At 37.7% G+C, this 71,509-nt stretch overlaps 6 protein-coding genes, 1 long non-coding RNA gene and 1 other non-coding gene across 8 annotated transcripts; 4 read left to right on the top strand and 4 right to left on the bottom strand.

Annotated features, from left to right (window-relative positions):
• Positions 1-13,878: 13,878 nt before the first annotated feature.
• On the top strand, positions 13,879-13,985 carry LOC130734756 (small nucleolar RNA R71). Its single transcript, XR_009018102.1, has one exon. It is a non-coding gene; the product is annotated as a small nucleolar RNA R71 (small nucleolar RNA).
• Positions 13,986-25,365: 11,380 nt separating this feature from the next.
• On the top strand, positions 25,366-30,180 carry LOC130738022 (aldehyde dehydrogenase family 3 member H1-like). The gene is made up of 10 exons (XM_057589908.1): positions 25,366-25,693; positions 27,357-27,425; positions 27,534-27,630; positions 27,755-27,961; positions 28,334-28,449; positions 28,542-28,646; positions 28,966-29,138; positions 29,247-29,337; positions 29,509-29,658; positions 29,783-30,180. The coding sequence occupies exons 1-10, from the start codon at positions 25,472-25,474 to the stop codon at positions 30,014-30,016; spliced, it is 1,464 nt and encodes a 487-aa protein (XP_057445891.1). The 5' UTR covers positions 25,366-25,471; the 3' UTR covers positions 30,017-30,180.
• Positions 30,181-30,968: 788 nt separating this feature from the next.
• On the bottom strand, positions 30,969-33,386 carry LOC130731966 (dnaJ protein homolog ANJ1-like). Its single transcript, XM_057584119.1, has 3 exons — positions 33,196-33,386; positions 32,350-32,807; positions 30,969-31,696 (listed from the first exon to the last, which is right to left on the bottom strand). The coding sequence occupies exons 1-3, from the start codon at positions 33,322-33,324 to the stop codon at positions 31,252-31,254; spliced, it is 1,032 nt and encodes a 343-aa protein (XP_057440102.1). The 5' UTR covers positions 33,325-33,386; the 3' UTR covers positions 30,969-31,251.
• Positions 33,387-37,407: 4,021 nt separating this feature from the next.
• LOC130741967 (aspartic proteinase Asp1-like) lies at positions 37,408-41,084 on the top strand. The gene is made up of 5 exons (XM_057594433.1): positions 37,408-37,427; positions 40,277-40,415; positions 40,551-40,745; positions 40,826-40,895; positions 41,002-41,084. Exons 1-5 carry the CDS (start codon positions 37,408-37,410, stop codon positions 41,082-41,084), a joined length of 507 nt encoding a protein of 168 aa, XP_057450416.1.
• A 469-nt stretch (positions 41,085-41,553) lies between these two features.
• On the bottom strand, positions 41,554-42,267 carry LOC130741951 (probable E3 ubiquitin-protein ligase ZFP1). Its single transcript, XM_057594432.1, has one exon. It carries the CDS (start codon positions 42,265-42,267, stop codon positions 41,554-41,556), a length of 714 nt encoding a protein of 237 aa, XP_057450415.1.
• Positions 42,268-47,996: 5,729 nt separating this feature from the next.
• On the top strand, positions 47,997-50,939 carry LOC130738005 (uncharacterized). The gene is made up of 3 exons (XR_009019094.1): positions 47,997-50,029; positions 50,396-50,446; positions 50,680-50,939. It is a non-coding gene; the product is annotated as an uncharacterized LOC130738005 (long non-coding RNA).
• Positions 50,940-51,206: 267 nt separating this feature from the next.
• Positions 51,207-52,094, bottom strand: LOC130741935 (uncharacterized). The gene has a single exon (XM_057594431.1). It carries the CDS (start codon positions 52,092-52,094, stop codon positions 51,207-51,209), a length of 888 nt encoding a protein of 295 aa, XP_057450414.1.
• A 4,868-nt stretch (positions 52,095-56,962) lies between these two features.
• Positions 56,963-57,421, bottom strand: LOC130741919 (uncharacterized). Its single transcript, XM_057594430.1, has one exon. The coding sequence runs from the start codon at positions 57,419-57,421 to the stop codon at positions 56,963-56,965; it is 459 nt and encodes a 152-aa protein (XP_057450413.1).
• Positions 57,422-71,509: the final 14,088 nt, after the last annotated feature.

Genomic DNA, 71,509 nt, shown 5'->3' with positions numbered 1-71,509 from the left:
CAAATTCAAGTCCCCAATGAAATCTCATGGAAGTGGCTGAAATAGGCACAATCCAATCCGAGCCAGAAATGTACACACTGGTCTAAGTCAGCCACCCATAATAAGAAATCCAGATTTGTTATCCCTTTTGTCTCATTAATAGGGTCATCCAAATCTCCTCTCCTACTTAATTGTAATTATGTGATTCACTATATGATGTTAATTGTATTTATGAGTCCCAAATTAAACATGATAATTTGAGAACTCTTAAGGAAAGCTTTTTATCATCTTACTAACTTGGTTTTTATAGTTTTATTGTGCACCCACCATTGGGCATGGTAAAAAATTTCCAGAACTCATCACAAAAGTCTTTCGACCTCATGATTAAAAAGTCATGGTGTAGACGCGCAACAATTGCGCCCAAGAAAATCATGCTCAAATCTTATAAGACATAGTTTGAGAGGAGATGGCGAGCTTGATCGAAGAACAAGACTCTACAAACTCAAATGGCTGGTCTAGCTGTATGACGATAGTAGAATCAGACTCTACAAAGCCCAACTAACATAGTTGACCAAGAAGTAACAAAGGATAGAGAGAGGAACATCCGAAGATGTGGTGGTCGAGTTCCAACCATTTTTCGAATGAGATTGCTGCCCTGGTTATCCTTGAAAATCTCAAGGCTTTAGTGTTGAACTCATATGACAACACCTCAGACCTGAAATTTTTTTTTGGCAGTTTTCAACATCAAAATGTTACAAAAAGGACAAGTAGTCAAGTAGCCAGCTTAAATATAAGATGCTCCTAATAATCCTTAAAATAGTTCGATTTAGCTTGGTTTACAAACTTGCCAATACGATCCATTATCAACTTCATGAATTTTTCAAAGAAGTTCTTGACTTAGTTCTAAGCTAAAGATGCGCACTTAATCACATTGGCTGACCTCTTTAAAATTCGACAACAATCAAGTAAGACCCTAAAAGAATATCTTTTTTCGGTTCACTAACATATGTTATAGTTTGAGTGGAGAACATTAATAATTGGCTTAAGAGATAAGAACATACATGACCCAAAATCTTAGGCAATGAGTCTATGAGTCTTCAACTTATATTGTCTTTAATAAACCCTTTATTAGCCAATGTGGAACATATTACTCACACTTCAAATTTTTAATATTCTCCCCTTCAAGTGTGAGTTCAAACATTATACTCTCCCTAGAGTAGAAGTCTTGCTGAGTGGTACAAGGCCATCAACCATCACTAAACTAAATACTCATCCCAATAGAACCATCAAATTTGATACCATTGTTAGACTATGAGTGAAGAACTCAATAATGGGCTTAAGAGATAAGACCATAGTAGTGATCACGACATCTTGACCCAAAACCTTAAAGAAATGATTCTATGAGTCTTCGCACTTATATTGTCTTTAATTAACCAATGTGGAACTTATGACTCGCATTTGAAATTTCCAACAATATAACGATGGAGGCAAAAAACCAAAACCCATCCATTTTGCATTTGAAAACAATTTAAGGGCAAGGCTGCTCAATAGCGCGATATGTTTGTCTAACCGGCTACGTCGATGGAGGTTGTAAGATCTAAATGAAATCTCCCTCTAGAAGAACATGTGATTGAATATGTTTTAATTATGGAAAAAACAATGGATACCATGACAAAAATATAGGTGACCAACACAAGATAATGCAAACAAGGAAAAGCAAAGACGACAAGGAAAAACAACGAAGCAAGGACAATGGTAAAGCTTCATGACAAAGAGACGATCAACATGAGAAACATAAAGACCAAGACAAAATGATAAAGATCGAGAAAAGGCAAAGAAGATCGAGACAAAGCAAGGGAGATCAAGACAAAGGCATCTTAGAAGATCAACAAGAAGAATGGAGAAAAGAAGCTCAAGAAAGAAACATCGAAGACTTGAAGAGAAAGGACAAAGAATTGAAGTCAAGGAAAACATCCAAGACCAACTTGAAAAAGTCCATAATACAACATTGTCCATATGCCCAACAGTATGAAGTTCACATGCATCGTCTGAAGCCATCGTCTAAAGACTCCAAAGTTCAACAAGCAACGATAAGAGAACTATCCAAGCCCATCTACAATAATTCTTCATTGCAAAGTTATGAAAATTCCATTCAGTTACCTTGGCATCCCTGTTGGTGCCAATCCTCACAGAATTTCTATGTGGAAGTCGGTAATAGATAAGATGCAAAACAAACTGTTGGATTAGCGAAGGAAAACTCTGTCATTTGGAGGGTGAACCTGCCTAATAAATAGTGTGTTAGCAGCTTTATCCTTTTTTTCTCTCTTTCTACAAGATTCCACATGGTGTGGTCAAGACCTGTAGGGGTATCATGAGAATATTTTTATGGGGGGAAGTGAATGGAGCTGAAAGATATCCTAGGTTAAATGAAAGCAAGTATGCAAACCAAGGGAGGAACATGCACTTGGTGTAAAGGAATGCCGTTCTTTCAACAAAGCACTCTTGGGAAAGTGGAGATGGAGGCTGCTCCATGAAGACAATAATCTGTGGTGAAAAATTCTCAAGGCACAATACAACTTATGTCCTAATCCAAATACCTCGACTTCGTGGAAAGATATATGCAACTCTTGCTATCAAAGTCAAGGACAACACTAGTTTAACATGTGGATTTCATGAAAATTTGGGGAAGGAAATGAATCATTTTTGAAAGAATTTTTACCCAACCACTTTCGAATCTTTCAAGATTCGATTGTAGTATAGTAAAGGGTTTTTATCGTCCTCAGGGAATTGGAAATACAACGCCGTTCTTTAGTGAAAATACTTAAGCAATGAGTTCAACAAGGGTTTCGATTGATTGTTTTGAGATACGTTGGGAAAATAGAAGAAAAGCAATAATAAAACAGGTTATGAAGAATTAGGGAGAACGATTGGAATTGGATTTCGCCGATTAACTCTTCAGTATCGTTATGATTTCACATATATCCTATATTAGATTTCATCACATCATTTCTTATCCTTTTCATAGTTCCCTCATAAAAAGGATTATCATCTCACTTTCTAAAAATCAATCCCTTGAATAATTTAGAAAACAAGTTGCCTTAAGCTTAAATGTTTCTTGACTAATGGATTCCAATTTCATTCCTAAAATTGAAACTCACTAGATGATCTTATCTATTTTAGACTCAAAGGAATAGTTTACACCACTCAATCAAATCCACAATCAAGCTTTAGTTGATCAATCTAAAACTAGCATGAAGAACAAGATAAAAACATTGAAATCAACACATAGGAATAGAAATTTATACATGAGAATCAATATGGATCCATTCAAGATAAAAGACTATATCCAATCCCAATACAAAGAGATTTAGCTATCCATTTTCATGGAAGCTTTAAACCTTACAAGAGATATTGAGAAGATGGAGATGATCTGTGCCGTCGTCGGCGTGTCCCCAGCTCGACGGAGGGTAGGAGAGCTCTCAATCTCCCTTTCTTTCTTCGTGGGTTTCCTTTCTCTTGAGTTCTGAATGTGGTTTCATAATAAAACTCTGGAGCTTTTAGGTTAAGCCCAACCACTTCTGGCTTAAGCCAAAAGGTTTCTTCAAGGCTAGGTAACTATTTTTAGCTTAAGCACAAATAGATGTGGCTTAAGCCAAAATCTCAATTATCACACACAGCTTCTTCTATTGTTCTCATGACATTTTGGGCTTAAGCCATCCATGATTTGGCTTAAACCAACATTCCTCAAATTTTCCAACTCCACTGTCTCTATTCTAACTCTTCTTTAGCTTAAGCCAAAAGTTCTTGGCTTAAGCTAAAATCTTCAAGTTGGGCTAAGATTTGCTTGTATCCCTTTGATCTTTCTACTACGAACAAAAACAAGGGATTTAATACTTACCACAATTATATTTACTATAGTATCTATAAAAAGTAATTATCAACTATTCTAACCTATTGAGGATTTGAGGGATCATTTGAGAGATATTTTTCACTTTCAGAATAAACAAGTGCTAAATTTAACATGAGAAGTTGAGTAAATTTCGCACTTATCAATCATCTTTGTGGGGAGAATTGGATCGGAAAGGAGCCTTTGAAGTCAATATTTGTGAGACTCTATTTCCTATCCATCCCAAAAAAAAATGGGAGTGTCAAGGAAATAGGGGAATGGGAGAATGAAAAATGACATTGGAAACTTTTGTGGAGAAATGAGCTTTTTGACAAGGAAAGGATTATGGTGAGTGAACTGACAAGAGCTATTGGAATTTTCATGGCCAAGGAAGGTGTAAGCGACAATTGGAAGTGAATCTCCAGTGAAGATTGTAACATACTTTAAACCCCACGTAAATATTATATCATAAATCAGAGTAAAATGCATAACACAGAGGGTGTCACATTTATTCTCCAGAACATACCTCAAAACACCTGTCATGTTCATAACATATATATAAATTTTAACTTTGATGTCTCATCGTCATATGCATAGCACAACAGATTTATTTCAACTCTCAAAATAAAACATAATCCAAAAATAAATAAAGAGAGTTCATAAATTATCTCCTAATATCCAGGTACAATACTAAACGTTTCCCCGTGTTACATAACAGAGCATGACTCCCATAACTAAACCATAAATGAAAGACTAACTCCTCCAACTAACCCTCACGATAAGCTCCACTATCCTCGATACCTGAGCGATGTTGCATAGAACATCATTCCAACAGAAGGGTGAGAACTCATATCATATGGATAAGCATAATAATAAGTAATGCAAAAGCTTATAAAAAAAATTATCCATAAATACCTCATACATAATTAAAGAAAATAGATCATGAAATTTAATATAATCAATTATTTTCACAGTATGCCAATACTCCATAATTATAGCTCAGATAAAGCAAATATAAATATCTCCAATTACCATAATAGAAAATTCTCCAAAAATATCGCAATTATCATTATTTAACATCAACAGCTTCCTACAGTAACATATATGACTCAAGTGTGACTCTGTGCAAAGGCATTTGGTACCAAAGTTGTTATCCTTAGCGGTATCACCGCGTCCACTCCAGACAGATAACCACCAATAAAGCTCTCGCTCTAGGCTTTCAAAACCACTACAGTTTTGGGACAAGTCACTAGCCTCCACAAGAACTAGCAAACAATGCCTCTTGACAACTATGCAGTGTATTGTGCAAAACTCAACAACCATATGCATATTCAGACCATCTCCAAGTCCTAATTATTTTATCATATTCATCGCCAGCTCAAAAAATACAAATCATCTCCAATTTCACACAACATAGCTTACACGTTATCAATTGCACAACTAGCAATCACAATAACTTAGCAACTCAACACATAACATCAATTCAGAAACAGCACCATATAATGAAATTCAAAGTAACACCCTCCAAAAATTCTAATATTTTTACCATAGGTTCCTTTACAAGTTTTTAAATCCTTGTAAATTTTCAAGTCGAAATTCAAAGTATAAAATTCAGGAAAAATCTAACACTAACAACAGTTCGTTAGAAACGGGACAGCTTAACCCATCCTCACTAAAATGCATGTAACTTGAGCTACAGACGTCGGAACGACGTGAAATCAGCAGAAAACGCTTTATAACAGAAAGGGCTACAACTTTTATGAAGACTACTTCTTCTAATTCGGTCATTAACACAGCTCGAAAAAGGGTTCAAGAGCTCGTAAATTTCTGCTGAATTTTCCTTTTCAAAACCGCGCCATGCTCCACGCGCTGCGCCACGCGGTCTGGTCTAGACCGCGCCATGCGCGCTACCCCTCTCTTCTTCCAACAATTCATAACCCTAAATTCAAACTATCCTTTTTCAGTTTAGAAAAATTTGCATCCTAGGGTTCCTAAATCATGCTTTCTATCACTACCCACTACTATACTAATCCAGAAAATATGAATTCAAACTCTTACCTCTTGTAGATCAGTTCTAGGTTTTCTCCACGTTTTCTCCTCTCCTTCCCTTTCACGTGTTCTGTTCTGCTCTTCTAATCCTTATTTTTTTTTTCTATTTCACTCCTAACCCCCTAATATAGTAGTATTAGTGGGCTCCACTCCATATATCACCTAAACCCAACAACGTTATCTAATTTAATCTTTTCCCACTCAAATACGAATTAAATAAATTACTCACTCCATATATCACATAATCCCTTAATTATCTAATAAAATCACAGAATTATCATATATCATAATAATAATTAAAATACAATAGTAAATAACCTAATAACGGAAAAAAGGCTTAATTGCACTTTTGGTCCCTCAACTTTGGCTTTCCTGCGAAAATCGTCCCCAAACTTCAAAATTAGCAAAAACGACCCTGAAGTTTACACTCGGTTGCAAAATTGGTCTTCTGTTAAATTCCGTCTAAAATTTAACATAAAATGATGACATGGCATTTCTAAATTAATTTTAACTGAAAAAAATAAATTTTTAATTAACATTTAATCAATTGCATTTTTAAGTAATGAAATATTCATCTTCTTGAAATAACATTCATCATCATTTTTATAAGCTTTCCCACAAAACCCAGTAAATCATAAACCCCACCTCATCCCCTCTCCCTCCCTCTCATCCAACTCGGCAACTCCAACCGCAACACCTCTCATCCAACTCCAACCACAACCCAACATTCTCACAACCGACATCAATTTCAGATATGAAACTAACCATCATCTAGAGATCCCATCTTGTTCTTCTTCTTAATTGTTGATTCTCAAGTTTGAATTTTTTCTTCTTGCTTCATGCAAATAAAATTTCTGGTCAAAGTTTATGGCTTCACTTGAGAATCCAAATCAACAGCAACAACAAGCGACCCATTTTGATCTGAAGAAGCTTTTCAATCAACCCACCCACAAACTCAAAAGAAGTTCAGATCTCTGGAACCAATAAATTTGAAAGATGAAGCAGGTTCTTACAATCACAAGGTTGCGACACTGAAGGGGGAAATTATCGACTTGCGAATGACAAGTGAGGGTGGAGATGAAGCCATTGCTGTCCACGTTCTCCTCCTCTCCACTGCAAAACCCTCATTCGAACCCAGATCTATGACGAGTGAGCACCACCAACACTCGTTCAAGCCAAAATCAAATCGACGACCAGATCGATGATCACCAACACGAACACCAGATCGACCAGACCAGATGGGGACTCTGTTGCTCTCTTCTTTTTTTTGTTACATCACTCTCTAGTCTTTAAAAATGATTAAATTTGGTGTTTAAAAGATTTATTTGGAATAGGAAAGGTATATGAAATTTTTGACAGAAAAAGAATTTAACAGGAAAAGTATATGAACTTTTGGGATTTACGGTTTTTATTTGCAATGACTTTTAAGGTTTTAATTGGAATTATTTCTGGATTTTAATTAAAATACTATTTTTTTCTCAATTTTATTTTTTCTTTATTTTTTAATTCATTTATAACGGAACATTCTGTTAGATTTCAGACGGAATTTAACGGAAGACCAATTTTGCAACTGAGTGTAAACTTCAGGGTCATTTTTTGCTAATTTTGAAGTTCGGGGACGATTTTCGCAGGAAGGCCAAAGTTGGGGGACCAAAAGTGCAATTAAGCCGAAAAAAATGGGGTGTTACAAAGATGACTGTTACTCAGTCAAATCGGCTTATACAATATTGAATTCTCAAGATGAAATTTTCATTGAGCCTACTTTCAAGCTGTTATGAACAACCCATGCCCCTTCAAATGCTTCTGCTTTTGTATGGAGGTTGTTCTTGGACAGGATCCCCTGCAGGTTAAACCTTAGGAATTAAGCGTAATGTGCTCTCTATGGAAGATGATTTATGCCCCTTCTGTATGCAACATGTGGAGTCGTCTCAACATGTTATTTTTCATGTCCATTTTCTTGAAAAGTTTGGATGGTCTGTTACTGTTGGTTGAGAACGTCAACTGTGCTGCCAAATAGTCGTATAACTCACTTTATGCAGCATTGTTCCATCTTCTTGAATAAGAATCAACACAAAGGTGGATTGGCAATGTGGATAGCAATTGCTTGGTCAATTTGGGCCCATAGGAATAACTTCGTATTCTTTAGAGCTATGTTGCACGGGTACGCCAAAATTGGCAGAGTACCTGTACTGGGTACGGGTACGCAGTGGGTACGCCGTGGGTACATACCTGGTACGTACCAAAAAGCATCGCCAAACAAAAAAAACTGGCTACGCTGTGGGTACGTTTTGGGTACTCCGTGGGTACGTTTCGGGCACAACGAGGGTACGCCGGATAAGTTTTTTTTTAAATGAAAAATGTTCAAAACTATGTCGTTTTATAGTTTTTTATGTAATTTTAAAAATTAAAAAATTTATTCTCAATTTATTCAAAAGACCAAAACCTAATTTACCTTTCACTCTTTTTAACAAACGACTGCTATGAAGAATGAAGAGAGAGAGTCCACCGTTCTGTGATGGCTTTCATGTTGGTGTTTGATATGAGTATTAGCCAAGAAATATGAGTATTGTACATTAGGAGATTTGATATTTTTAATTAACTATATTGTGGTAGAAAACATATTATTTCAATATATATATATAACCAGCGTATGTTGGTCAATCCGCAAGTGTACGGAATTCACCCGGTTTTAATTTATCGAACCACAGGGAATTGGTGTGGCAATTCAGTTTAAGCCTCGAGTTCATGGTAGGAAAGCGAGTATAATTCAGTGGAGCTTTCCTCGCCAGGTTTGCTTCAGCTTGGAGGAATTTCAGTTTTGGACGCTTTTGGGGCAGCGGAGATCGGCGAAGGGTCTGATCTTGGGTCGTCGTGTAGAGAAGAGCTTAGGCCGAGGTTTTCCTTGCCTTCCCCTTTGTCTCAACCTTCCCCACCCAAAGAGGTTGTGAAAGCACCCAGACCAAGAGGCAGGCCTAAGAAGACCAAGGCAAAGGAAAACGAGAAGGAAGGACAGTCGACGATTTGCCTACTTTCGAAGACAGCGGATGACAGCGAGGTGATGACAACAAGCAAGGAGCTGATGGTACTATCGGAGGAGTTCTCAAACCCTTACGGTGTTATGACTCGCGCGCGAAGTGCCATTCAGTTGGGAAAGCGCCTTGGCCTGAGGTTTGCCTGTCCGGACGTCGTTACGGAAGGTGAAGTCGCGGCCCAAATCTTAGCTAGAAGGCTTGGGTAGCTCTTATGGAGGGAGTGTCGAGTTTTTGGTTTTGTGGGTTCTTTTCTATTGCTTGGCTGTTGGGTTTCGTGGGCTTTTTCGGGCTTTGCTAGGCTTTGTTGACCGTCTAGTGGTTTTTGGTGGGCTGGCTATTTTTTGAGGCTGTAGGATTTTTTCTTAGGGTTCTCTAGGTGGATTCTAAGGTTTAGGGGTGTGGACTTTTTGGTGGGTTTTTTTTTTTTCTGGTCTTCATATTTTTTGATCCCCTTTGAGGAGGGTGTATATCTTGCTATTTCTCCTCTCTTTTATTTTAATACAATTTATGCTTTCGAAAAAAAAAAAAATTCAGTTTTAAAGGTTGATTGATTGTTGTGATACTTAATTAGAAAGCTAACAAAGATAAGTGTGTGATAATCAATGGTGAAAATGCCTTGGGTTCTTGCTTGACTAATTCAGTTCTAATCAACCTATTCTATCCACAAAACTCTGAGTCTCTCCTTGATGCTATAATCTAAACAACTACTTATCGATGCCTCGCATAGGTAATACTCTCAAATCAAAGGATAAGCCCAATTCCTTGTGTACTTAAACAATTGTTTGAGGCATTAAGCATGCAATTCAGGCCAACAAACCCCAACCCTTCCTCTATTCCTAGTAGCAAGCATAGAAGAGGTAATCCCACAACAAGTCCCTAATCTATAACAAACTTCCGTTCTATTATAGAAAAGCATAAAGCTAGCACATGTTCTAACTTGAAACATATAGCATGGATATGGGATTCAAGGGTTTACTCAGAGGAATCATGAATAGAAATAGGAATTAAGATTAAAACATCATAAGTCTTACAAAGAACCCAAAGCAAAAGGGGTTTTAGCCAAGCATGGCTATAGAATCCATACAAGAAGATAAAGATGAAACCTGAAACATAGGGCTTAGAGAAAGCTCCTCAAGCTCCAGAACTCAAACCCTCTCTTCTAACTTATGAAAATATGATAAAATGACAAAAGGTTCCAAGAGAAATGTCTAAAAACCAATTTATAGCCGAAACAGTCGAGTCTGGGCGCTCAGGCGCCAATTCAGAGCGCCTGAGCGCCAATTCCAGCCCAGAAACATGCTCTCTGGAGGTGTCTGGCGCCTAGGCGCCAATTCCCAGCGCCTAGGCGCTCCAAGCTCGCTGGAAAGACTTTTTAGCTTCTTTGTAACTCCTCTTCAAGCCTCTTTAACCCCTCCTTCAATTCCATGCTTCTTGGCCTTCCTTCTCCTTCAGTTTCTGATCTGAAAACAAAACCAACAAGCCAAGGAAAATATCCAGAAGCTCAAAGAGCTCATTAGCACAAGAGATCCTTCAATTAACACAATACAACCATGCAAGTCCTAAACTTACTTAAAATGCATGAAAGGTCCCTATAAAACTATGAAATTACCAAAACCAAGTAAAAACACAAATAAAGATAAAAATGCATGAGAATGCATGAAACACTACATGAGACTCAACAAAAAGACTCAAAACAAACTAAGAAATGACCCTAAAAACACTACTAAACTAGGGTCATCACACCACTATACTCAACGGCAGCTCGCCCTCGAGCGTAAAAAACACTCGCTTGCCCTCAAGCGCAAGAAATGCTCCCAAAACAAGTGCCCTCAGCAAGGAATACTTTACACAAAAGCAGGGGATTTAGCGACTACAGCTGGTTCCAAAAGAAAGACACAACAATCCACTTCATGCAACTTTCGGACAAAGAAGAGTGTCGAGTCCAACATGAGAAGCATATAGATTTAAAATTCCTAGGATGAGATATATATTTAGTGCACTGAGCACACAAGAAGTTCATAGGTTCTGGATATCATTCACTCAAGAGCAACCAAGATCAAACATGCACAAATTCAATGAGACTTCAAAGGGTTGAAATGTTGGCTTGGTGAAGTATAAGGTGGTTGGTCCCTAAGGAAGTCTAAAGCTTCAAGCATCTTGAGTGTGGTCCCATTAGTAACCCCGGAGCTTTCAACAATACACTTTTTAAGCACAAGTCTCTTGACCCCTTTTTCAACCTTCTTTTCTTCTATTTTTTTCTTTTTGCAACTCCAACTTGATTAGGAGTGCTTTTCTTTCTTTTTTTTTTTTTTTTCAGTTGGGGCAAGAGACACTTTCAATTTTAATTAGCTCCAAATCAATGCAAGGACCAACACTCCCCAAATTCCAACCTATCATTCATCCCAATCATTTAGCTAACAAAGAAATCTTCAAAAGGCTCAAAAGGGACAACTAGGGACAAATGTTCAAGCCAACAAATTACGAAGCTCAAAAACCTACAGGTCTCAAGAATTGTGCAAGTATCACAGAGCATGCAAAGAATGAAATCAATACAGAACTAAGAAGTACGAGTGAGTCAGGATCCTCCAGGAAAATTTTATGGTGAAGGGTCAAAGATGGACCCTTATGGACTCACACCAACTCTATCCTCAAGAAACACTTGGAAGACCGAAGTCTCCTCCTCTCTTCCCCAAAGCATGCAATCACACATCCCCAAAAGACAACACAAGTACTCACAAAAACATTTTCTAAAACCAGCACAAGTTAGAGAGCATAACTAAGGGCAAAAACAAGTGAGTATAGGGAAGTAAAGACCCAAAAACGACTATAACAAAACAATGCATGATCAAACAGAAAAAAAAGTTCTACAAAGAAAAATATGCAAAAATGCATGAGCTAAACTAAGGGAAAGAGTCGACCTCCTTTACAAGTTACCATGGAGGCCTTAGATACACCTCCTACACCAGGATTCATGCTCTCATTCCCTGCAAAATGCAACAAACAAACAAACAAAATAAAACAAGACTTGGGTTGTCTCCCAAGCAGCCCTAAGTTATAGTCCTAGGTGGACTCTCCTTCCTTTGGTGTTAGGAAGGAAATTCCTTACCATCAATCTTTCTACCACATGTACAAGGTAGGAACCTTGCACAACACTTTTGGAACAATTCCTCCCAAGAGAGGGTATCATCTAAACCATCGTACCAAATCCTTGCTCCCCCCTTCAAGGAGTGAGGGAAGAGCTTAATCATGAGCTCATCACTAGTCACACCTTCCATCTTTACAAGGTGACTAGCTTGAGTGAATCGGGCCGTGTGGGCTTGGAAATTCTCATCTTTAGACCCCCCATACTTGTTTTCACTAACAAGCTTGATGAGAGCTTTATTAAGCTCAACATCTTTTTCACTTACCTTGGGGGTCTCCTTTGAAGACCTGGACAAGCTTTTGATCATATCACAAACAAAATCATCATTAATGTTAGTTTGCAAATTAGGACTGAAAACCGAAAATCTTACCTTGTCCTCACCAACTCTGAGAATGAGCTGACCCTTATCAACATCGATCTTCGCCCTGCCAGTGGCTAAGAAAGGTCGGCCAAGAATGAGAGAAATCTTAGCATCCTCCTCCATGTCTAGCACCACAAAATCAACTGGGAACACATACTTATCAACCTTAACCATCACATCTTCAATGATCCCATAAGGTGTTTTTAGGGATCGGTCCGCCATTTGTAAGGAGAGCATGGTCGGGGTGACCTCTCCTAAATTCAACCTTCTAAACATGCTTAGCGGCATCAAGTTGATGCTCGCTCCCAAATCACACAAGGCTTCAACAACAGTCAACCCCTCAATCTCCACTGGGATAGTAAAACTCACGGGATCCCTTCTCTTCTTAGGCATTTTCCTTTGCAAAATGGCACTACACTCCTCGGTCATCATAATAGTTTCATCAACCTCACTCAACTTCCTCCTCTTATTTAAAATGTCCTTCATGAACTTAGCATAGATAGGCATTTGCTCCAAGGCTTCAGAAAAAGGAATATTGATGTGGAGTTTCTTAAAAACTTCCAAAAACTTAGAAAACTGTTTATCCAGATTTTTCTTGACCAAAGCCTTGGGGAATGGAATCTTACTAAGTTCAGGAGAAGGAGTGCTCACAACTCTAGCTTTCACAGGTTCACTCACTCTCTTCTCCGTAGCACCCTCATATTCTTCCTGTACTTTCTCATATTTCTCTCCCTCATGTTGTTTTTTTGACTCGTGTAACACTCTCCCACTCCTAGTGGTAACAACAGCAAAATTCTCTTGTTTAGACAAAACTAAAGAATCGGGAGAAAACTTACCTTGAGGTATCTCGGCCATTTGCTTGGCTAGCTGGCCAAGTTGGTTCTCCAAGTTCTTGATAGCCGCCTCTTGGTTCTTATGGTTGTTGTTCATGCGGTTGATGCAACTCTCCAATAGCTCCTCTAAACTCCTCTTGCAATTCACCTTTCCAACAACTTGTGTTTGGACAAGAGGTTCATGATTTGAGGATGGAACTATGCTTCCTTGAGCTATAGCTTTGGCTTCATTACTCTCAGCATTGACAGTACACAAGTTACTAACATGAGGTCCACCACAAGACTTGCACTCCACACAAGTCATTCATGCACCAATAGCCTTGGTCTCCTTAATATGCATTCGAATCTCCGCCACTTGTTCGGTGAGTTGCTTGTTGGAGGCCAAGAGCTTGTCATAAGCTTCCACTTCAAACTTACTCCTTCGGGTTTGGCGATCATTTTCAGAGTTCATGGCTCTCGCTGCCATCTATTCTATTAAGTCATACCCCGCTTGTGGGGGAAGAGCATCGAACTCCCCATTTGAAGCCGCATCTAGGCCAATCCTCCACGAGTATTGTAGACCATCATAAAATGTTGCAACCAATTCAGCTTGGGTGAGATTGTGTTGAGGACATTTCCTCAATAGCTTCTTGAAGCGCTCCCAAGCTTCATAGAGATTTTCCTCAGTGGTTTGCACAAAATTCATAATGTCTTTTTTCAGCTTCCTCAAAAGAGCTCTTGGGAAGAACCTTGTTGTGAATTTTTCTGCTAGGTCTTCCCAAGTAGTGATACTCCCTTGAGGTTGTGAATTCAGCCATTCCTCCGCTGCATCCTTCAAAGAAAATGGAAACAAGCTCAACCGAATTGCATCCGTTGGAACATTGTTCACACGGTAAATGTTGCAATTCTGGATGAACCTCTCCATGTGAGCATGTGGATCTTCCAAAGTACCTCCACCATATTGGTTTTGGCTCACTAAGTTGATGAATGCCGGTCTCAACTTAAAGTTTCCCACTCCCTTGGGAAAGACAATGCTCCCGGGATAGTCATAACTCATGGTAGCCGAAGTGAGTTCCCGAAGAGACCGGTTGGCATTCTCAACTTCTTGTTCACATAATCGGAGGGTGATCCCCTCTTGGATTCTTGCCTCGATATGGGCTTGCATCTCCTCCTCCGTCATTTGGCCACCCATGACGGTGTCTCTCTCGAGAGCAACCTGAAAGTGTGACACTCAAACAGAGAAAGATTAGTAGCACCAATTCTGGACAAAGATAAAAACAAAACAAAAAATAAAACCACAAACTAAAAACTTAAACCAAAAACCACAAACAATTCCCCGGCAACGACGCAAAAAACTTGTTGGTCAATCCGCAAGTCTACGGAATTCACCCGGGTTTAATTTATCGAACCACAGGGAATTGGTGTGGCAATTCAGTTTAAGCCTCGAGTTCACGGTAGGAAAGCGAGTATAATTCAGTTTTAAAGGTTGATTGATTGTTGTGATACTTAATTAGAAAGCTAACAAAGATAAGTGTGTGATAATCAATGGTGAAAATGCCTTGGGTTCTTGCTTGACTAATTCAGTTTTAATCAACCTATTCTATCCACAAAACTCTGAGTCTCTCCTTGATGCTATAATCTAAACAACTACCTATCGATGCCTCGCATAGGTAATACTCTCAAATCAAAGGATAAACCCAATTCCTTGTGTACTTAAACAATTGTTTGAGGCATTAAGCATGCAATTCAAGCCAACAAACCCCAACCCTTCCTCTATTCCTAGTAGCAAGCATAGAAGAGGTAATCCCACAACAAGTCCCTAATCTATAACAAACTTCCGTTCTATTATAGAAAAGCATAAAGCTAGCACATGTTCTAACTTGAAACATAAAGCATGGATATGGGATTCAAGGGTTTACTCAGAGGAATCATGAATAGAAATAGGAATTAAGATTAAAACATCATAAGTCTTACAAAGAACCCAAAGCAAAAGGGGTTTTAGCCAAACATGGCTATAGAATCCATACAAGAAGATAAAGATGAAACCTGAAACATAGGGCTTAGAGAAAGCTCCTCAAGCTCCAGAACTCAAACCCTCTCTTCTAACTTATGAAAATATGATAAAATGACAAAAGGTTCCAAGAGAAATGTCTAAAAACCAATTTATAGCCAAAACAGTCGAGTCTGGGCGCTCAGGCGCCAATTCAGAGTGCCTGAGCGCCAATTCCAGCCCAGAAACATGCTCTCTGGAGGTGTCTGGCGCCTAGGCGCCAATTCCCAGCGCCTAGGCGCTCCAAGCTCGCTGGAAAGACTTTTTAGCTTCTTTGTAACTCCTCTTCAAGCCTCTTTAACCCCTCCTTCAATTCCATGCTTCTTGGCCTTCCTTCTCCTTCAGTTTCTGATCTGAAAACAAAACCAACAAGCCAAGGAAAATATCCAGAAGCTCAAAGAGCTCATTAGCACAAGAGATCCTTCAATTAACACAATACAACCATGCAAGTCCTAAACTTACTTAAAATGCATGAAAGGTCCCTATAAAACTATGAAATTACCAAAACCAAGTAAAAACACAAATAAAGATAAAAATGCATGAGAATGCATGAAACACTACATGAGACTCAACAAAAAGACTCAAAACAAACTAAGAAATGACCCTAAAAACACTACTAAACTAGGGTCATCAACGTACTCGTACCCTGTTTTTTTAAAAAATGTCGTACCCCGTACCCGTACCGGTACCGTACCCGTATCCGTGCAACATAGCTTTAGAGCAACTTCGGATATTGACCAAATAGTGGAAGGGGTGCAATGGAAATCTTGGAATCGGCTAAGAAACAAAGCAAAATGTTTTTCTATTCTTTTCGTGAGTGGGTCTCGAACCCGCTTCACTATTTCTTAGTTATGTGTTGAATTGAGGTTGGTACCATAAAAGTTAGACACTCCTCTTAGCCTAATGAAATATGCAATTGGAACCAACACTGGATTGTTTACAAAAGAAGGGGCATGTGATTCTTTTTTGGGGTGACATGCATTCTGTGTTGGTTTTGGAACTGTGGGCTTTCGAAGCCATAATTGATTTATCCTAGTATCTTGTGGGAGTCATGTTGGTTCTACGGTTTTTCTTGTGTAAGTGTAAACCAGTTTTTTAAATCCTATTTTGTTTGGCTTAATTGCACTTTTGGTCCCCCAACTTTGGCTTTCCTGCGAAAATCGTCCCTGAACTTTAAAATTAGTAAAAAACGTCCCTAACGTTTACACTCGGTTGCAAAATTGGTTTTCCGTCCAATTCCATCCAAAAACTAACGGAATATTCCTCAAAAAATTAATTAAAAAATTTAGTCTATTTTTTTGAAAATTAAACTCTGTCAAATATGTTCATCTTTATCTTCACAACATTCTCCTCCAACTCTCCCTCTCTTCCCCAGACTGCAAGATCAGAAATCAATCTCTCCTACACGTGAACCACCAACAAAGTTCAGTCCAAGGAAATAAAATAAAAAATAAAGAGAAGAGATGAAACAGAGAGATGGTGAAACTGAGAAGAAGAAGAGATCAAGCAGTCGTCGCTCCAGATCTAACCGTCGTCGCTTCAGATTGACCCGTCGTCGTTACAGATCAACCGTTGTCACTTCAGTTTGAGTCGCCATCTCTCCAGATCGAATAGTTTTCTCTCGCGCTCACTGACCCTCTCCCTCTCTTTCAAAGCCACAAATCGGGACGAAGACCTCCGCCACTCCAAGTTGCAAACCCTCTGGTGTGGTGGCGTGGAGAGAGGCGGTGGTGATTGTGGTGGGTGGGTTCTGGGTTGGTGGTTTCTGACCTCTAGGTTCTGGGTTGAGGGTGGATTCTGGGTTGGGGATGGGTTTTGGGTTGGGGGTGGGTTCTGGGTTCTCTTTTTTGAAATCCTCTTCTATGAATCCCTTCCAGATCAAACAGGGAGTTCATAATTTGAAATTTATTTGATTAGGATGCAAAATTTACTATAATTTTTCAATATCTTTGGTATGGTTGGAAGGAATGATGAAGCGAGAGATCTTGGTGTTTGGGTATAAATTGTTGTTGGAAGCCTTGAATCAGTCCCCGTACAGTTACACAGATGAGGGAATTCACTTTTGTGCTCTTTTGCCAAGAAGGTGAAGTTGCGGCATCCAGTACAGGGGTTCCAGGGAGGGACTTCAATTGATGGTTGATTTGAGATCTGAAATTGATCTTTAGGGATCTCATCCAATCTCAGCATCACAATGCAATAATATAATTTAAAGAAAGAAAGGTGAAAATTTTGCCAAACTTTCTCAATTTTGTTTTAGCAAGATCACTTGATGGTTGGGGACGTGAAGCGGAATTGACCTCCATGGCTATGACACACTCGTTTGAGGGAAACTTGCATTGTATGCGTGGCTCGTTGGAAGGAATGGCTGCATTCCAGTGTGATGGTGAATGGAAAGAGGATAACGCCAACTGGGGTTCTATTAGCTAATAGTTAGTGCAGGCGGACCCATGTTGAGGCTAGGTGTGGCTGCCTATCATATTAGTTTTCCTCACTCAAGAGACATGAAAATGAAGAGAGACTATGAAATAATTGTCTAAATTATTACAATTTTACCATCAACGAGTGCCCAAAAGTCCAAAACCTAGAACAAAGAAAATGACACATGAAACAAGTTTAATTACATGTTGACAAAAAATAATTTATTCAATATCAATTGAAAAAAATTAGAATATTAATTATCAACCATAAGTTGGAGCGGAGAAAATTAAAATAAAATTAAGTAATATTTTTATATATAAAAAAGATTGAGAGTTTATATTAATTATTATAATTTTTATTAAAAAATAATTAAGACAAAATATTCTTTAAACACCCTCTCCAACAGTCTCATGTGTGAGATGCCACATGCCAGGCAGCTATTCCTACTGTCTCTTATGGGTTAGGATAACGCCAACTGGGGTTCTATTAGCTAATAGTTAGTGCAGGCGGACACATGTTGAGGCTAAGTGTGGCTTTTTTCCAGTTTTTTTTTTTTTTTTTTTTTTAAATTTTTATATACTTTCATTTTATATGCTCTCATCACAATTGTGTGCTGCTTTCATTCTATTCTCTTCATGAATGTATTTGATAGTGTCTATTGTTCATATCTATCATGAAATTAATGTTCACTCAAATTATTGTGCTCATCATGTCATCCAATACAATACATACATAAAGAAGAATATACTCAAACATATAAATTATAATAAAAGGCAAAACCTTCACTCAGCACTTTGCAAGCTACTCAAAAAATTCTTTAGAATAAATTTTGCTGTAACCTGCTATGTGTTGTTGTGGATTTCTCATGCACTCCTATTTTTCGGCCTCCACTATTAGTCTAGTATAGATTGTTGTCTTCCTATTGTATTTTCCCTGTTTTATTGTTCCTGTTTCTTTACTGTACTGTTGTTTTCACTTTGTTTCTTTTGTTATATTTTGTTGTAAGCCTAGTCCTTCTTGGACTGTAAACTCTTCTATTTCCATGAGAAACTTTCTCTCATGGTTTATCTATAATATTTCTCTTTTTCGAAAAAAAAAATTCAATATATTTTTTTTTTGAGAACAAAAGTTTTATTCAAGATTGAACCAAAAGATGAGGACAATCCCCCTCATCTGGGAATGATTTACACTGAAACAGTAGAATTGAAATAGAAAAAATCTTTTACAAAAGCAGCACCACGTTTAGCCAGTTTATCTGCGTTGGAGTTTGCTTCACGGTAAATATGCGACACCTTGAGACAGTTGAGCTCAACAACCCACAAATCAATCTGGTTCAAATAACTGATAAGCTTCCAAGGTCTGTTACTCTGATTGTTAACCCAGCCGACTGCTAGAGATGAATCACTTTCCAAAATCAGGTTTCTAATGTTTCTGTTCAAACAGTATAAAAGAGCCTCATGTATAGCCCTGACCTCGGCCTCAAAAGCAAAACCTTCTCCAATATTTTTTGAGAAGAAACCCAGAATTTCTTCCCTGGAATTTCTAAAAATTCCCCCAATACCGCAAATACCCGGACATCCTCTGGCCGCACCATCAACATTAACTTTGATGAGACCCGCGTCAGGTGGTAACCATGTAGCAGAACGAAATTTCAATGGTCTAGAGGGAAGTTTGATGAGCTCAAAGTTTCTGGAAAGTTGGTCAATCGAATAAGAACAAGAATGAAGCAGAGGAAAAGCCCACCAGCCAATACGTAATAGATGAGAGTCCCAAACCTCCGAGCATTCAAAGCGTCTTTGGTTAAAGCACGACTCATTACGGGATAACCAAATGGACCACAACAGGGCATATGGGATCAACCGCCAGAGAACTCATTACATAGAACACAAATGTCTGCGGTAGTGAGAACAACACCTCTAGCTTGGAGGTTAGCTTTAGTTGCAATCTTGTTTCTCATGGCTTGCCAGAAGAAAAGGCCAACTTTCGGTGGAATAAGTTTTGACACTGATTTAGGGACTTGCCAATTAGTTTATAATTTCTTTTATGTTTAGCCACACTGATATATAAGGTTTGGATCCGCCTCTGGTGCAGGGGTAGGATGTATAATCTAATTAATAAAATAAGGGTAGTTTGTGTTTGGTTAAATATTGATGAATCACCACTACTACAGAAAAGGCCTTTGGCCACGGTTAAACCCGCTCATTTGCCACGGTTTAACCGTGGCGATAGCGTGCGTGGCAATTGCTCAATTGCCACGGTTAAAGGCGGAACCGTGGCAATTGATTCGCTGTTATCACGGTTTTTAAAAGGTAACCGTGGCAATAGAGGCCACATATTGCCACGGTTACGTACTTAACCGTGGCAATAGAGTCCACATATTGCCACGGTGTATGGAGGAACCGTGGCAATAGAGTCCATATATTGTCACGGTTCCTCAACCGTGGCAATATATGACCTCTTTTGCCACGGTTTAACCCGCCCATTAGCCACAGTTTGTTATATATCCTTCTTCAATTAAGATGAGTGGATGCAATATTCTTTCTAATAAAGATGTAACTGAATTTCATCTAATTAGAAACCAAAAGATGTGACTGCAAGCTACTTCTATAAATCATTCCCTTAAATTTTGCAAGCTACTTCTATATGCATCTTATCTCAGGCTGTCATAGTGCAAGAATATAAAATGAAGCTATATGCTTTTTAACAAACATATGTGAAACAGGTCTATATCTCTATCCTTATTTCTAATGAAACATGAAATAAAAAATTAAAAGAGAAGGAAAGCAGTAATCACATGAAAACAAAAACCAATTTTGTGATCATAGGATTTGTATTTTGCTGTCACCAAAAACCATTTTTGCTTACCCAAAAAAAAGCTTCAACCGCAGTCACTGCATTCATAACTCAGATGATTGAAAATGACATCACATTTTCAAAACCAATTGACAGCAACATTGTAAATATATTAATCTTTACTCAAAATTTCCATAACATATATTGTAATCATGTTATTCTTCTGATAAATATCAAATGGAAAATAGAACACGCCTTTACAACAGATAAATATGAATCAGTCAAACCACACATATTTTCCCACCAGTAAATTTCAAAATGATCTCATTCTCATGTACAATATTTCATGAAAAGTTTAGAAAGAGCAATGCAAACTACACATATAGACATAGTACTAACGGATTCATTAAGATTATCATAGGAATCTGCCATCGCTGTCCATTGCTGTAAATCAGGAGGTGTGGCGCGGCTGAAAAAATTATAAAAAGTGAAGTAGAATGATGTTTCCCATTGTCACTATATTTTTGAAGAGGAAAACAAGTAAAAGACAAATTAAGAACTCACTTGAGTAAGTTAAGCTGCTGTAGAATTGAATGGTGAGCATTTTGACTCTGAAAATAGCAGTCAATCATGAAGAGAGTTAAACAAAATATAAACCAAAGCAAGAAATCTTAATGGAACCAAACTTTATTACAGACTCACTCTAAGTAAAAGGGGAATGTGCCAAATGTTTGGTACATCATGGATATTCAGAATATTATCAACCTGTGAAAAAATATACAGAAAATATCAATCAATAATAAAACAATGCTTGGTACTCTGCAGCAGAGGCTGCCACATTCAAGCCAATGTACTTTTACTCAGAAGTTAAGATTTGTAGCTTCTAATTAGAAGTCATTATAGAGCATATCACAGGGGAAACAAACATGTTAATAGTCTGTCAACATGTATAATTATGTTTATTGGTAATTAAGGATACTACTTTGATTGTGCAGTGATACTACAGCAGGACTTGTTAATTTGTTATCTAGACCCGTTACATTTTATTACTTATCTAGGTGTAACTCAGCTTTATATAATTGATTGTTAATTAATCACTTCTTGATGAATGAAGAATGCTAATTTTGATAAGGTGCAGGGAAAACTCCAGTGTTTAGTACAGGATGTTGTATATGTTTCCAAAGCTTCTTTAATATTATATTGATCCTTGACATCTATATTCTAAATTTTATCTACATGTAGGCATTTGATGAAATCATTATATACAACTGCTGAAAAGTTAATCCAATATAATATTTTCTTTCTTTAGAATCAGTTATGTAAAGCAAAAGCTACTCACAAAAGCTTTTCCCTATAATTGATTCTGGTTTTAAAATCAATTGTAGAAGAATTATAAATCTTTAAATCCAAAGCTGTTAGTAAAGGGAAATGAAATCTGAAGAAGAAAAAAAGAGATCATTTTGGGGACCAACTAAAAAGAGAATAGCCAAGCTCAGTTCACCAACTAACTTTCTGGAACTTGGCAAACTGTGAGGCTTTTCCTTGGACTCTGCAGCAGAGGTTGCCATATTCAAGAACAAATATTTTAGCTACTAATATGTAACCAAGCCAGCAATTAAGATAAATGTAAAATTCTCCATTAAAATAATGACAAGTGGATTAGAACCTACGATTTCGGAGATTTTTTTGTTCTTTCACGACTCATCTAACTTATACTATCCAAGACCACCACAATCCCACTAATCACAAAATTTATGAAAATTAGCATGGTAAAACTAGCATGACAGTAAGCTAAAACTAGCATTGTCAGTATGCTAAAACTAGCATTGATATAAGCATGGTAAAATTTATCATGTGGAACAATACCTCTTGAGCTAGATGATTGGTTTACAGTGCCCTTGACAACTTCAACCAGCTCTTTTAGTGCTTTAGCACGAACTTTTAGAGCCTCAGATTCTTCTGTTTGTTGTTTCTCCAAGAGCTCTATGCATTTATCCCCCACTGCTGATGCCAAATCACCCTATATATGAAAATCAGAGTAAACATGAATGATTCTGGCTAGTAGGCAAGTCAAGGGTTGATAGCAACCCTTGGATTGTTATTGCACCACCCTGCAGCTGTTGTATTATAACTCATAGGCAGGGCCAGAGCACTTACAGGAGCTAGAGCTAATGCCCTTAACATCAATAATGCACCAAATATATCCATTACAAAACCTGTCAGCCATGTTCATAGCATATGACCTTAATACCTGCAAACAAGATGGAAAAATAACCCAAAAGAACAATGTTAATACTTAATCAAACAGTCACACCCTACCCACTTAGCTTCAATGCAAAAAAATGGAACTTTTACCCAATTTTTCATAACCCAAAACCCCACCCTCATACATATGTACCCAATTTCACAATTCCAAAATCTTCAATAAAACATGCGTATGTTAGTAATCATATAGTTTTCTTGAAAGGAGAGATTTTGAAGCTGGAATCAGATCATAGTGGTAAAAGGGGTAGCAGAAAGAAAGAAAAAAGCAGAAAAGAGAAAGGGGAAAATTGAAAATGAGAAACATGCCTTGAACTTGAAAGAGAAAGGGGGAAGAATGACTGTGCCTTTCTTCTGAAGGATCTTGCCTACCAACATGCCCCAACTCGAGAGGAATCCCAACCTCAGAATATTGCCCCCAAGAATCGCCGACACAACCTCTGTCTCGCCGAGGTTCTTCAAGGCCTGAGCCACCACCCAGGCTTCTCTGATTCATAGGGAAATTGGGCGTGGGTTCAACTTCAAGAGGCAACGGATCAAGAGGGAGAGTGGGAGGGAAGGAGAGGGAAACGAGAGAGGGTGAAATTTGCAGAGTGTTGCGCGATGCATGCAAGCAGGTTGAGCTTTAGGGTTTTGATGGAGAGAACAGATCGAGGGTGAAATTCGCAGAGATGGAGATAACAGATCGATGGAGAGGCAAAAATTGCAGTGTCATGCGAAGGGGAGAAGGGGAGGGTTTAGGGTTTCTCTGAAAATTTTGGAGTGTGTGGGAGGGAGTGGAAAAATGTTGGGGGATTATGAAAACTCAACCTATTGCCACGGTTCCCCCAAAAAATAATAAAATATTTCTCTCTGTTGCCACGGTTCCGCCTAAAACCGTGGCAATTGAGCTATTGCCACGGTTCCTCATATAACCGTGGCAATTGGGGCGTGGCAATAAGCTAATTCTGTAGTAGTGCACAAGGGAAGTGAGTGTAATTTTCCCTTAATAATTTGACATATTTTGCTCAAATCATAAGTTCTTAACTTTGAGTTCTTAGCACTATTCATCTTGTCTCACCAATACATCATATTATTTAATTGTTTTTCATAAAGCGATATAATAAAACTCATATAGTAATAAAAAAATTTAGATGAAAGAGAAAAAAAAATTATGATAAAAACTTATAAAACAAAGTTGCTTATATAAAATAATAACTAAGAATTTCACGTCAATCATCTCAAATGCTTAAAACAAATGATTCTTAATTCTTAAGCTAAGAACTCCCGTACAAGAGATAGCAATGAAAGATGCTCAAATTCCAATTTTGTAACTTGCTCAAATTAGAGTTCAACGTAGAAGAGCTTATCCTATTTGGTATCTTATCAGAAATTTAAAATAATAATATGGGCACACAGAAGGGGTACGTTCCCACTTAGGTGGCCGAATCTCACAAACTGACATAAGAGTGGCAAATGCCAATCGCTACTTTGCCACGTTACGCATCGCAAACATGAATGTGAAATTGCCAGACAATGCTCTATCTAACTAATGACACGAGTGGTTTACGTACGTGTGACGGTAAGTGAAAATCATGACATAGATGACGACGTTGATCTTCATCTGATTTATACCAAAAAAAGGCACTGCTACTACTAGTATCAAATATTTTTCACTCGTGTGGTCTGTGACATGCTCACGTTCGGCATACCACTCACCAACAAAACTTGCTAATGTACTTTTTATTTATTTATTTATTTTGTGATAAATTTTTTCATTAAATAAACTTTTTAATTTTGATTCATATTTTTACTTTATTCTTATATCTTTTTTCTCTACTGGTGTTCTCTCTTTTTCTTTTCTTTCTTACTCTCCTAAACTAAACATAGCATTAATAAGACTTTACTTTGGTGGTAATACAATTAATTCATGTAACAAGACAATCCGACACACTTCTAATTCATTTAACAGGATTATACGACATACTTCTACCATCTTTTTTCATAAGTTCCTAATTTGTTGATTTTCATAACTTCCTAATTAGTTTTTTTAAATAGCTCTCATTAACTATTTCAATTTTTTTATTATTTTGAAGACTTGTTCAACTATTTTTATTTTCCATATTCTCAGTTAGTTATAGAAAATTGTCAAACAATATAGTTGGGTATACATATGTGATATGACAACACCCTAATCACAATTTAAAAAATAAACTATATATTATTCAAATGAAAGTTTTGACTAATAGTTCAATACTTACTTCCTTATGCAAGCAGTTTGGTGTTTGATTTCAAACTTAGGTTAATGAAAAGACATCATTGACCAACCTCTTACCGCTTTAATTGCTAACAATGTATAATGAATTAATCTTACCACCATTAATTGTGAGAATATCTCTCAGTTAAAATCATAAAAGAAATATTGGGCGGTTGGTTATAGATTGCGCGTATGGAAAAGGTTTGATTAGAGGACAAAATTCAGATTTAAAAATTGTACTAGTTTGACTCTGGAATGAACAGATATTAGGTGTGAAAAAAAAAAAAGACAGAGCTAGAACAGAAGAAAAGGACGGCGTACACGTACGCTATAAATTAGAACCCAAAACTCCACAAGTTTCCACCACCACCTATCCAATTTCAAACTTGTCTAATAATTTCTTTTCGTTCTTCTCTTGAGGAAGACAACAACAACAGCAACAATAATTATCATGGGGGAAGAGTCAAAGAAGGTTTCGTTTGACGGTGAAGCAGCGTCGTTACTGGTGAAGGAGCTGAGGGGAAGCTTCAATTACGGCACAGCGCGAAGCTACGAATGGAGAGTGTCGCAGGTGAAGGCGCTTTTGAAGATGCTGGATGAGAACGAGGAGCAGATCATTGATGCTCTTCGTTCCGACCTCGCCAAACCCCCACTCGAAACCGTTGTCTATGAGGTACGTATTGTTAATTCCTTCACTATATATTTTCTCCTCCTTCAATCTTTTCCCTTCAATATATGTTAATTTTACAAACAGCTAGGTAAACGGTGCATAACTCTAATAGATATCTACTTTTTCTCCATAACTCTTTCTTCTATTGTTATTTTTCTCTTCTACTTTTTCTCCATAACTCTTTCTTAAAATTTAAAAAATACTTGATTTTATCTTTAAATTTTAATCATTGATGGGACCGGAGGGGTCTTTCTCTGTTTCTGACAGGAGTTTGAAACGTGTTTGAAATTATTGAAGACCAAGTTAATTAGTAAAATTCAGAATTGGACGAATAAAAATTATTATTATTCAGAGTTTATTTGACTGCAGTTTAAAAATTATTATTTTTTAAATTGTAAAATTAAAAAACTTGTTTTCAGCTTTTTAAATTGAATCAGAAGAAAAACTTAAACATTTCTATATATATATATATATATATATATATATTTTATGTTTCTGTCTATAATTTCCGAATTACAATTTTTAAATAGTTTTTTCTTTTTCTTTTTTTTTTAAAAATGTTTTTTAAGACAGTTGTTAAATAAAAAAAAAAATCCCAATCAAACAAACCTAAGATTTATATATCGTATTCATTGTCAAATTTTTACAGGAGGGTTAGTTATATGCTGGGGCTGGGGTTAAATCCAATTTGGTGCATCCATGGTTGCAATAGGAAAGGGTGTTTGTGGGTTCTTTTAGATATATCTAAGTTGCTCATTATTGTATCCCTTCTTGAGAATGTCTTTCTCAAGTTTATTATTAAATAAAAAATTGAAAAACAATTATTTGAACATTGATATGTAAATTATTAATTTAAGATTTATTTTTATTTCTTGATAGAAGTTAGTACCCTCCCTACTTCATGTCTCCCTCATTACCTCCCCCTCTATACATAACACTTATTATTACTTGCTTTTCACAATAAATATTTAAAAGTACACCATACCAACTATAATAATTTCGTCTAGTAAAATTTGTTGTCTGCAGAGAATTGAACACTATATTATAACAAATATTATAAATAATTTAAAGAAAATAAATTTATACTTTACTTTTATTAAATTTGTGGGTTCTTTCACCCTCGTTTGATTTGAGGGGTGTATTTGTTCTGTATAGATTCTCTTTTGATCATTAATAAAGTTTTGCTTTAAAAAACTTTTATGAAATTTTTTATTTTTTATTTAATAAGTAACCTAAAGCACTAATAATTGACATTTTCCTAAATATTTAAAGACTCTTTAGTTCTCAAACATGCATCTAACAGCCGAATAATACCTACTCTGTTTATTTTATTTTATTTTATTATAATATTATGCAAATGAATGAAAAAAATATTTAACTGATGTCTTAACTAAAATACGGTACCTCTATTTGTGTCTCATCTATTCACTCTTATGTCATGTTTTTCCGAGGACGAATTAATTTAAAGGTTCCTATTTCCGTCAAAAAATTGGTGAAAAATATAATTATATTAATTACTTGAGATATTTAGCCATAATAATTAAATTAGGGTCTAACTGGAAAAATTGAATTACGGTATCAACAGGTCTTCTGCAAAAAATACAACTGTGTTAAATATCATGTGAAAATCTCTTTTAAGTTGTAACTGATATACTCTGTTCTGCAGATTGGTATGGTTAAAAACTCATGTGAAATCATTCTGAAGGAACTGAAACAATGGATGATGCCAGAAAAGGTACATTTTATTTTTACCTGAATTTCTTCCACTGAAAAGAACATTGTTAACAAATATTGCTTATATCGTTAATTTGATTTATCACACACAAAATTTCTTTTATTTCAGGTTAAAACATCACTCGCAACTTTTCCCTCTTCAGCTGAATTAGTGCCTGAACCTCTGGGTGTTGTGTTAGTCATCTCTGCATGGAACTACCCATTTTGTATGTTAATATTTAATTGACCTTATTTTATGTGTTTTCAAGCTCACATTTTGAGCCTTTCCTTTCCTTTCCCCAAAGTTCTTTCTTTAAAAATATATAATGACTTCTCTGTTTTTCTTTCCAGTGTTGTCTCTTGATCCAGTGGTAGGAGCTATAGCAGCTGGTAATGCTGTGGTTCTAAAACCATCAGAAATTTCTCCGGCGTCATCTTCACTGCTTGCAGAATTGTTAGGGAAGTATATGGATAACTCATGTATCAGAGTTGTTGAGGGGGGAGTTGATGAAACCACAGCACTTTTGCGGCAAAAGTGGGACAAAATTTTCTATACAGGTTATACTCTTTTGTCACTATTCTGGTTTTCTTGTATTGCTGAGAATTGATTTTCGGATTAGCTTTATCTATTATGGACCAAGAAAAATCCAATTCACAAATTAAAAGAGTTTCCTTACAAATCTATTTCAACAGCATATACTAGATGATGACTTTTATAACAAGTAAAAACATAATTCATGGGTGGACTAGTTTTGAACATGGTCCAGAATTGCAATCGATCTGCCTTTATCTATGTTAATTATATGTGTGTATGGAAGTATGTTTTCTGATAATGAACAATTGTAACAAAAAATAGTAAAAGAATAAAATGAATTGCCTTGTTCCAGTTATATACATATTTACTAGAATATGTGATTCCTTAATTTTCAGGTAATGGAAACGTGGGACGCATAGTGATGACTGCTGCTGCAAAACACCTTACACCGGTTGTGCTGGAACTTGGAGGAAAATCTCCAGTTGTTGTTGATTCAAATGTCAACTTACCGGTATTGCATTTGCACAAGCCTTGTTTTTCCCATATACTTGTTATTACTTGACCTCATTCAAACTCATTCTTGAATTTATTTGTATTTACTAGGTATCAGCTAGACGGATAATTGCAGGCAAGTGGGGGTGTAACAATGGACAAGCCTGCATTTCTCCGGATTATGTTATAACAACAAAAGACTTTGCTCCCAAGTTGGTATGAAATCTTCCCTGTACAGATAGATTTCTGAATCTTTTAGTGTGTTTGTATATACGATAGAATTGGGGTAGAATCACTTAATTTTATAAGCTATAAGACATAAATGATGTTTTGTTCCATGGTAGCATACTCTAGAATCACTTCTTGTTAGAAGTTACAAGTCTTAGTGAATAAATGTGCCTTGAATTCTACAAATCGTGAACCCTAAACATTCACATAGCTTCTCCGTAAATGGGCCTTGGTTTCTATGCTTATGATGTAAGAAAACATGCACTTTGTCTTTGGTTTTATATTGTTTGGTGCTTTCTATTTCTAGGTGGATGCACTAAAGACTGAATTGGAGAACTTTTTTGGAAAGAACCCAATGGAATCACAAGATTTGTCCCGCATTGTGAATTCCCATCACTTTGCTCGCTTGATCAAGTTCTTGGATGATGATAAGGTTTCTAGCAAGATTGTTTATGGAGGTGAAAAGGATGAAAGCAAATTGTAAGCCCCTCCTCTCGTTTTCTACTTCAAGTTTTGTAGGTAAAGTGTTTATGTAGTGAAATTGAATAGATCTTGACAGAAGCATTTTTATTGTCCCAAAAATTACAGAAGGATTGCTCCCACTATTTTACTGGATGTTCCACGAGATTCTCTGATAATGAGCGAGGAGATCTTTGGTCCATTGCTTCCCATCATCACGGTAGGAATAAAAGCACATAAAGAGCTGTTTGTATGATGTTTTGTTCAGTTTTCATTTGTTTTATTTGCTTGGTTTTCCAATAATCTATTATGAACAATATATACACACAGTTTTTCAAAATGTTTTCAAGTTGCAAAAGTAATTTATTATTTTCTTTCTTGCTCTGAACAGGTGAATAAAGTAGAAGAAAGCTTCAATGTGATCAACTCAGGAACAAAGCCCCTCGCTGCATATTTATTTACAACCAACGAGAAGTTCAAGCAGGAGTTTGTAATGAACGTTTCAGCCGGGGGTTTGCTTATCAATGACACAGTCTTACATGTAATATTTTTTGTTGTTGTTATGCATATGTCCTTGTTATTCCATGTTTCTAATCTCTATTTGAATTAATGTTTAGTCTGAAAAATATTCATTGTGTTTTTTTTTTTCACTTTTCCTGGTGCAGCTTGCGGTTCCCAAATTGCCATTTGGGGGAGTAGGGGATAGCGGAATGGGTGGATACCACGGGAAATTCTCCTTTGATGCTTTTACCCACAAAAAGGCAGTTCTTTATCGCGGTTTTACCGGCGACGCGTCGGTTAGGTACCCACCATACACTAAAACAAAACAGAGTTTGATGAAGGCTCTTATTGGTGGTGACATTCTTGGCATGGGTCGTGCTCTTTTTGGATGGTCCTAGGTTTAAATGTTTCTTGAATCTGGCTGCTATGAATGTATCTCTTTTCTTCTAGCTTTCTTGTACTTTAGTGTGCAGTTTGGTTTTGTTGTTAATTATTATCATTCTTTGGAATAAACTCATGTAGCCATGGTTGTGCTTGGAAAAAAAGTAAATTGGTTATGTTATTGCTGCTTCTCTTCTCTTCATGATTCCCACTAATAATTAATGCTTTTTCACACTACTTAATACATTTATAAAAAGGTAAATTTGGAAGATTGTATAAACTTCTTAAAAACCAATACATTAATTAAACTCATTACATTTTTTTCTTAATAAGCGTAATTGTCCTAAGGTGACCTTATAATTAGGGACAGAGGGAGACAGGGAGCATTTTTGCAAGAGGCAGATTCCACAACTTGAACTTGTACCCTTGTGACAAGGCTTACCCTCGCTATAGTCATATAGCTATGTGCACATAATTTGCCCTTTAAGAAAGGATGAGGCATGCAACATATGTGTTGGCATGAATAGACAGTTCAAGTTTTGATAGCGCCTAGCGGTTTTGGTCTATCATTGTGATGGTAGTTCTGTGACATGTTATTAATATTGGAATTGATTGAAGGCCAAGAATGCATTTCACTTTTGCCTAACTGATTAACTTTTGAAGACAGTCTTATGAAACTTGTTTTCAAAAAGTCATTGATGTGTCTAGATTCTGAACTCTGCCACTGATGAAGTTTTCTCAGATACTGTTATGTTGAAAATGTGTAACATAATAGATTACTATGTTGATGTTTACAAAAATGTCTCATGTTTCCTATTTGAAACATGGCTACCAAAAAGGATGATATGTGAATCAAAGATGCTGAGTAGCCTAGCATGAGATTTTGAAGACAACATCCTTAGAATTTGTACATTTGCAAACAAAGTGGATCAATTGACTTGGTATCTATTGAGTGATTGGTAAAATGAGGAGTTCTAATATAATTGCATTCTCTGCCGTGATTCTTATTCTAGCAGGGTTAGAAATCAGGTAATCTATAATCTCAGATAACAGTATTAATATAGTTGATTTCAGCCCTAACTTTACACTCATCAACTGCAAAGCATTATTTTACTTTTAGGGGAATTGATTTTGACTTTAGAATCAATTATAGAAATATTTCCGAATGCGCACTTAGTCTATTCAATAGCAAAAAAGAAAAGAAGAAACAGAAGCATCACACATTACTTTTGGGGATTTAGAAAGCTTTTGATCAACTAGAATCCTGCAAAATATCAAAAACCTCAGATCTTTGATTCTCTGTGAGTTTTTTTGGAAACTCAACTAGAAATGTAATTCTTAAGTTTCCCCTATTCTCTGGTTCTTTGGTGATTGGCATGCCTTGGCCAGTGATTATCTTCTCAAAGCCAGGGTATATGACATCATCCACTCTCAATTTCATTTGCTCTCCACCCAACAGTGGCACTGATATTGTGCAGCCAGTAAGTGCCTTCAATAAGGGAATTTCTACCCCCAATTCCAAGTCATCCTCTTCTCTTCTAAATAGTTGGTGTCTTTTCTCAGAGATGAAAAATACTATGTCTTCTCTGTAAGCATTAGGCCTGTCATTACCTTTTCCTTCAAATTTAATCTTTGTCCCTTTCTTCCATCCAGGCTGCACATTTATTGTTAGCAGCTCCTCCTCTTGAACTATTTCCCTGTACATAGAACCAATAGTAAGCATATTCATCAAGCATTTGCAAAGTATCCATTCACTCAAATGAATCCTATGTTTCTGTCACTCTTAGACTTTGTTTGGATAAACAATTTAATTGAGCTCTCAAGGCAATAAGTGTTTTTCGCATAAACGTTTATTCATTAGCTAATTTGAGAAGTTTATTGAAAACAAGGCAAAATAAGTTATAAGTAGGTATGAGCCGATATGAGCAACATCTTATAGGTAGATCGTAAGTTATTTACATAAGCTTTCTCAAACACTTGCATAACCGCTTCTGCTATAAGATAAACTTAAATAAACTTTTCCAAACAAGGCCTAAAAGTGTGTTTAGATTTTGATTGAATTCAACATTGATCCACATTGAACGTTTGGTTTCCCGTATGCGTTCAGAGGATAATGCACATTCCAACGCATACATGGAAATGTATGATTTTGTCGCGTTATGGCTTTAACGTGGGTTAGGGTTGGTTCAGCGGAAATTCAAATGCACACTCCTACTTCTTGGTTTGTACATTCAGATATGTAAAATCATGTTTGTCTTGGTGCAAAGGGAAAAACAAACACATATGTAACCATATAAATATTAAGGAAAGAACACAACCAACCAAATGATGGGGTGGATAGTATACTAACCCTGTATCTGTGATGACATCTCTTGTGATCTTGATATTTTTCTTGCATCCATAGCACAACTCTTCAAGGGTGCATTCAAGCTTTTTCTCAATTGGTGGGGGTTTCAGCCTCCCAGACGAATTAGAATACATGATTGGGGTGCTGCTCCTACGGCTGACACTTCTTGACTGCACATGAGGAGGCAATCTGAGATTGCCACTGTTATTCAATGAAGAGGTGGTAGGCGTGAAATCATAGCTCTCCCTGCTCTTACTTCGTGCGCGGGTGACCTTTCTGCTCTTTTTTCTGGCCAGAGAAGCCGTGGAAGGAAAACTAGAATCATCTAAGCTTCTATGCCTACATAAACAACATCCTTTTAAACTCATCATAAAATCTTTGTCTCTCAAAGCATCTTCTTTCAATCTGAAACTGTGAATTCCATTCATGGTTGCGCCCGCTCCGTTCTTTGCATCATGTTCCTGACAAAACAAAGTTTTACAACATATCTCAATCAGCTTATTTTTTTCTCAAAATCAATCCTGATATCTAGAAAGTTTTTTACCCCTTAATGGATTTTGACTTTAGAATCAATTACAGAAGAATTTCCAAACATAGATATTAGAAGAATTTCCAAACATGCATGCATTCAAAGAAATTTTAGGTAAGCGAAATCCCATTGTTAAATTTGAATGGAAAGCCAGGTGATCATGACATCAAATATGGGCTACATTTTTGTAACAGATTGACCATTATTAACTAAACTGAATAATCCTACTTTATAACAGCGTGGCCAATATTTAACTGTTTTGACGAACCAAGTCAAAAACATTTATCCATGAAACATTAGTGGTTGGTTTTAAATTGTACCTGTTCAGTTTGGTTCTGGCGTTGTGGGTTGTTGTCTTTGCTTGATGATGATGATTTCTTACGGCTAAACCACCTTTTGATGATTGATTTGTATTGTTTGCAAAGGCAACAAATGGTGCTGCCTACCATGAAGGAAGAATGGAAAGAGAAGAGGCAAGGAGAGTGACAATGTCAAAAGGTGATGATTGATTTGCAGGGTGAACCAAATTAGCAGAGAGCCTTTTTTTAGCACCACCTGATATTAGGAAGCGGACAAATTCAATTCCCTTTTTTTGGTAGCTTTTTGGCTAACTTGAATAATGAAAAAACACCAAAATCTTGGTGAAGAAAAAAAACACCCACTTTTATGCATTCTCGTGTTCGAGTATTAAGTTAAAGTTGAGGAATAGAGATCCTTTACATTTGTAAACCACCATCAGGAAGCTTGTGTTGTCAAAAGAATTCACATTGTTCGATCATGCATTATGTTTTCCTCTCAGGTTATTGTTGTTGGAATATGCATTAGAAGTTTAATATTAGGGTTAAATATGTTTTTTTATCCCTAAATTATAGTGAACTATTAATATTAGTCTCTAAATTAAATTTTCACAGAAATTCATTTTTTAACTTAATAAAGTGTGAGGTTTTTGTCCCTCTACCCATTTAACCGATCATGTGTCAATATGACATGTGAGTTTTTTTTTGGTTAAACTATGACATGCAAATTTATAATGATATGAATTTTTAAATTTTTTTAAATGCTTGTGTGGAATATACAGAAGGACTAAAATAAAATAAAAATTATCTTAACCTTCATCTTTATCTCCCATCATCTTTATTCAACATTTTCTTCTTCCAAAACCTTAAAATTTAAAATTAAACTCTAATTAAACACTACATTCAACACAATACCCAATCACATCACCTTTCCATTTCTTCCTTTTTCCCTTGGCTGAACATCAAACCAACCCACCACATGAAACCCCAACTCCAATTCTTCCATTCCCAAACACAAGAACATGTCTATGATGACAGACTAATTTAAGCGGAAATGAGACCAAAGCTCATGGGAGAACATCGGGGAAATGAATGTCATCCTCCTTGATAACATGCGAGGGGTCTGGTACGTACTTTCTTAGTTGTGACACATGCAACACATCATGAATCCTCGATAGGAAAGGAGGTAGAGCTATTCGATAAGCCACAGCTCCAACTCACTCTGTGATTTGATACGGCCCAATGAACTTAGGTGTTCGTTTCCTCGACTTTATTGCTTGTCCGACTCCGGTAGTTGGCGTTACACGGAGAAACACGTGGTCTCCTGCCTCGAACTCCAATTCCCTTCGTTGATTATCCGCATAACTCTTTTGTCTGCTTTGCGAGGTTCTCATCTTCACTTGAATCTGTTTCACCTTCTCGGTCGTCTGTTGCACCATTTCTGGTCCAACAAGGAGATGTTCCCCGCCTTGGAACCAACACAAAGGAGTTCTACATCGACGCCCATACAAAGCCTCATAAGGCGCCATTTCGATGCTAGCATGAAAACTGTTGTTGTATGTGAACTCAATCAATGACAATAATTCATCCCAACTCTTCCGGTTGTCCAACACACAAGCTCGCAACAAATCTTCCAACGACTGAATTGTTCTTTCTGTCTGCCCATCTGTTTGAGGGTAATAAGCAGAACTCAACCTCAACTTCGTGCCAAGGGCTTCATGCAATGCCTTCCAAAAACGCGAAGTAAATTTTGGGTCTCTATCGGACACAATGCTTGAGGGTACTCCATGAAGTCATACGATCTCTGCAACGTATAGCCTTGCAAGTTGTTCCACATTGTAAGTCATCTTTATTGGCAAAAAATGTGCTGACTTAGTCAATCGATCCACGATCACCCATATAGAATCCAATCTCTTCCTTGTAGGTGGTAGGGCTACCACAAAATCCATAGAGATACTATCCCATTTCCATTCCGGCACATCAAGTGACTGCAACATTCCTACAGGCTTTTGGTGTTCCACTTTTGCTTTCTGACAAGTCAGGCAGGCCGCCACAAATCCGCCACATGCTTCTTCATCCCTGACCACCAGAAGTTAAGCTTAAGATCTTGGTACATCTTAGTTGCTCCGGGATGAATACTTAAACGACTCTTGTGACCCTCATTGAGAATCAACTTCCTCAACTCCTCGTCATGTGGCACACATACTCTCCCCTTGCAGCGCAAGATGTCGTCAGCTCCAACTTCGAAATCTGGTGCTTTCCCCAAAACAATCATGCTCCGTTTCTCAACTAACTCCTCATCCAACAATTGCTTTTGCTTGATCTCTCCGAGCAAATCACTTGTTACTGTCACCATGCCAAAACTTATCCTCCCAGGCGCCACTTTCACGCCTAAGCTAAAATCACGAAAGGTCTAAATCATCTCCAGCTCCTTAATCATTAGGGATGACACATGAATCGTCTAGCAGCTCAAGGCATCCGCCACTACGTTCGCTTTCCCTGGATGATACATCAGCGTAAAATCATAATCCTTGATGAAATCCATCCATCGTCTTTGTCTCATATTCAGGTCTTTCTGGTCAAACAAATACTTCAAACTCTTATGGTCACTGAAAACGGTGAAAGTACATCCGTACAGATAATGCCTCCATATATTAAGTGCAAACACTATGGCAGCCAATTCCAAGTCATGTGTAGGGTAATTACGCTCATGCGTCTTCAATTGTCTTGATGCATACGCCACAGCCTTCCGATGTTGCATTAGCACGCAGCCCAAACCTTGATACGATGCATCGCAATACACCTCGTAGGGTTCTTCTTCATGAGGTAAGGTTAAAACTGGCGCGGTCGTCAAATGCTTCTTCATTTCTTGGAAACTCTCCTCACACTCCTCTGTCCATGCGAAAGGTTGGTTTTTACGTGTGAGCTTCGTCAATGGCCCTGCAATTTTAGCAAAGCCTTCGATGAACCGTCGATAGTAACCAGCCAATCCCACAAAACTCCTTATGTCAGTCGCAGTTTTCGGACGCTCCCAAGCAGTGACAGCTTCCACCTTACTGGGATCCACAACAATACCTTCTTTTGAGATAACATGCCCAAGAAACTTCACTTCCCTCAACCAAAACTCACACTTTTCTGCATTCGCATACAAGGCCTTCTCACGGAGAAGCTTAAGAACTTGTCGTAAATGCTCTTCATGCTCCTTGTGGTCCATCGAATAGATTAGAATATCATCAATGAAAACCACAACGAAACGATCCAAGAACGGATGAAAGATTCTATTCATATAGTCCATGAATATGGCAGGCGCATTTGTAACTCCAAATGGCATCACCAAGTACTCGTAATGTCCATAGCGTGTCCTAAACGCGGTCTTTGGAATGTCCTCATCTCTGACTCTGATTTGATGGTATCCAAACCTTAAGTCGATCTTTAAGAAAATAACGGCGCCTCTTAATTGATCCATCGAGTCGTCGATTCTTGGCAAGGGATATCGATTCTTAATCATGACCTTGTTCAACTGTCGGTAGTCCACACACAGTCTTGACCGTCCATCCTTCTTTTTCACAAGTAGCACTGGCGCACAACTTGGGGTGAAAAAAAAGGATTTTCAAAGCTCATCTCTTCAAAGAGGGATTCAAAATGAACGAGTTTAAGAACTCTGCGAGTTCAACATTGGAAAACTAACTACTTTATTGGTGTAATCAAACAGAACATGATGGTGGGACAACCAATCCATTCCTAGAGGGGTAAGCCGGTCAAGTTAGCTACAACGTTATCTACCTAATACATGTTATCCTGACCTTGCATCTCATCGAGTCATGAGCAGTTCAAAACCACGATAGATAACTAGGTCAGGACAACAAGAGAGTTTATAGTATATTTCTATATATAGATTCTTATCAACTACCTATCTACTATAAATATCAGGTTCTTCACTAACGAACAACCTTCAAACACAAGCACATTACAACAAGCAATCAACTCACTCTTCCTTCGATTGATACCCCATCAATCGATCTCAGAGTTCAAACATCTTATGCAAACAAGTCTACCCAAAAGCTCTGGTTATCTCAACCAGGCTCTGATACCACAAATGTAACGCTCCAATTTCTCAACCGGGGATCACATTAGTAACCCAACAAACATGAGGACTAACTCGGGTTTTTTTTTTCTTTCTTTTTCTTTTCCCAAACGGTGATATTTCGAAAACAAAGGGCCTTCATCACCCAAGCAATGGCCCGAGAAGTTCCCAGGTAAGCTGGCCGGGCACAATGCCGCATTAAAAACCCTTCTTGCCTTAGACAGAACAACCCGAGTTCTTACTTGAATTCAAATGAGGTTTTTCAATATTATTTCAAACTACTTTTCAAAAATCGATTCAGTTATCCTTTAAGTTCCAAAAATCCATTTGATTACTTTACTTTAATCAACTTTTCAAAAACTTTATCATTCGATGTTTAAATCATTATCCGATTAACAATATCCAAATTTAAATGTCAGTTATCGCGACAATATAAATATAAATAATATTCCGATATAATTCCTAGCCTCTAGCGCAAAATTCAATATCCCAAAACCAACATAATATCAGAGAACGGAACAAAGTATAAAGTTATTTAATAGACGTTAGCTTTGCACACTTTCCATCTTTGTCGCCTCAAGCCTCGTCACCTAGCATAAGTCGTTGCCCATCCACTCTTGTCGTCAAGAACAATCAACTTCACCACTAAACGGCTCGTCATCTAAAACGTTAAGCGCCCAAGTAGACAAGTAGCAAACATTAAGGGTTAGGTTAGTCTCAAAACAACCAACAACAAAAATCCAAAATTTAAAATAAGATAAGATATTGAATTTCAATTTCAAGCAAAGGATGAGAAAAGATTTTCGAATAAAGATAACAACAATTTAAATCTTACCTTTAACAACAACTTAAGATAACAAAAGAAACATCAAGAACAACAACAAGTCATACGAATTAGGTTAGTCCTAATGCCTACATGCTTCTACCAAGATGGATCGATCAAAAGCCTCACAAGGCTAGACAACCACGTTGTCGAGTAATTCAAAACACCTCCACGAGGTGGGACAACGGTGGGGCAAATAACCACCATGTTGCCACTTCAAATCAAAACCCTAATGCTCAAGTTAGCCAACAACAAATTTCGTGACCCATGGTCACATATATCAACAAGGGATGTCGTTTTTCCAAATTTCCATTCAACAATTCGACAATTTTCCAAATTTGACAACTTAACATGTATCCAACAAATTTTATGTCATATGCATACATAAATCAATCAACACAATAGCATAGCATGCAAGCAACAACAAACGCCTCAACACCTTCATCTCATATACATGCAAAAAGTAAAAACAGGCAGACTCACGCATTAACAAAAAGACTACCCTTACCTCCTTAAGTGGTAGCGCATACGAGGGAATCTAAACAAAAGAACAATATTTACTGTCAATAGGTGCTAAAACTGATAAAACCATCCCCCCCTTGACCCTACTATAATTCATGACCCAAGGAGAACGAGTTTTCGATGCAAAACAAACCTCAACGAAGGAAGGAAGGAAAATCACTCTTGATCAACAGAGAGAGGAAGATATTCGGCTATAGAGGGAGCAAGGGCACTTGAGTGTGATGCTCTCAAGTGTATTTTCTTTTAAGTGAGGGAGGCAGCTTCAGGGTTTGCAACTTTTCCACACACTGAAGGTCCTATTTATAAGAAAACTTTTAACCTAAACCCTAGGCCTCCTAAATTTCGGCCAAGCCCACTCTAAGAGGTGGAAATATTCTGAATTCGCCCCCTTTTTCTTCTTCCCTAAGTCATGGTTCATTAGTTTTCCCTAATTCTATTTTTTCGGTAAAATCTCAGCAGATTTCTTTTCTGAAAATTCCTAAATCAACTATTTTAAATTTCCATCATTCAAAAACTGATCAAGAATCAATGTAATGATAATCCTCCTAATTTAGAAGTCTCTCTAAAAATTTGAAACCAAAATAGCTTAATTTCCTTAATTAACAAGCAATTATAGGTTTAATTAATCAATTAATATAAAGAAATTGTTAAAATTCCGAAATTAAATATTTAATTACTTCTAAAATATTTATAATCATCCTCAGATGATTTCATAATATTTTTACAACCCATATTTAAATTTTTAAACAAATATCTTCAAGATACAGTTTCTACATTACCTATTTAACATTTAGTTAAAAAATATATATATCAGTGAAGGATTTATTTATTTATTTATTATTAAAAATATTTATTTTAAGTCATATCAGACCTAATATCAATTTATTACAATTTTGCATCTTTGTTTTTAATTGTTAAAAGATTTGATCTAGATTTATAGAAAAACCCCTAAACAAATCCAAAATAAATCTTTCAACCCACTTTTCTCTCTCCTAGTCATCAAACTCGAAAATTGTAAAATAAATAGAGCTATTTCAATTTTATTTTTATTTTTATGACTTATATTTTTAATTTAATAATTTTCCTAAGCCTATTTCTATTTAATATTCATTTTTGCTGCTTAATGATAACCGTTTAACTTCGAAACAACTTCTATGCTACACAACAATAATTCAGCCTAAATTAATAATAATAATAATAATAGTGATAACAACAAGAATGACTTCGTAAGAAATTTCTCACATTCTAATGCACACCATGCAATTCAATTATTTCGTCATTTCCAACAAACAATCAATCATTCAACAAAGACAATTACCGACAACATAGTCAAAACAGACAACAGTCAAAGTCAACGAAGCCACATATTATTATTATGATAATAATATAATTATTTAATAAATTTAGGGTCTTACAAAGATAGCAACATTTCCATGTCTGGAATTGTTTGGACACCCATTCTGCAGAGTTCCTCAGAGTAAGTGTTAAAATCAACATTATTTTTTCATTGTTACTGCTTTGTGACCTATAAGGTCACGAGTTCAAATTCTAGAACTAGTCTCTTGTGTAAAAAATAGAGTAAGACTGGGTTCATTGGACCATGTGGTCGGACTGCCATATTATTTTGTTGACATGTTACCACACCATAACAACTTACATTACATTCTTTGTTTCAGAAAACACTACAACATAAGTCCAGCAGACTTATTGTTCAATGGAAATCCTACTTCTGTTAAGGGTCTTCAACTTATTTTTGACAGTGGCTCCACCTACACATACTTCAATTCCCAAACTTATCAAGCTACTTTTGATCTGGTGAGTTGGAAATTAAGGAGCCTTATTGTCAAATTAATTAGACAATGTGGGACTAGGAACTTTGTCCTATTTGGCTTATACTAAATTGCGAATCACTTTCCATCTTCAGTTACTAATCCATGTACCATGATTCAGGTGAATAATGATTTGAATGGGAAGCCTCTGAGTAGAGCAACTGATAATCAATCACTACCAATTTGTTGGAAGGGTGCAGAGCCTTTCAAATCAATAAGTGATGTGAACATGTATTTTAAGCCCCTAGCACTGAGCTTCACAAATTCAGGGAATGTTCAGTTTCAACTACCACCAGAAGCTTATCTAATAATCACTGTGAGCTACCTTCTATCCCTCTTTGATTATGGAAAAAAATGAAATTATGTGTGTAATGTCTAACATTTTTTTTCTTCTAGGAACATGGGAATGTCTGCTTCGGGATTCTAAATGGGACTGAAGAAGGCTTTGAAAATAACATAATTGGAGGTACATCATTCTAATGCTAGTAAAATTAAATATAAGGAATTACGCATAACCTTTTCTGTTCTATTTTTGAATTTGACTGTAACACATTTTCTTTTGTTGTTAACAGACATCTCTTTACGAGACAAGATTGTAATTTATGACAACGAGAGACAGCAGATTGGGTGGGGATCATCTCTCAATTGTATCTGATATGTTCTAAGTCATAAAACTTATGAGCATATGTGACACCATATAAGAAAGTTGTAAAGCATTATAAATAATTAACATGGATTATTGGATTAATTATTATCAATTTTTCTTTTTCCTTTTCTTTTTCATATGCTACATTTTTAAATGGAATCATCAAATGAATCTCAGTATAATAAAGTGTAAAGCCAGTAAAGGTACATCTTAGTAGTAAATTGGGAAAGAGAAAGAAAAGGAGAGAAGAAGAGAAAATAAGAGAGAAAGGGAAAGAGTCAAATGAAAAAAGGTTTAAAATCTACTTAAAAATTGTGATTATGAATTTATGATGCAAAACTCAATTATTTATAATATATATTTCCAGTGTTAACAAACAAACTAACAACAGATCAAGAATTAGATACCAAACAGAAACTAACAAAGAAGCTCTAATCGTTCTTGAATTCCAAAGAGGACATGTTATTTTGCACAAAAATTAAGAAGTGGGCATGATTGCAGTGGGCATGGTATAGCGACACAAAGGGCAAGTATGACTTGTTTTAAGCCACTGAACAAGACAATCTTGGTGATACACATGCTTGCAAGGCATTGATAAAACCTCCATAGTACCATCATCACCAAACTCTGTTAGACAAATACTACACCTTTCCATGGTAGCACTTTCTTCCACCTTCACTTTCTTGAGGGATTCAATGGCAATGTTTGAAGCAGGAACCATTTGAACATCTCCCATGGATTGATCCCTCATGATCATTTCAATGATGTCATCATCATCAAGCTCAGATTCATATAACCTATGAACAGTAATATCCAAATCCAATTTGAACAAACGAAAGCTGGGACTTTCATAATAGAAATTTGGAAGACAATTTTGTAACAAAATATTGGCCCCAGTAATCAAACTCGATGACATTATTTGAACCAACTCAGAGGGAAGGATAGGATCAAATAAATTGATCATTTGCCTGTGTGATAGACCATGTTCTATTAGTACATGGCTATGTAGAAACATGGACCTCTCGGGCACTAAAGGATGTATTATTTCTGGTTGAGTAACGCATGGTTGATGATTAACATGGACTTTAATGACCAAATAATCACCAGTATAGTCTTGTTCGAGAGTTTGGCAATTTTCTATATCAGCTTCATCCAAAGGAACACCAGAAATTTGCCAAGTGAAAGATGTCATGATTATTAATTTTTAGAATGAATTGCTCAGAAAAAGGCGAACTGTGATCAAACTTTTTATATTGTGAGGGAATCAAATTGAGATACTAATTAATGTCCTCAAGATAACGTATGAGGAAGTATCACTTTCTTTAAAGATGAGCTGGAAGATAACGAAAAGTTCAATACATATATAAATCGAAGATAAAATAAGTTACAGAAATTACAGAGAGTTATAATTTGATTTTAAAAATTAAGAAAATATCATCTTGGAAATATGACAAGCTGATAACAAATTACTGAAAGATAATTTATAATATCTAATAAGATCAATAATATAGTTTCAAAAATAAGATCAATCAATTAGATTAGATTACATTACATTAACTATTTTGATATTTTTTTTTCAAAAAAAAAAAACTATTTTGATATTTCAGTTATTTTCACAAAAGTAAGAAAATGCGCATATATAAATTTAAGATTGCCAATTTATATCTTTAACTGTTTTTTTTCTCGGTGTCATTTAGACAAAATTAAGCAAATAAGTACAATCTTATCAAGTAAGTTTCTCAATTTTTTATCTAAATTAAAATACTTGATTAAATAGAATAACAATTTGTAACATTAACATTTTAGGTTGTAGTTGTTTAACCGTTTAGAGGTAAAGATATAGCCATGATCTCTTTAATTTAGTGTACAAGGACAAGTGACTATCCCTTTAGTTATATGATACCAATGCTAATAAGATTTGATATTGAATTAAAAATATTGCAGAATATCAAATCTTAATAGTTTTGGGATTTCTTAGAGTGCAAGTATCGGTTATGATTCAACTGGTGTGAAAATCATTTCACAGTAGTGATCTTTAAAAACTTAGCTTAGAGTTGCAATGGAACCTGCAAATGCAATGGTCATTTTTCTTGGGATATATGTATATTAGGCTCTCAATGATCATTGTACAAAATGGTTGATCCTGAATCCTTGCTTCATAGTTCTCTTGTTGATCCTTTTATGCAGCTCCATTGGAATCATCTAGTCACTTGATCAGCAGTCAATTTTTTCCTATGCTTATGGATGCCTGAAGAAGTTCTTGAAGAGCTTCAGCTGAGTGGCTCCCAGGGATTGGGATCCTGTTAGAAATAAAGGATCATGTCACAAATTGCGTAGCCACAAGTAGAGCGGCGAGTGTTTGTGCATCGAGCCCAGTCAGCATTAATGTAACCAAGAATAGCGGGGGAAGAGGTACGACGAAATGTAAGACCGAAATGTTGCGTGCCACAGACATAACGGAGAATTCGTTTGACAGCTTGAAAATGATTTATAGTCGGAGTCTGTAGGAACTGACTCACAGTGATAACAACATATAATAAGTCAGGACGAGTAATGGTCAAGTACTGCAATGCCTCATCCAAAGAGCGGTAGTTCGTAGGATATGAGTAAGCACCACCATAACTGACAAGATGAGAACCAACAGCCAAGGGTGTCGAAACATAACTGGCCTCAAGCATAATAACACGTTTTTCTTCATAAGTTTTATCTCTTATACTATAATTAGTAGTTAGATGATGTCATACTTATATTTTCTGATTTTAAGTAATTTAAATATTAAATAATTTCATATTTTCAAAAATAATTAATGTATTAATATTGCATTTAATAGTTATTAATGACATTAGAATAATTAATAAAAGTTAATTATGATTTTTTAAAAAATAACTACGATATTAATTTGAGATTTAATGGTTTTTAATGACACTAGAATAATTAATAAAAGTCAATTATGACTTTTCTACCACTAAGATGTATGCTGACAAAATATTTTTTTAATAATTATAATTTTTTTTAAATAGAAGTCAGTATTTAAATAGGCTTAATTGCACTTTTAGTCCTTGATGTTTGACCTTTGTGCAATTTGAATCCTCTTTGTTTAAAACGAGCGATTTTAGTCCACCAGAAATCAATTTGTGATAATTGGTCCTGCTGTTAGTTTACCATCCAATTCCAAACAGAATTTGCACGCGTGGCACTCATTAATGACATGGCTTGACATATTTTTACCACTTAGATGCCATGTAGATAAAAAAGAATTAAAACTTTTTTTTTTTTCAGGTGACCTCTAATATGCACAACTTTTAAAGTGGTACAATTTTACACCACTTTTTTTAACCACTATAATAGGTCAACATATCATTTTGTAAAAAATTTAATATCTAACAAAATTTTGATGATATTTTTTTTAAAAAAAATTAATGTATTGACTTGTTATATCCGGTTAAAGTAAGTGGTGTAAAATTACACTCTCTCTAAAAGTGGTGCATATTAGAAAGACCCCTTTTTTTCATCCAAAAAAATTGTAACAGAGAAAGGGAAGGCAACGAATTGAATCTTCATCCTTATGCAGTTATGCTTATCTTCATCTTCATAAACAAAACCCAAAAAATCATAACTAAAACCCAGAAAATTAAAATCACACCAGAAAACCCAAACCCAGAAAATTAAAGTCTTCATCTTCCACCTATTATTAATAACCTCAACAGCAAAAAAAAAAAGGAGGGAGAGAACTCAAATCATAGATCATCTTCTACCTCTACAACTCTAGTTCTTGATCCTCCTCCTGTAGCCCCTTGCAATCGAACCCAGTTGCTCACCTTTTTTTCGTTCAATCAAAACCCAGGTGCAATCAATTTTGGCTTGGCTGTTTGCGGCAGAGATCTGGGTTCGGTTACACATTATGGGTTACAGCGGAGATTGATTTTGGCTTGGCTGGTTGCGGGCTGAGAAAAGGTGTTGGAAAAATTATATTTATTTGTTTTAATTTAAAATTCTGTATTAAATATAATTGATATTTTCTTTTAATATCAAATTAATTTTCTATTATGTTTTTTAATTTAAATCATCTACCCTATGTTCTAGAAGATTCAAATATAAGATATTATGTTTACTTTTTCTCCTGATTCAGTTTGACTATCTAGCTGTTGCAACAAACTTATTTTTCCTATTTTACACATTCTCATACTAAAGGGTTGAACGGTTCTTTTGCGGCACGTTCTCCACTCTGAAAACACATTGAACAGCTTCTTTAAAAGACACTGCAGTAGAACTTCTAAGAGAGATTTTTCAAGAAAAAAACACTTCTCTTCGATCCTTCACTTATTTCCTTTCAATTTCTAAAGAGCACATACTTGTTCATCAGTTCGGGGATCCTTCGCTGCACACGACTGATCTGACGGGTTGACGTATCTTGGGAGAGGAACGCATTAAAGTTCTCGTTCTACCCTGTGCAGTGGGGGCGTTTTCTCTCTAAGGACAGCGCCTAGCGTGCTTCAACCCAGGCTTCATCTAAACCCTTTCTCTTATTATTTTATTGTTGTTTTGTTAATGTATTGAATCATATTGTGTTTAATCAATATCAGTATGTAATTCCCCTTTGAATATACATTTGATGTCTTTCAACGTTTGTTGTTGTATATTTAATTTTCACACTCATAATTATTTTCTAACAATCTTAGAGAGAAAAATCTGTCTTCCAAAAACTAGAGAATATATTAAGCAATTGAGTTTATGTTAATGAACCCTGATATGTATTTGCTTTTCGTTAGATGCCAGTATTGAGAAATGAGAGAAAGAAAATGAACTAAAAACTCTTTTATTATGAGAACTCTAACAATATTACAAATACAATTTTAGTGTATTCAATGTTTTGAAAACAAAGATAAAATCTTTGAGTAGTGTTGTTCTTGCTCTGAATATTACTTTTGGTGCCTTCTGTTTGCTTTGGTAGTGTGGTTTAATACTTGTTAAAATCTGGTGCTAAACATTTATGGTTTCATATTTAAATCAAATTTCATGTCTTTTTTATCTGATAGAGTTGGAGAATATGCTCCTACATGGTATGGTTTATGAATTTACTATCATGTTTATAAATTTCAATCTCTTTTATATAGAGAGTATAATCCATAATTTGTATGAAACTTATGGCCTTCTTTTTCCTTTGTTCTGCCGTGTGTGTTTTATATTATTATGGAATATGGATTGGTGGGTGTGCATGAAGTGATTAAAGAAAAGAATGTTGGCATATTTGAATATGTATGTGAATTGAAATACAAAACATGCCTATATAGAAGTAATAAAGAATATAGATTTAAAATATTGAATGTGAGAACTTGTGAGAATATGATTACATGGGCTGAAACTTTTGTCTAAAGGGCTTCCCTGGTTCCTTTATTTTTTAGTAAGTGATTTTGCCCAAGGGAGATATGAAGGCTATGCATGAGATAGGTCGTGAGTATAACATGATTTTTCTGCTAGTTGGCAGAGTCTCTTTTATTAGATAATGATTTCTTTGGCTTACACTACATGTTTGATTAATTGATGAATTAAGTTGAGAAGTGTTGCATATGATATGCTAGATGCATCAATTACAACTTATGTGGTTTTGTTTTCTGATTGGTTACTCCTTAGTCTTAGTAATATGGTGACGGCTGCATGTTTATATAAAAAATTGTGGGGTAAATCCTTATATTCTGGTCATCATATTTTTTAGTAAAATCCCTTACAAAATTTTGACATAGCCTCTTATAAGTTTTGGGAAAATAGAAAACCGTATATCTCAAAATGTGGGGGTGTCTAACGAAATTGAAACCCAACACTATTTAGTTGTGTTTGATATTACTTGCATATAATGATAGCCAGATTGCTATAGCCAAAGTCAGCATTAAAAATTTTACTGAAAAATGACACCTTAAATGAGATTCAAGTTTATTTGAATTTGAAATCTTATGAAGCTATTTGTTCATTTGTCTTGACTATGTCAGGTTAAAAACAATATTGTGGATCCACTTACGAAAAGGCTGACGCGTCAACAAATATTTCTTGAAATTAAACGTCGAGGGGAATGGGATTAGAGCCCATAAATTAGTCGCAACAACGGACACCCGTCTCCAATTGAATGGGGATCCCATGAAAGGAGTTCAACGGGTAAGAACGAAGTTGTTTGCTGATTATAGTGCACCAAAATAATTTATATGGCGGAGCTGTTCCGCACCCATTCCTATGGCAAGGTGTACTCTAAAGTTTAAACTGTGGCAATTATAAGGTTGAAGTTAAAACTACTTCTCAATGAACCCAACGACAATGGTTTGTGGGGGTGATGGTCATGGATCACCCTTTGAGGGTTCACCTAGTAAGTGTGGAGGTGGGGCCGCCTCTGTGAGATTTGGGCTAATCTCTAAGTGACACTTACGAAACAAGATACCTGCGCAAGGCCGTAACGTGCACCACTGATAGAACTTTGATGAACATCCGTATTGTATGTGTTATGTGCTAAAGCTTGGTTTCAGTGGATATGGCTCAAGACAATCAAGTCTCCATATCTTCTCAAGTGGAGGTACATATGCACTAGGTGTGGGGCTCAAACCCGGAAGGTTCCTCATGCTGAATATACAATATTATGTCCTCTTTAGAAAATTGAAAATTGTTTAGAATTTTAAATTATGTGGGGGATTGTTGGAAAAATTATATTTATTTGTTTTAATTTAAAATTCTGTATTAAATATAATTGATATTTTCTTTTAATATCAAATTAATTTTCTATTATGTTTTTTAATTTAAATGATCTACCCTATATTCTAGAAGATTCAAATATAAGATATTATGTTTACTATTTCTCCTGATTCAGTTTGACTATCTAGCTGTTGCAACAAACTTATTTTTCCTATTTTACACATTCTCATACTAAAGGGTTGAACGGTTCTTTTGCGGCACGTTCTCCACTCTGAAAACACATTGAACAGCTTCTTTAAAAGACACTGCAGTAGAACTTCTAAGAGAGATTTTTCAAGAAAAAAACACTTCTCTTCGATCCTTCACTTATTTCCTTTCAATTTCTAAAGAGCACATACTTGTTCATCAGTTCGGGGATCCTTCGCTGCACACGACTGATCTGACGGGTTGACGTATCTTGGGAGAGGAACGCATTAAAGTTCTCGTTCTACCCTGTGTAGTGGGGGCGTTTTCTCTCTAAGGACAGCGCCTAGCGTGCTTCAACCCAGGCTTCATCTAAACCCTTTCTCTTATTATTTTATTGTTGTTTTGTTAATGTATTGAATCATATTGTGTTTAATCAATATCAGTATGTAATTCCCCTTTGAATATACATTTGATGTCTTTCAACGTTTGTTGTTGTATATTTAATTTTCACACTCATAATTATTTTCTAACAAAAGGGGTTAAAGGTTACTGGGTGTATATGAAAGGATGAAAATGGAGGGTGCTGCCATATGGTATTTACGAGGTTTGCAAAGTGAGCTTTCTTTCCTCTTCCCCTTTCTAATTGTGATATGATTCTGTTTTTGGTTGTATATTAAGGGGTTTCTTTTCATCTTCCTCTCTTCTGTACATGGTTCCTGCTATTGCTGGTTCATGATGGGTTTGGCTTGGTTGAGGTCGCAGGGAAAGGGGTTCAAAAGGGTTTAATTTTATTTTTTAAATTAATTGATATTATTTATTTTATTTATTTACTGATGTGTCATACATGGTGGTGTAATTAGTAAAAAGGAATCAAAGTAAGAATATTCTGTTTAAAATTGGATGGCAACTAACGACAAGACCCAATTGTCACAAATCGATCTTTGGTGGACCAAAATCGCTCCTTTTAAACAAAGGGGATTCAAATTGCACAAAGGTCAAACATCAGGGACCAAAAGTGCAATTAAGCCTTTTAAATACCAATAAGAGCCTTGGAAACAAAGTCTCCCAAGTGAGCAAAGTTGAAGCCAGAAACAGGAAGAAGAACAAAAAGGATAAAAGGATAACAAGACATAAATAAAAATAGAACAAATTAAGTAGCTGCTAACAGAGAACACAGAGGCTTGAGACCCAAAATCCACAGGAAGGCAAGCTACCAGGGCAAAGACAGAATGCGAGCAGAATACAGAGGCACCTTACAGAATACAGAGGCACCTCTTCCAAACACAGCCAACAGCAGCAAAAACTTCTGACAGAAATAGCTTGCCTACTAAGCTTCATCGCAGCACATAATCACCAGCAAAAAACTTAATAAATCAAGAGAGCAGGGACCAAATGGGAGAGGCCCTATTACAACCTGATTTGGCCAAATAATTTGCTAGAGGGTTAGATTCTCTATAAATGTGATTTACATCAATGCAATCAACCTCAGCCATAAGTGCACCAATTAAGTTCAAATCATTTAATAAGATCCCATAGAACTTGATCTGATCTAACCCGTAGTTCTGTTAGAGAGCTTAACTTGTACAGGGTTTCTATACGACTATACCCTTCATTGTGCTGATTAACAATCAATAATGAGAATTACCCTTCAGGGTTTCTATACCTGAAGAAGCAGACGCTTAGTTCAGGTATACTTAGATGATTGATTTCCCTGAACTATAGATGCCTATATGGGTTCTAAATAGGCATCCATATATCATGCAGTTGAGTTCTCTTTTAAGTCTCTTTTTAACTCATGAAATTAAACAATAAATCGGAATTGTTTGTGTTGCTTTTTGCTCTTCTACTTCTACTTGGTCTTCCATCTTCCAACTTAAGCCATACCACTTGCAAATGAGTGACTGTAACAAGCTCTAAATTAAACTGTTTCCTTCATGAGAAATTTTCCTTCAAACATTACAGTTTTCTTCTGAATTTTTTAGTGTTCCTGTGAAATTAACGTGACGTGCATAAATTGTTACTGGGGTTGTCTCCAATGTGGTTGCTAGCTGCTCTGCTTAGGTGACTATGGTCCCAAAAATCCACATCCAAACCAGGTAGAGATCTTCTATTGAGCCAAACTGTGTTATATTCCTATATGATGGAATTATGCACTTGTAGACAGCCATTGCTTTTTCGCTGTTTCTGATTCCTGATTTATCCTTGATTGTCACCTATTCTTGTTACATAGGGAGCTATGAATATCCTAAACTAATTTTATCCAAAGATCAGTCTCCAATATAAATAATCGTTCTGCTTGGTTTATTCTTGATTGTCATTTGTCACTAGTATAACTCTATAACGTTTTCCTTGGTATGGAAATGGGTCTTGCTAGCTATTCTTTCTTCTTGAAGCTGAATTTAATTATGTGTTGTTGGAGTACTTGCTGACAGGTGAACTTATTTTGTTTATTTACAACTCAGGATTTCTATTCAGAGGGAAACAAACTCATTTGGAGTTAGAATTAGCACAAGGTCCCTTCTCTCTCTTAGCTCTATGGTTTTATTTTCTCCAGCCAATTTCTTTTTGCATTGTCCTTGTCTTTAAGGTAGCTAATTTCAATGCATTTGAATTGATTGGCCTTATTTAATTAGTCAAAGTTTAGCAGAAATTTGTTTCCATGGAATACAGAGAAGTTCGATACCTTTATATTTCTTCTATCATTGTTGTGAATTCTGGATTTGATTAATTCATGTTTTTCTTTCAGGGGGGGAACTAGGAAAGGGAGGGGAACTGGGAAATCGTCTTCAAGCTTCAGCTTGCAGCAAACACTTGACTGCCTATGCTTTTGATAATTGGAAGGGTAGAGTGGACCACTTTGTCTTCGAAGCGATGCTCGTATAAAAATGTAAATTATCATATGGAGTCACTTACTTATAAAATGATCTATGATTTTTGAGCAATTACTATACAATGTTTCTGATTTTTAGTATTAGTTGCTTTTGCCTACAAACACAAATGCATAGTGTGCTAAATTATTTTCAAATGTATGTAGTGCTTTTTTTCCCAACATGCTTATTTTGACCTGGTAAATCTATATATTATATTTCATTGAATGAATAATGAGTTGATATAGCTCCATCTATACAAGTGTAAGGTACTTAACAATAAATTGGGATAGGGGGAAATGCGAGAGAAAAGAAGCTAAAATTAAGATTTAACCAAAATAGTTTGAAATCTAAACTCTAACAAGTAACTACTACTATTGAATTACAAGAAAGACATGACACAAAATCAAGTGTAATCAATCAAGGTGGGGATGGTGGAGACGTTGTAGCGACACAGAGGGCAAGTAGGACTTTTGATTAGCCACTGAACAAGACAATCTTTGTGAAACAAATGCTTGCAAGGTGTTGATGAAACCTCCATAGGACCATCACCAAGCTCAGTTAGACAAATACTACAACTTTCCATGGCAGCACCTTTTTCCAACTTCACTTTCTTTAGGGACTCAGTGGCAATTGAAGTAGGCTCCATTTGATGTTGAACCACCATTTGATTTTGAAAATCTGCTGTGAGGGGCTCCCACATGATGGTGTGATCTTCATTGTGATATACCTCAGGAGCCATGATGCTGTGATCTCCATTGTCATGTAACTCTGGCATTCGATTTCGAACCCCTCTCGTGATGGACTCCAACATCATGTGCGTGATTTGATCATGATTATATAACTCACGAACAGTAATATTCAAAACAAAATTAAACCAAGTGAAATGTGGACTTTCATTGCAGTAACCGAAACCTGGAGGACAAATTTGGACCAATTCATTGGCCTGGTGTATCACATTCCTTGCCAGTGGTGGAATGAACTGTTCAGGAATGATATGATGAGAAGATAAGTTGGTTTCCAATCTTGAGAGAACATTTTCTTCTAATTCCTCCCAAGATTCACAGAAGAAGCTCACAGTTTCACTCTCAGATGAAGGAAGATCCAAGGTTGTTAAAGTAGAAGGCATATCTGGATGAATCAAATAGCATGGTTGACGTTTTACTCGAACTCGAATTTGGAAATAATGGCCATAGTAACGTTGCTGGAGAGTGCGACAATACTCTACGTCGTGCTCATTCAATCGTTGACACAAAAGCTTCCAAACAGTTTCAGTAGGCCTCGCCATCGCCATGATTATAGTAATCTTCAAGAATTGCTCTGACACAGTGAGAAGAGAAAAGAAAAGAGGGTAACAATTTCAATAGCATGAACAACTGAACAAGAATTAGAACGTTACACAAGTCACAAGGGATATGGACTATGGTACTTATAAACTGCACATTAATTTAATTATACCCTAAAAAATTAGGATCATTTTCTAAAGATGTGCTGGATAAAAAAGATATAGTCTCAATTTAAAAAGATATCGTCTCAATTTAAAAAGATATGGTTTTTTCCTATGAATAAACAAAGATACGGTTAACTTCCGTAAAAAAAAAAAAGATATCGACTCAATTAAAATAAATGTGCTGGATAAAAACTAAAAAGATATCGACACAATTAAAAATGATATGGTTAATAAATAACATAGAAAAATGAAAAAAAGGTGTGTTCTTTACTGTAATTATCACCAAAATGAGAAAAAAAAAAAAAAGGCGTGTTTTTTAGTTTTCAAATTTTATAATTCTAAAATAACCCTTTTACACTACAAAAGATAAAATAGTATTTTTACAAGGACAATTTCTCGGGTATCCCTCTAAAAGTGAAGGAGTTTCATACCTTTATTTTAATTTTTATGTTTTTTTGCATAATATTTTTTAAAAATTTACGCTTTAGTCTTATATATGCTAAAAATTGAAAGGGTATCATACTCTCATATTTTTAATGTGTATCGGAGCAACACCCTTTACTAGCAGGAACGTAAAACTGCCACTGAATAATCCATCATACACTTTTAAACACTTAGTTCCTCTTGCGTAGTCGTGGTCTTTGTCTCGTTGTTTTCATTTTTCCACTCAGACAGACGCCATTTCTCATCCCATTTTGCTCTTGTTTTTCAATTTCATTTAGGGATGGCAATGGGTTTCTGATTCATTGAGTACCCGTAAAAAATACCCACTATGGGTAAATAAAAACCGACTTATGGGTATGGGGTTGGGCATATGTAATACCCGCAAAAAGAGGTGTGTATGGGTGTGGGTATGGTAGTATAGTACCCAACCTGCCCATACCATACCATTTTTTGGTGCAAAGAGAAAATAACAAAGCAAAGAACAAACAGGGAGGCTAAGGCCTAAAAAACGACACTCCAAGCACATTTGCAAGGAGGAGACTACTCAACCCTGTAAGGCCCAAGTTTTAAAGCTTTGGATAAGTGAATAAAATAAAAGAGTTTATTTGATTAAGATAAATTTGTGAAGGAAAAAGGTTCAGGAAAAGTCCAGGAATTTATCGAAAAACCGATAAGAGTTATCGCCCGATTAACCTACGCCTAATCCTAGGTCAAAGGTATTAGTGAATAGTTCATTTACACTTTAGGACACGATGGAAACTTATTCCAAAAATCTTCAGAGAAATGTTAGAATTTCTCTTTTTCGTCCTTAAACAAGTGGTTCGACGCGGAAACCTGGAAAGTACGAACGTCAAATTCCAATTCTCGGAAGTTTGCCGAAACGGAATCCCTGATAGTTCGAGAACCTAAGATCGACAGACGATGAAGACTTTTTCTATTCGGAGCTTCAAATGAAGATTCCACCCGCGTTCTCCTATTTCTCTCGTTATTCCTAATCTTTCTTCAGAAGGAAGTTTTCTCATCCGACGATCACTGCAAAAAGTAGTTTTTCGGGATAAACCGACTTAAACCGACTCACACCGACTTTGTATCGTTTGATTCAATTCCAAGAATCCTGTTTTGAGTTCTGGAATTCTGTCGCCAGAACCTATCTTAGAATTCACAGAGGAACGCGCAGGAAAAATCGGAATCGCGAAAAAATCATTTTTCCGCATTTTCCAAAACCTATAAATAGCTTGAAAAATTAGATTTTTTTTGCAAAAACTACCCATTTCCCTCCCCAAACCCGCGAGCACCAAGAGAGAGAGAGAGAGGATCCGGATCTTCATCGTTTCTTGCCCGTTTGCTTCACCGATCGTTGCTAATCGAAGACCTTGAGGTAGGTAAACTACATCTCTCTTCTGATTGTCGTTTCTGTCGACTTCTTCTATGTCTTTCTGTGCTCAAAGTTTTGAGCTTTTTGAAAAACTGTTCAAATAAGCTAATTTCAGCGTCTCAACTTCTTCCCTGCATGCTTTTGAGCGTGTTATGCGGATTAGATTTTGTCAGATGTCGACGAAATGCCGCCGGGATCAATTTTTGCATTAAATACCCATTTTTCGGTAAAGTCGCAACCTTTAAGCTGAAATCTATCGACTTGGCTTAGTGCTAGTAGGATTTGTCGTCATAAACGTCGTTGTGGACGTCTCCATCCAATTTGTTTTTCAAAAATCCAGTTTTGAAATTCTGAGCTAAAAATAATGACCAAACTACCCCTATATCAGTTTTCGATCCGAAAATTTTTCCGAGCTTAGAACCGTCTTAGTTACGGCTTATGTTAACCTAGGAACCAAGTTTGATCGAAGAAAAATCGACCCTCCCAATTAAGGGAAGTGGCCGAGAGCTATATCAAGGGGGGGGGGGGGGGAATCCGATTTTTCGAAAACTTGTCTTAACGCGTTAGATTGTCGTACCACGGAGTTTGTAGTGTACCATGTAACCCTAGGGCTCTTTGATTGCTGAGTTTCTGACTCTTGGTGTTGATTTCTGTGATTTTTGCTTAAGGTTCTTTTGAGGAGATTCCTGGAGATCAAGGCGAGGAACGTGAAGGAGTTTGTGAGGAAAACGCTGGAGGAGCTACAGGTGAGGGCTACTCTCTGAATTACTAGATAATGCTTTAGGTGTCGACGAATTCGACTTGATTTATGTGTTATGCATTTAATTTCTAAATGTCTGAAATGATTTCTGAGGCTTCGGCCGATCTTGTTGAGTACTTGATGCCATGATATTGTGTGCTAAATGATTCACATGTTATGTGCTAAATGGTTAATCTAGGATGTGTTGAAATATGCTGTTTATGGTTATTGATTGAGCTGTTTTATGTTATTCCACTCATAACTGTGATTCTGAGGAGTGAGGATTGCGGGCAAGTCATGCCGAATTTTTATGAGATTCTGAGAGAGTTTGATAGGACGAACGGAGTTCGAACCTTGTTATGTTTTGATGGACCGAGACCTTCTCAGAAATTATTTGGGATTATGGGATCCCTGAAACTCATAGGAACGTTATAAGACTAAAAGAAACCTATTTTCTCAAGGAAAATTCATAAGACATTAATTAATCTCTAAAACCCTTGAACAATGATAACAACCTTAGATAAGAGCGTAGAGCTTTAGTATTAGTTTTGAAAATGTGAGAAGTGTCGTCGAGTCCAAGCTTTGAGGAATTTACAAGTTTCTGAGTATGTTGATACTCTTTTGCTCGATGAGCAGGTTATTGTTTGGCTATCTAAAGTTTAGCCGGAAACTTTAAGTTTCCAAGTACAATCGTACTCTTTCGCTCGATGAGCAGTTTAATGTTTGGCTATCTAAAGTTTAGCCGGAGACTATAAGTTTCCAAGTACTTCGGTACCTTTTCGCTCGATGAACAGTTTATTGATTGGCTATCTAAAGTTTAGCCGGGAACCATGAGTTCCAAAGTACATTCTTCTTCTATTGATTAATTCATTTTGTCGCAGAATCGACATTTGCCTTAGGGTATTCTTTTTAGAGACATTAAGTTAATTAGAACACGTGGCGACGTGTCGGGTGAGGTCGGAGACGTTGTTTGGCTAATCACTTGCATTCATGCACTCATTTTGAGGTTAATACACGGTGGGATGCCGGACCTCGGTGGATTCCAAAATGGTCATAAGACCCGGATTTCCATATTTAGGACACTACGGTGGTCCTCAGTAGCAGACGGAATGACAGACCTACGAGTTCACTGCTGATCTGACTACTTTTGTGTGGTGTAAGAGACGCCCGAGCGGAATGGTCCCACTATGGCCGGTGTTAGGGCTGACTCGTTGGTGTCCATCCTTCTTCCGGAATGCATCTTGTTAATCAGCATTGCATTGCATGCGACATACATTCTGACTTAGTTGCTGAGTGTGATTGGTACTTGTTTATCCTATTTGAGGCATGCTAATTGTTATTATGATCTTTTATATTCATTGTGATACATGCAACCCTAGGATGTTATCCCTAAACTTATAAGCCTGAGAGGCTAATAACTATTATCCTATATATCTGGTTTTATTAATTATATAATTCTTTGGAGTTGACCCTCGCGTCTTCTGTGTGTGTTTGGGCGGACTACGCCTTTGTCAGATGTCCATGGCGGACCGGTTCACGATGGTTCACCCTTCGGGGGAAACTAGGTTGGAGAAGCTTGATCAGGAGGACTACGGTTCATGGGTGGTCGACCCCGCTGGCCACCGAGCGACTTACTCGAGATGGGATTAGTGTAGGAGTAGAGTCTTAGCTCTGACCGTCATTGTTTCTTTGGGGACAGGGTAGTTCCCCGCCTATAGCTTTTTGTGTGGTTCCTCTACGGGGATCACAGAGAGTTGGTTGGGCTAGGAGGTCTTGTTTTAGGCCATCTGGGCTAAATCATTCTCATTTTGAGGGATAGTGTTGCGGACACTTGACTTTTCTTTTGGTTTGTACTTTTGCCTACGGGCGTTACTCTCTTTTATTTTCCGTCACCGGAGGTTTACTCGTGACGTGGTTTACAACTTACAGTGGGGGCTGTAATTATATTGTATATTAGTTCTGTTATCTTTCGTTTTAGAGTTTCATCTCTTTCTGTCTTTAATTACATTATCGAAAAAAAATAATTCACGTTTTTCCGCTTAAGTATTTCTTTTTGGTTACTAAAGTGACGCCACCGAAATCGGGGTGTTACAAACCCCGCCAACGGGGTCGACAGAGTCATCAGCTCAGATCCCTGACCAGCGCCATGCTTAGCTAAGAAATCTGCACACGAGTTTCCTTCACGAAGCATATGGACAAGCTCCACACCCTCCAAGGTCTATCCATCAAGTCATTGATATCCCAAATCAATGACGCATACATGTGACGCACTGACGGGGTAGCCAAGACCAACTCCACTACATGAAGAGAATTAGATTGGCACTCCACCACCCGATGGCCAAGGTCCCAAGCCATTGAAAGACCATGGAAAATTCCAAGCAGCTCCAAGAGAAGGATATCAGTGTCACTTTTGGAACCATAAAAACTAGCAATCCAGTTTCCGTCAAAGCTTCTAATACAACCCCCAAACCCTCCTCGTAGAGGAGATCCCGACACACTCCCTTCAACGTTTACCACAACGCTGCCCTGAAGAGAATGCCTCCAACAAACCCACCTCGGGGAACTCGAACCAGAAGGGCCACTAGGATAGGCACGGCCAATATCAATTGCCATGGAGGTGATGTAACCCGCAACTTCCTAATGAGACATCATGCGGTTCTCAGAACAGTTAATATTCCGGGCTCGCCAAATCCACCAAAGAGTAGTGTAACACCCCAATTTCCAGGTGTCACTTTAGTAACCAAAATAATCTTTACGCGGAAAACAGGTAATTTTTTTTTTCGTTTGATTCCTTTTAAATAAAGCAATAGAAAGTAAAGACATAACCCAACCACTAAACTAACCAATATACATCAAATATAAACATGTACAGCCTCAGCTGCACTCCCACGTCACGCGCACTCGCAGCGACTCCAAAGTAGTGTGCCCGTAGGCAAATAGTTACAGATCCAGAAGTGTGAGTGAGAAAGTTATAATTACAATCCACTGGGAGAAAGTCGGCCTCAAAATGGCCTAAGCAAAGACCCCTATGGTGCGACTGACTCACTGTGATCCCTCAGTAAGAGAACCACACAAAAGCCATGCATCGGGAACCTACCCTATCCCAAAAGCAAAACGAATCAGAGCTATTACAGTAACAACCAACTCAAAAGACTCTAACCACCCATAACCCACACTACTATCAGCGACCCTCCCTCGATCAGGCACGAAGTCCGGGTCCTCGTCGAAAGCTCTAGTAATAGTCATTCCGCTCCGGGTCTTTCCCGCACCACGAATCATCACGAACCGGCTGACGGACGCCTGGCAGCAGGCCGACCGCCCAAACACAAACATACAAACAAAGCCAAGGCGCTAGGGTCAACTTACAGAATACAATAGATATACAATCAACATGCGATAAAAGGGGTATATATATATATATATGTTGTATATATACATATAAGTTATGCACTGCCTACCCTAAGGTTTATACATAGCATGTTATCAAATCTCTTACACAATTCAATCATAATAAGATGCATTGTGTGCCAGTGCAGAATATGCTGACACAAACCCGAATAACGTCACTCTGCTTGGCGACGGGACAAATCAACAACGTCACTCTGCTTGGCGACGGAACAAATCAACAACGTCACTCTGCTTGGCGACGGAACAAATCAACAACGTCACTCTGCTTGGCGACGGAACAAATCAACGACGTCACTCTGCTTGGCGACGGGACAAACCAACGGTATTGCCACTTATAGGCTGGGCACCTCGAGACGGTCGTAACACTGGCCTCGTGTTTAACCATTTCTGCTCGGGCGTCGCTTATCACCTTTGGCTATAGTCAAGACGGTGCAAACTCTACATGGTTTGACCATTCCTGCTTGCTATGCCGGACATCAACAGGCACGATACAACTCTACATGGATGATCGTTACCTCCTGTTGTGCCAGATATAGTCAGGGCCGATTCAACTCTGCATGGTTGATCGTTACATCCTGCTATACCGAAGTACTCTGCTTGGCACTTCATCGCGTATATGCATGTGTGCAATATGATTATCAAAACCAGAGTCAGTGTCGGTCAATACAACACGACTCGGAGTTAGTGTCGGTCAATACAACACAACTCCCACAACAAAACCCAAAAACAAAACCCAGAGTCTGTGCCGGTCAATACAGCACGACTCGAACAACACTCTCAAGAGTACTAAAGTACTCGGTGACTTTCAATCATCACCATAGCTCACCTTAGTGGCTTTCCCCAATTCCAAACTCTCCAAACCCACAACAAAAGTCGACTTTTCCCCGCCTTTCGTAAATATTTTTCCCCTTCAGTTCTCCTATGCTTAAACGTTAATAAAACTGATTTCAATTCAAATTAGTCAAATTATGAGTTTATTTCTCAAAGTCTAAGTTTCCCAAGTCTTTATTTTTCGAAAGCTCTATCATTCTAATTTTCCCAAAGATCAACCACCCAAAATACATTTCCCGGGGAAAGTCTAGGAATTCCAACGAATCCCAACAAATGGCTAAGTCTCAAATCCCACTTTTGGACTTGCCTAGGGTTGATCATCCAACCCGAAACACCAACTTTAACCAGTTCAGAGGTTCCCCACTCCGAAATCGCGTCAAAACGCACAATCCAACAATATCACAATATCACAAATTATGGAAAAGCATCATAGCATTAACTCATCATCATAATCAACATCAGATAAAGCATAAGTCGAATTTATCGACGCCTATCATGCAATCATAGCTAATTATAGTAAGTTGCCCTAACCTCGAGCTGCTCCAACCTCGCAATCAAAGGTTCCTTCACCCAAGTGCTTTGAAGCTCCTAAAGTTCCTTCAACTGAACCTCGGAGAAAAACAAAGCAGAATCCACACAAAATCGATTAGTTCGATCGCAATACAATACATAAACGATAGACAAAGCATTAAAGCTTCAGAATACGACATCCGGGTACGAAAAGACAAGTTTTCGAAAACGAAAACTCCCTCCCCAACACTACAAGGTCACGGCCACAAAGGAAAAAGGGCTTCGGCTCTTTTTCTTCGACCAAATCAATTCACAAGGTAGTTTTAGGGTAAAACTAAGGCAAAGAAACTGTCGGAACAATTTTCGGACAATCGGGTCGAAATACGACTTTCCAGGGGCATTTTGGTCCAAAATAAAGGCTCAAAACTTCAAAGTTATCAGTTCTGAAAACAAATTTGACAGCAATGATCCTAACGACATTCGTGACAACAATTCCTAAAGGCACGAAGTCAGATTATGACTTTTCGACAATAAAGTTTCGAAATGTGAGACAAAAAGATTTTGAAACAGTTTTTCAGATCCTATACAACTGAATCACAATCGGCGATTACTGACAGAGGTTTTAGGCTCATGGGAACGTAAGGAACATAACCCAACCAAGAAATCAAGGAAATCGGACATTTTTAGAAAAAGCTCAAAACTGTGAGCACAGAAACGACTTCAGAAACGCAACAGAAACAGTAATCAGAGGTAAGAATCAAGCTAGTTACCTCGATACCTCGAAGTAGGGACGAACTGCACGAAGATTGGTCAAGGTTTCGCGAAAATCTCTCCTCCTCTTCTCCCCCTAGAACTCGCGGCCTCAAAGGTTGCAAATGAGAGGATTTTTGCTTTTTCGCGCTATTTATAGGCGGGTGAAATCGCGGGAAAATAAAAATTTCGCGATTCCGATTTTTGCAGCATGATCACCGAGGAATTCTAAGAGAGATTCTGGCGTCAGAATTCCAGAACTCAAAACAAATACCTAAGATTTGGGAAAAACGATATCCAAAATCCCAAAAGCGGTGTAAGTTAGTCTGTCACGAAAAATTACTTTTTGCTGTGATGCTCAAACGACAAAACTTCCTACTGAAGAAAGATTGGAAACGTCGAAAAAGTCTTCATCCATCGCTCAAAACTAGGGTTTCGAAGCAAAGAAATTAGCGTCGGCGGACATCCGAAAAGTGGAACCTATCGTGCGTACAGTCCAGAGTTCTGAAATGAAACGCTGGTCGATGGAAAAATAAAGAGAATCTTTAAATTTTCCAAGAGTTCGAAATCTCACTTAAAACATTACTCTAAGGGCGAATTAGCCTATTCTGGACACGCTCGCCATAAGGCAGGTGTGCAGACGACTCGCACTAGCTCCGAAAGCAACAACGCAACATTCCTCGAGCAATTCCTGAACTTTCTTCTTCATTAATCTTTCTCAAATATCAAACTCCTGTCACGCTTACACTGATTCCACGCGTGAGTCGGAAATTAGCTTGTTCTGAAAATCCAGGTCTTACAATACTCCCCTCCAAAAAGAAAGTTTCGTCCTCGAAACTCAGAGTTCTGCAAAAAGTCCGGGATACAGTTCCTTGATCTCGTCTTCCAATTCCCATGTAGTATTGCCCGGGTCATTGTTCCTCATAACCTTTACTTAAGCAATTTGTTTTTCCTTAACTGTTCCACTCTTCTATCCCCACTGTTATCTGTCGGCGTCTCAAAAGACAAACCATCATTCAACTTCATGTCGTCTGGCTCGATCACTTGCGTCGGACCTCTGCTTGAAATGATACCGGTTGGCACTCCGTGCAGTCGCGCAATCTTAGCCACTTACTTCTTTACTTTCGGTCGTCCGAATTTCTTCTTAAACTCGGTGCCTCTCTGTCATTTCAAAGTAAATACTCAACTTGTCCTCGTGATCTTCATCTACAGTCCAAAACTCCACTTGTCCTCTCGATAACTCCTAGATGATTCATCCCCTTGGAAACTGCTAGTCCGTTAAAACACCTCCAACTCCGTAACTATCTTTACACAAACCAAGAAATCAAACTTCTACCTAGTCACTATTCGAATAAAAAACTCGACTTATGTCCTTATTTCTTGTCCTTCACTAATCTTATCCCCTTCAACCTCAATTTATCAACAACTTATAAGATAATCCTCCTCTTAATACCTAACAATCCATTATTATCGTCTTCTTCCTCAAAACTTCCCTCACTCCAACCTACTTACACTTACTGAAATCCCTAACACTTCGCACAAATCGAGACTTATCCTCTAGAAGATTAAATCATAAATATACCTCAAGGGACTTAACTAGTCATTTCATCTTCCGATCCTTCAACATTCTGAGATTTAACTGTTATCGTAACCGCTAACACCACTAAATCTCTCAAATGTACATAAATCTCAGCTCACTAGGTCAACCTTAGCCCTAGGATTCTCATTCAACTTTAGTAAAATTCACTTGTTAACCGTAATATGCATCATCAAAATCCATAACAAAGTTCCATCCACTCTTAAGCTCTAAGAAACTTGTCCAAACATAACAACTTCAAGTATTCATCTTAATACCAACACCTTCCTTTTTGGGACTCAATCACCATCTCGTCAATCAACTTCTTAATCTCTCAATCAAATTCTGGCAAACTTTGAGTCCTACACACCTTAGACAGACATTCATAGATTTAAAACCTAAACCTTCACCAAGTTTGGTCCTCTACTGACCTTCAATCCTTCAATACTTCTTAAATGAATATCCGTTTCTTAAAAACTATAACTCCTTCACTTACCCATACGACCTGATAAGTGTCGTCATGCTTCCACACTCACCACTTGATCCTGATATCCATAATCATAACTTATTATGCTAACATCATTCAAATCTTATCACATGGTCATTATGTCTGCAACCTCATAATCAACATCAATCGATCACCAACCTTAACACTCCACACAACCCAGAATTCCCTTACTTCAAGATCTCTCTTATATTACACCTCAATGGTCTTAACCCGAAACTCACCTTCAGGTCTTCAATCTTCTAAGATTCAACTCCTATTGTCACACCTACAACCATAAGTGTAAGGCCCGAGTTTTTAAGTTCATGCTAAGTGAATAAACTTCTTATTCACGATTAGGGTTGATGTAATGTGAAGGGAAACCTGAACGAAAGTTTATTAAATGAAATATATTTATGAAGGAGAAAGTTCAGGAAAAGTTCAAGGATTTCATTATGATCGATAAAAGTTATAGCACGATCGTTACACGCTTAAACCTAGGTCAGAAACCCTAGTATATAGCTAATTTTCACTTTTAGGCACGATGGCAGTTAATTCCAAAAATCTTCAGAGAAATGTTAGAACTTCTCTTTTTCCATATATCACGATCGTCTCAAGGCGAAACTCTAGGATCTACGAACGTTCGATTCCAATCATCGGAAGTTTGCCGAAACCGAATCCCTGGTATTTCAAAACCCTAGAATTTCTCGACAATGAAGACTTTATCTATTCAGAGCTTCAAATGAATATTCTACACGCGTACACCCATTTCTCTTGATGATTTCAATCTTTCTTCCGAAGGAAGTTTTCTATTCCGACATTCGATGCAAAAAGCAACTTATCGGGTAAAATAGTTTTACACCGACTTTGCACCGACTTTGCATTAGTTGCCAAAAATACAAGGAGACATCTTCTTAGCTTAGGAATTCCTTTGCCAAAACCTATCTTAGAATTCATGGAGAATGATGCCGGAAAAATCTGATTCGCGAAACTTTCATTTTCCCGCGAATTACCATCTTCTATATATAGCAAAGAAAGGAAGAAAAATTCAAATTCTCCTCCATTTCTCTCTTCAAAACCCGCGAGCTTCAACAAGGAAGAAGGAAGAAGAGTTTTCTTCATTACTTGCTTGATCGTTGATCCGTTAGTCGCTGCTTCAAGGTTTCGAGGTATAGTCGCTAATCCTTACCTCTGATCGCTTTTTCCATAGCTTTTCTGTAGAGTTTTCTGAGCGGATAGTTTATGGGTTTTTGCAAAACTATCCTGAATCTTTCATTTCTGATTCAAAACCTCTTCTATGTATGCCCAAGATCACTTCTGCCGGATTAGATTTTCCGTTATGTCGCCGGAATTCCGCCGGAATCAATTTGAGCCTAAAATACCCATTTATGTAGTTTTTGAGTAAAGTTCCAATCTTTAGGCTGTAAACTATCGCCTTAGCTTAGTGCTAGTAGGATTAGTTGTCATAAACGTCGTTGGTGACGTCCCTGCAAAATTTTATTTTTGGGATTTCAGTTTTGAAAATCCTAAGTTAAAAATCATGACCAAAATACCCCTGCGACAGTTTTTGATCCGATAATTTTTCCGAGTTCAGAATACCCTTAGTTACGGCTTATGAAAGCATAGGAACCAAGTTTGATCGAAGAAAAATCGAGCCCCATAATTAGCCAAAGTGGCCGAGCCCTATTAAGGGGGAGGAAGAAATTTCCTTTTTCCGAAAACTTGTCTTTCGCGCTAGATTATCGTACCTTAGAGTATAGATTACTTCGAGTAACCTTAGTAAGTATCGATAGCTTAGTTTCCGATATATTCTGATAGTATTCTGTGATTTTATTATAAAGGTGCTTTCGAGGATTTCCCCGAGGACCAACACTTTGAGTGCGAGGAAGCACTAGTTGATCATTCTGGAGAACTTTCAGGTGAGGGCTTCTCACTGAATCTCTAGTTAATGCTTAGGGTCGATGTTTCAACATTGTTTACTGTTTATGCACTGAGATTGTGTGTGATTGAAAATGTTTTCTGAGGCTTCGGCTGACAATGTAGATGATTCATCTACTGAATGTTTTTGAAGATTGACTTACATGCTATGTGCTATGTGGGTAATCTAGGATGTGTGGTGCATGCTTTATATGCTAAGTGCTAAGTGTTAATGTTGAGATTTCTTGATATATGACATGTTGTTGATTGTGATGATTTAAATATGCTCTGTACTGGAATCTGAGATTCTGAATGGTGAGAATAGCGGGCAAGTCATGCCGATTTTATTTTGAGAGTTGTGAGAAAGTTTGATAGGACGAACGAGGTTCGGGCCTTGATTTTGTTTAGTGGATCGAGACATCCTCTGGAAGCGACTTGGGATTGGGAGATCCTGCAAATGTATAAAACTTGCGATAAGACAAAATGGAATCTATTTTATAAAGAAAACTCATAAGACCTTAAATAACCTCTAAATCTTTAAGTAATGATAACAACCTCGAAGGAAGGCATTGGAAGTGAAATATTAATTTTGGAAAACGAGGAGTGTCGTCAGATCCAAGTGTTGAGTATGTTGTCGTTGTGCTGTTGGAGCAGCGTTTGATGTTGTGCTGTTGGAGCAGCGTTTATTGTTGTGTTGTTGGAGCAGCGTGTGTTATTGTGCTGTTGGAGCAGCGTGTGTTGTGGTGCTGTTGGAGCAGCTATGTGTCGTTATGAAGTGTGTCTTTTGGTCGCAGAATCGACTTTACCTTAGGGTAAGCTTTTAGAGACTTTAACTTCCCTAGAACACGTGGCGACGTGTCGAGTGAGGTCGGAGACGTTGTTTGACTAATCATTTTGCATACATGCAACATTAATGAGGTATTAACACAGGACGTACTCTGGACCTCGTCGGTTTCCAAAATGGTCATAAGACCCGGAATGCCGTGAAAGAGCGTTTGTAGACGTCTCTTGTAGCAGACCGAAATGGCAGACCTACGGATTTACTGCTGATCTGACTACCCAGTGGGAGTAAGAGACATCACGGGCCGAAATGGCACCACCGTGGCTGGTGAAGGGCTGATCCGATGATGTCCATCCGTTTCCGGATTGCATATTGGTTGACTGGGTTAACCTGCATACATATCACGCAACATGCATACTGACTTAGTTGATGAGTGTGGTTGCTATTTGATAAATTTACTTGGAACATGCTAATTGTTATTATTGTCGTTATGATTTTGTGGAACATGCAACCCTAGGAATGATATCTCTAGTTATAAGCCTAAGTGGCTATCTATTAATTGTACCTATTGGGTTTATTATCTACATAGTTCTTTAGAGTTGACCCTCGCGTCTTCTGTGTGTGTTTTGGCGGACAACGCCTTTTGTCAGATGAATATTGCGGACTGGTACACCATGGTCCACCCTTCGGGGGGGATTAGGTATGAGATGATCGATCAGGACGACCCCGGGTCGTGGGTGGTTGACCCCGCGAGCCACCGAGCGACGTATTCGGGGCGTATCATGGAGGATCACGTGGACAGTGGAGGACTTCTGAGGTCAGGAGTGTTGAGGCGATGCTCTATCAGCTTCAACTTGCCACCGGGCGTTCACTGTGGACCAGGACTTGGAGGACCACCACCACCACCATTGTCTTCAGACGAGGAGGATCCCTCAGAGGAGATTCCAGTGGGAGTGCCTTCGGCAGGGTCTAGTGCACCCACCGTTGCGATCATCGATGATCAGGGTTCGGGCCCTAAGCCCGTGAGTCCAACATCGGAGCGCACTGCGGTTGCGAGGGGAGGATGGATAGGGTTGGTAGACTTGGTCGTTCTGGATTCTGATTCAGACGACGATCATGCTAGCACATAGTTTTGAGTGTTGGTATGAGCTCCTCGAGTTAGGATTAGTGTAGGAGTAGAGTTTTAGCTCTGACAGTCTTGCTTCATTTGTTACTTAGGGGACAGGGTAGATCCGCCTATAGCTTTTTGTGTGGTTTCCTTACGGGGATCACAGAGAGTTGGTTGGACTTAGGAGGTCTTATTTTCAGGCCATTGGGTCAGCTGATTCTCAGTTTTGAGGGATGGTGTTGCGGGCACTTCACCCTTTTCTTTTGGTTTGTATATATTGCCTTCGGGCGTTACACTTTTCTTTCCGTCACTGGAGGTTTACTCGTGACGAGGTTACTACTACAGCGGGGGCTGTTTATATATTGTATATTAGTTCTGATTATTGATATTGTTGGGTTTTATTTAATTCAGTCTTGTCTTGGTTATTATCAAAAAAAAATATTCACGTTTTTCCGCATTAAGTTTACTTTTGGTTACTAAAGTGACGCCACCGAAATCGGGGTGTTACAATAAGATCTCCTACTCGTACGCGATTCCCGACTCTCAAGATCAATCTTAACCCTAAGATTTCAATCCAACTTAGTAATCTTAGCATATTTCCTTGGAATCCATATCAACAACCTCAAGTATTCAACTTATGCTAAAACTTTCTTTCTCCAACTTAATCATTAATTCAACACTTTTCAAGTGACAATTCATCTCTTAAGACTGTAATGTCTCCACATATTAATCAAACGCTTAGCAAAACTTATGCCTCGAACTCGACTATAACAATCTAGTTCAGAGTTAATTCTTCTCACTCTTGCTACCATCAAGCTATCATCTAAAACCTGATTAAATCCAACTTATTTAGTCTCTAACAATTCCACTCAGTAATCACATAACCTATGACTTCATAACTTCCGAGAAACTACTTAATACTTTTCCAGCATTAAATCTCTTGACTTAGTCTACCTCTACTTGGAGTAATCACACGAACTAACCAATCGATGTCTATACGACACTCATCGACTTCCAAAGATTTAAATCTTATTCTTTTACAATCAAATGCTTAACACAAACTTTCCTCCCAAATCCGACTAATCCTCAATCAATTCAAATTCATCTTACACATCCTTCTATCAAAGTCCATTACCAGCTGTGATTCCGAATATCACCCCCTCAATATTAGGTTGATCAGGCCTAATACATCGAAGGTGGAAATTTAGAAAAACTCACTGGAACAGTCAATGAGTTCCTATCCTCCAGTAGTCACAAATATCCTGATACTAAATCCTTTAATGATCCCGCTACGGACTACACACCCTCAACATGACACGTATACTACCCATACGGAACCTCCCTAAGATTCGTTCTTCAGCTACTAGCTTCCTCATAAACGCATCGGTGGAAGACTACTTTCTAGACTTAGTGTGTTATTCTAAACCTCGTGTAACTTCTATAGTTAAAACACGAGCAGCAGTCAAATAAATTCTTAGTAGGTGTAATAACTATAAGGTCAAAGCTTAGCGGTAAAAACAAGTTCAGGCGTGTTGCACACGCTACGGGGGTAACGAAGAGTAAACTATACTAGAATGAAAAAGAATAGTTAGAAGGTTACCATCGTTCTTGCGCTCTCCTCTGGTTAACCCCTCAGCTTCTTCACCGTCCATGATATAAACCCTTCCTCTAGCAGCAGGGCGCTTTCCCCTTACGGTGTTAACAAATGACTCAACCTTGGGTGTCTTGCAGTTGTTGGCCAAATGTCCTGGTAGATCACACTTGAAACACCTCGGCTTCCCCTTCGGGCATTTCGTGGAGTAGTGCCCAATCTCCCCGCATCTGAAACATGTTATCTCACGGCTCCCAGCTTGGCTTCCTGCTCCTCCCGCAGCAGCAATCGTAGGCCTGTACGGTCCTGGGGTAAACCCTTCCCCCGTAGGACGCTGATAAGGCTTCTTCATCTGTAACTTTCCTTTTCCTTGATAGCTCCGGGGACTCGACCTCATTGGTCCCCCAGTTCCAGCCCGATCCATCCTCCTATTCTTCATCAGCTCCACCTCGGTGGCCTTCTCAACCAAAGCTTGAAACCTCATAATCCCCAACGGTCTCACTGAGTCCTCAATGTCAGCTCTCAGTTACCTCACAAAGCGCTTGCACATATAGGGTTCATCAACCTGATCACGGAAAAATCGGAAGTGTTTGGCCAAAGATTACAACTTAGCAGCATATTCCGGAATAGTCATGCTCCCTTGACGAAGAGTCAGAAACTGCGACTCACGCTCGTCACGAGCACTATCAGGAAAATACTTCTCCAGAAAAGCGGCACGAAAAGAATTCCAATTCACCTCAACATGGTTTGCCTCCATCATCCCTCTGGCGCCCCTCCACCAGTACTCAGCATCGCCCAGTAGTAGATAAGTTGCCAGGCCCACCTTAGCCCCTTCACTAGTCTGTAGTACTTCAAAAATCTTCTCTATCTCTTGGATCCAGAGATCCGCCTCGTCCGGGTCAGTCCCACCCGTGAACTTGGGTGGATCCTGCCTTCTAAAATCATTCAGTCCCCTGTTCTGGTCCAGGGCTGCTTCTCTCTGAAGCCGGTGTAGCTCACGTGCATCCTCAACAGCACGCCTATGTGCATTGTCATTCGCTTGTACAGTCATTGCTTGGACCAAAGTGGCCACCATCTCAGCAAGTTGGTTCGCGTTCACCATGTTCTGTATTCGTTTAGCAAACAGTCAGTACCAATCATAAGATAGTATTATGCATAGCTATACAATATGATTAGGTAGCAACTTCAATCAATTAAAGCGAAAAATCGCTTGACAGACAATCAATTTTCACTCTTTGCAGAGTCACACAACCTAGCACAGAAGACCTATTCCCCAAAGACTCCCGAAAGACTCGACAAGCTCTGATACCACAATGTAACACCCCAATTTCCAGGTGTCACTTTAGTAACCAAAATAATCTTTACGCGGAAAACAGGTAATTTTTTTTTTCGTTTGATTCCTTTTAAATAAAGCAATAGAAAGTAAAGACATAACCCAACCACTAAACTAACCAATATACATCAAATATAAACATGTACAGCCTCAGCTGCACTCCCACGTCACGCGCACTCGCAGCGACTCCAAAGTAGTGTGCCCGTAGGCAAATAGTTACAGATCCAGAAGTGTGAGTGAGAAAGTTATAATTACAATCCACTGGGAGAAAGTCGGCCTCAAAATGGCCTAAGCAAAGACCCCTATGGTCCGACTGACTCACTGTGATCCCTCAGTAAGAGAACCACACAAAAGTCATGCGTCGGGAACCTACCCTGTCCCAAAAGCAAAACGAATCAGAGCTATTACAGTAACAACCAACTCAAAAGACTCTAACCACCCATAACCCACACTACTATCAGCGACCCTCCCTCGATCAGGCATGAAGTCCGGGTCCTCGTTGAAAGCTCTAGTAATAGTCATTCCGCTCCGGGTCTTTCCCGCACCACGAATCATCACGAACCGGCTGACGGACGCCTGGCAGCAGGCCGACCGCCCAAACACAAACATACAAACAAAGCCAAGGCGCTAGGGTCAACTTACAGAATACAATAGATATACAATCAACATGCGATAAAAGGGGTATATATATATATATGTTGTATATATACATATAAGTTATGCACTGCCTACCCTAAGGTTTATACATAGCATGTTATCAAATCTCTTACACAATTCAATCATAATAAGATGCATTGTGTGCCAGTGCAGAATATGCTGACACAAACCCGAATAACGTCACTCTGCTTGGCGACGGGACAAATCAACAACGTCACTCTGCTTGGCGACGGAACAAATCAACAACGTCACTCTGCTTGGCGACGGAACAAATCAACGACGTCACTCTGCTTGGCGACGGGACAAACCAACGGTATTGCCACTTATAGGCTGGGCACCTCGAGACGGTCGTAACACTGGCCTCGTGTTTAACCATTTCTGCTCGGGCGTCGCTTATCACCTTTGGCTATAGTCAAGACGGTGCAAACTCTACATGGTTTGACCATTCCTGCTTGCTATGCCGGACATCAACAGGCACGATACAACTCTACATGGATGATCGTTACCTCCTGTTGTGCTAGATATAGTCAGGGTCGATTCAACTCTGCATGGCTGATCGTTACATCCTGCTATACCGAAGTACTCTGCTTGGCACTTCATCGCGTATATGCATGTGTGCAATATGATTATCAAAACCAGAGTCAGTGTCGGTCAATACAACACGACTCGGAGTTAGTGTCGGTCAATACAACACAACTCCCACAACAAAACCCAAAAACAAAACCCAGAGTCTGTGCCGGTCAATACAGCACGACTCGAACAACACTCTCAAGAGTACTAAAGTACTCGGTGACTTTCAATCATCACCATAGCTCACCTTAGTGGCTTTCCCCAATTCCAAACTCTCCAAACCCACAACAAAAGTCGACTTTTCCCCGCCTTTCGTAAATATTTTTCCCCTTCAGTTCTCCTATGCTTAAACGTTAATAAAACTGATTTCAATTCAAATTAGTCAAATTATGAGTTTATTTCTCAAAGTCTAAGTTTCCCAAGTCTTTATTTTTCGAAAGCTCTATCATTCTAATTTTCCCAAAGATCAACCACCCAAAATACATTTCCCGGGGAAAGTCTAGGAATTCCAACGAATCCCAACAAATGGCTAAGTCTCAAATCCCACTTTTGGACTTGCCTAGGGTTGATCATCCAACCCGAAACACCAACTTTAACCAGTTCAGAGGTTCCCCACTCCGAAATCGCGTCAAAACGCACAATCCAACAATATCACAATATCACAAATTAGGGAAAAGCATCATAGCATCAACTCATCATCATAATCAACATCAGATAAAGCATAAGTCGAATTTATCGACGCCTATCATGCAATCATAGCTAATTATAGTAAGTTGCCCTAACCTCGAGCTGCTCCAGCCTCGCAATCAAAGGTTCCTTCACCCAAGTGCTTTGAAGCTCCTAAAGTTCCTTCAACTGAACCTCGGAGAAAAACAAAGCAGAATCCACACAAAATCGATTAGTTCGATCGCAATACAATACATAAACGATAGACAAAGCATTAAAGCTTCAGAATACGACATCCGGGTACGAAAAGACAAGTTTTCGAAAACGAAAACTCCCTCCCCAACACTACAAGGTCATTGCCACAAAGGAAAAAGGGCTTCGGCTCTTTTTCTTCGACCAAATCAATTCACAAGGTAGTTTTAGGGTAAAACTAAGGCAAAGAAACTGTCGGAACAATTTTCGGACAATCGGGTCGAAATACGACTATCCAGGGGCATTTTGGTCCAAAATAAAGGCTCA

Source organism: Lotus japonicus, chromosome 1 (assembly GCF_012489685.1).
Source record: "Lotus japonicus ecotype B-129 chromosome 1, LjGifu_v1.2".
Taxonomy (NCBI): Eukaryota; Viridiplantae; Streptophyta; class Magnoliopsida; order Fabales; family Fabaceae; genus Lotus; species Lotus japonicus.
This window is presented reverse-complemented; position numbering and strand designations above follow the sequence as displayed.

What these genes read in the sequence shown, in the direction of transcription:
- LOC130738022 (XM_057589908.1), top strand. Translation starts at nt 25,472, where the DNA reads ATGGGGGAAGAGTCAAAGAAGGTTTCGTTTGACGGTGAAGCAGCGTCG. An exon ending in TCGAAACCGTTGTCTATGAG is followed by an intron (nt 25,694 to 27,356) that starts GTACGTATTGTT and finishes TCTGTTCTGCAG; the next exon opens with ATTGGTATGGTTAAAAACTC. An exon ending in GAAAAGGATGAAAGCAAATT is followed by an intron (nt 29,139 to 29,246) that starts GTAAGCCCCTCC and finishes CAAAAATTACAG; the next exon opens with AAGGATTGCTCCCACTATTT.
- LOC130731966 (XM_057584119.1), bottom strand. Translation starts at nt 33,324, where the DNA reads ATGGTAGGCAGCACCATTTGTTGCCTTTGCAAACAATACAAATCAATC. An exon ending in GCCAGAACCAAACTGAACAG is followed by an intron (nt 32,808 to 33,195) that starts GTACAATTTAAA and finishes TTGTTTTGTCAG; the next exon opens with GAACATGATGCAAAGAACGG. An exon ending in GATGTCATCACAGATACAGG is followed by an intron (nt 31,697 to 32,349) that starts GTTAGTATACTA and finishes TTCTATGTACAG; the next exon opens with GGAAATAGTTCAAGAGGAGG.
- LOC130741967 (XM_057594433.1), top strand. Translation starts at nt 37,408, where the DNA reads ATGGCCCGAGAAGTTCCCAG. An exon ending in ATGGCCCGAGAAGTTCCCAG is followed by an intron (nt 37,428 to 40,276) that starts GTAAGCTGGCCG and finishes TCTTTGTTTCAG; the next exon opens with AAAACACTACAACATAAGTC. An exon ending in AAGCTTATCTAATAATCACT is followed by an intron (nt 40,746 to 40,825) that starts GTGAGCTACCTT and finishes TTTTTCTTCTAG; the next exon opens with GAACATGGGAATGTCTGCTT.
- LOC130741951 (XM_057594432.1), bottom strand. Translation starts at nt 42,267, where the DNA reads ATGACATCTTTCACTTGGCAAATTTCTGGTGTTCCTTTGGATGAAGCT.
- LOC130741935 (XM_057594431.1), bottom strand. Translation starts at nt 52,094, where the DNA reads ATGGCGATGGCGAGGCCTACTGAAACTGTTTGGAAGCTTTTGTGTCAA.
- LOC130741919 (XM_057594430.1), bottom strand. Translation starts at nt 57,421, where the DNA reads ATGGCAATTGATATTGGCCGTGCCTATCCTAGTGGCCCTTCTGGTTCG.